The 72,089-nt window shown below is 35.9% G+C and overlaps 2 protein-coding genes, 1 long non-coding RNA gene and 1 pseudogene across 3 annotated transcripts; all 4 read left to right on the top strand.

The window, feature by feature from the left end:
• Positions 1 to 10,360: 10,360 nt before the first annotated feature.
• Positions 10,361 to 18,316, top strand: LOC115499114 (annotated as a pseudogene).
• A 1,704-nt stretch (positions 18,317 to 20,020) lies between these two features.
• Positions 20,021 to 41,321, top strand: LOC115500082. The gene is made up of 3 exons (XR_003964376.1): positions 20,021 to 20,031; positions 29,764 to 29,769; positions 41,210 to 41,321. It is a non-coding gene; the product is annotated as an uncharacterized LOC115500082 (long non-coding RNA).
• Positions 41,322 to 46,299: 4,978 nt separating this feature from the next.
• Positions 46,300 to 47,244, top strand: LOC115499115 (olfactory receptor 13D1-like). The gene has a single exon (XM_030292834.1). It carries the CDS (start codon positions 46,300 to 46,302, stop codon positions 47,242 to 47,244), a length of 945 nt encoding a protein of 314 aa, XP_030148694.1.
• A 12,362-nt stretch (positions 47,245 to 59,606) lies between these two features.
• LOC115499781 (olfactory receptor 13D1-like) lies at positions 59,607 to 60,549 on the top strand. The gene is given in 2 exon segments (XM_030293947.1): positions 59,607 to 59,866; positions 59,868 to 60,549. Coding segments are annotated over 2 exon segments (942 nt in total).
• The last annotated feature ends 11,540 nt before the right edge of the window (positions 60,550 to 72,089 follow it).

Below are 72,089 nucleotides of genomic sequence, written 5' to 3' on the forward strand. Positions count from 1 at the left end.
GTGAAGAAATGGGCAGAAAACATGAATAGACACTTCTCTAAAGAAGACATCCAGATGGCCAACAGGCACATGAAAAGATGTTCAGCGTCGCTCCTTATCAGGGAAATACAAATCAAAACCACACTCAGGTATCACCTCACGCCAGTCAGAGTGGCCAAAATGAACAAATCAGGAGACTATAGATGCTGGAGAGGATGTGGAGAAACGGGAACCCTCTTGCACTGTTGGTGGGAATGCAAATTGGTGCAGCCGCTCTGGAAAGCAGTGTGGAGGTTCCTCAGAAAATTAAAAATAGACCTACCCTATGACCCAGCAATAGCACTGCTAGGAATTTATCCAAGGGATACAGGAGTACTGATGCATAGGGGCACTTGTACCCCAATGTTCATAGCAGCACTCTCAACAATAGCCAAATTATGGAAAGAGCCTAAATGTCCATCAACTGATGAATGGATAAAGAAATTGTGGTTTATATACACAATGGAATACTACGTGGCAATGAGAAAAAATGAAATATGGCCTCTTGTAGCAACGTGGATGGAACTGGAGAGTGTAATGCTAAGTGAAATAAGCCATACAGAGAAAGACAGATACCATATGGTTTCACTCTTATGTGGATCCTGAGAAACTTAACAGGAACCCATGGGGGAGGGGAAGGAAAAAAAAAAAAAAAAAAAGAGGTTAGAGTGGGAGAGAGCCAAAGCATAAGAGACTGTTAAAAACTGAGAACAAACTGAGGGTTGATGGGGGGTGGGAGGGAGGGGAGGGTGGGTGATGGGTATTGAGGAGGGCACCTTTTGGGATGAGCACTGGGTGTTGTATGGAAACCAATTTGTCAATAAATTTCATAAAAAATAAAATAAAATAAAAAAATAAAACCCCTAGTACAGAAATGTCATAAAAAAATAAAAAAAATAAAAAAAATAAAAGTGAATCCATTAATATAATCTTCCCTAGAAAATACTCCAGCCAGAATGACTTCTCAATGAATTTTTAAACTCTTTTAAGGAAGAAATACATTAAATTCTACATAATCTATTCACAGATAGAAAACAGAAAACTCCCTTAATTCATTTTTATGAGGTCAGTAGAAACTGTATACCAATATGTAACATATGGGTTTTTTTCTCTTTTTCTTTAAAAAGAAAAATTACAAAAATTAACTATTGGGACCTCATCAAAATAAAAAGCTTCTGCACAGAAAAGGAAACAATCAGCAAAACTAAAAGGCAACCAACAGAATGGGAGAAGATATTTGCAAACAACATATCAGATAAAGGGTTAGTATCCAAGGTCTATAAAGAACTTATCAAACTCAACACCCAAAAAGCAAATAATCCAGTGAAGAAATGGGGAAAAGACATGAATAGACACTTCTCCAAAGAAGACAGCCAACCAACACAGAAAAAAAAATGCTCAACATCACTCATCATCAGGAAAATACAAATTAAAACCACAATGAGATACCACCTTACACCAGTCAGAATGGCTAAAATAAACAACTCAGGCAACAACAGATATTGGTGAGGATGTGGAGAAAAAGGATCTCTTTTGCACTGCTTGTGGGAATGCAAACTGGTGCAGTCACTCTAGAAAACAGAATTCTTCAAAAAATTAAAAATAGAACTACCATACGACCCAGCAATTGCACTACTAGGTATTTATACAAGAGATACAGGTGTGTTGTTTCAAAGGGGCACACGCACCCCCATGTTTATAGCAGCACTATTGACAATAGCCAAAGTATGGAAAAAGCCCAAATGTCATCAATGGATGAATAAATAAAGAAGATATTATGCTAAGCAAAATTAGCCAGTCAGAGAAAGACAAATATCATATGACTTCATTCATAGGAATTTAAGATACAAACCAGATTAACATAAGGGAAGGGAAGCAAAAATAATATAAAAACAAGGAGGGGGACAAAACATAAGAGACTCTTAAATATGGAAAACAAACTGAGGGTTTCTGGAGAGGTTGTGGGTGGGGGGATAGGCTAAATGGGTAAGGGGCATTAGAGAGGACACTTGTTGGGATGAGCACTGGGTACGGTACACAGGGGATGAATCACTGGAATCTACTCCTGAAATCATTATAGCACTATATGCTAACTAACTTGGATGTAAATTTTAAAAAAAGTAAATTTTTTAAAAAGAATACTCAAAACAAAAGAATTAAAGGACAAGTGGGTGGCTCAGTCAATTAAGACCAACTCTTGATTTTGGCTCAGGTCATGATGTCACAATTTGTGAGATGGAGCCCCACATTGGGCTCTGGGCTGACAGTGTGGAGCTGTCTCTGTCTCTCAGAGAGACAGAGAGAGACAGTTGTCTCTCTCTGCCTCTCAAAATAAATAAACATTAAAAAAAAGTTAAGAACCTAGCTCCTATGAACACAGTTGGAAAAAATCCTAAAAAAAAAATTAGAACATTGAATATAGTGTTATATTTTACAGAACAAGAGATTACAGTTAAGTGGCGTTAATTCTAGAAATGTAAGTGGTTTAAAATTCAAAAACCCATTTATAAGAAAATGGTATTATTAAAAAGAGGGGCACCTGGGTGGCTCAGTCGATTAAGCATCTGACTCTTGGTTTCAGCTTGGGTCATGATCTCACAGTTTCATGGGTTCAAGTCTCATGGTGGGCTCTGTACTGACAGTTCAGAGCCTGCTTGGGATTCTCTGTCTCCCTCTCTCTCTGTCCCTCTCGCACTTGCACTGTCTCTGTCTCTCTCAAAATAAATAAATAAACTTAAAAAAAAAAAAAGAGGGGCATGTGGGTGGCTCAGTCGGTCAAGCCTCCAGCTTCAGCTCAGGTCATGATCTCGCAGTTAGTGAGTTAGAGCCCCACGTCAGGCTCTGTGCTAACAGCTCAGAGCCTGGAGCCTGCTTTGGATTCTGTGTCTCCCTCTGTCTGTCTGTCCCTCCCCCACTTGCGCTCTGTCTCTGTCTCTCTCTCAAAAATAAACAAACGTTAAAAAATTTAAAAAAAAAGAAATATCACATAGTAGCATTTATAGAGGCATAAAATTACTGTAAAATTATTGCTCTGTGTTTTTAAACCTATGGAACCAGTTTCATTTGCCATATCTCCTGTTCATGTAATTAACTACTTGAAAGCACTCCCTTGCCTTTTTCATCTCTATATATCCATACAATGTTGACATTATGTAAAAGGTCTTTCGTATAATTGGATCTCAAATAGGAATAAAATTAAAGAAACAGAAAAAATGTCTACAATGTTATTAAAGTACTGTTGCTACTACTTTTTTTTATTGAAGTATGGTTTTGATATACAATGTTACTTCAGATGTACAACATAATGATTCAATAAGTCTGTAAGTTGTGTTAGCTCACCACAAGTGTAGCTACCATCAGTCACCATATAACACTATTACATCAGGCCCTGTGCTGGCAGCTCAGAGCCTGAAGCCTGTTTCAGATAACATGTGTGTGTCTCTCTCTGCCCCTCCCCAACTCACGCTCTGATTCTCTCTCTCAAAAATAAATAAATCTTAATTTTTAAAAAAAAAATGGCAGCTCATATAACATTATTACAGTGCCACTGATTATATTCTCTATGTTGTACCGTTGCTCCCCGTGACTTATTCATTCATAACTAGAAGCTTGTATCTCCCACTCCCCTTCACCAATTTTGTCCATCCCCACCCCCCACCCCCAAAAATAAATACAGATTTAAAAATTTTTTTAATAAAAAAAACATGTCTGTTAAAATCACAACCTTCCTACTAATAAATACACTCTAAAGGTGTAGGGTAATATAAATATACATGAAGTTAAAAATAATAAGATCTCGGGCAGGGCCAGAGAGCCAGTTGTGAGGAGAAATGGAGTTAGAGGAGGCAGCTGGGGAACAATGGAAGTAGTGTATTGGCCACTCAGATAAGGCTGGGCACCCATAGCTTTGGTTATTGCATCCTTGTGTTTTCCCATCCCACCAAGGAAAAATATACTACACTGCAATGACTCTTCTGTTCTATAAAAAGGGCATCTTAAAAAGGTCTATAATGAGGGGGTGCCTGGGTGGCTCAGTTGGTTAAGCATCCAACTTTTGATCTCAGTTCAGGTCTTGACCTCAGGGTCATGAGTTCAAGTCCCACACTGAAAAAAAAAAAAGTAAAGAAGGTCTATTAGGGAATTAGGCTTTGCTCATTAAAAAGAGGGAGTGAAGAAGAGAATCTCTGATCCCAGTCTTTTTCCATTGTCATTACTCTCAAAAGTCAAAGGTAAGTGGAGAATAACTGTTTAATTCTCTATTTACTTTTCGTTTCCTATTTCCCATTTGCAAATATTTTGACATCAGTTACAATTGCCTTAAAAAATGACACAGGATAATTCAAAATATACAATTATTTTAGAAAGTAGGTTAGAAAGTCAGAACTGCACTATGCTTTCAAGTTTATAATATATGTAGTACATACATATGAATATATTAAAATATTAATAATTACAACTGAAATTATGGATTAATTTCTTCATTTGGGTTTTTCCATGTTTCCCACTTTTCTGCAATAAGTATGTATTGTTTTATTTAACCAGAAAATTTTTAATTTATTTTTTATTACTTTATTATTTAAATTCAAGTTAGTTAACATACAGTGTAGTATTGGTTTCAGGAGTAGAACCCAGTGGTTCATCACTTACATATAATACCCAGTGCTCATCACAATGAGTACCCTCCTTAATTCCCATCACCCACGTAGCCTGTCCCCCAACCCCCCTTATATTCAATGTCCTGAATGGGAAAAATATGCAGCCAAGAACTCTTTATCCAGCAAGCCTGTCATTCAGAATAGAAGGAGATATAAAAACTTTCCCAGACAAACAAAAACTAAAGGAGTTCATGGCCATTAAACCAGTCCTACAAGAAATTTTAAGAAGGACTCTCTGAGTGGAGAAAAAAAAGACCAAAGCAACAAAGACTGCCAAGGACTAGAGAATATCACCAGAAATACCAACTCTACAGGTAACACAATAGCACTAAATTCAATCTTTCAATAACCACTCTGAATATAAATGGACTAAATCCTCTAATCAAAAGACATAGGGTATCAGAATGGACTTAAAAAATCCATCTATATGCTGCATTTATAAGAGACTCATTTTAGACCTAAAGACACTTGCAGATTAAAGGTGAGGGAATGGAGAACCATCTGTCATGCTAATGGATGTCAAAAGAAAGCTAGAGTAGCCACACTTATATCAGACAAACTAGATTTTAAAACAAAGACTATGGGTGGCTCAGTTGGTTGAATGACCAACTTCGGCTCATTTCATGATCTCACAGTTTGTGGGTCAAGCCCTGCATCCAGCTCTATACTGACAGCTCAGAGCCTGGAGCCTGCTTCAGATTCTGTATCTCCCTCTCTCTCTGCCCCTCCCCTGCTTGTTCTCTCTCTTTCTCTCTCTCTCTCTCCCTCTCAAATAAATTTTTTTTTAAAGACTGTAACAAGAGATGAAGAAGGGCATTATATCATAATTAAGGAGTCTATCAAGAAGAGCTAACAATTGTAAATATTTATGCCCCCAAATATATAAATCAATTAATCACAAACATAAAGAAACCCATTGATAATAATACCATAATAGTAGGAGACTTTGATACCCTACTTACAACATGGACTGATCATCTAAGCAGAAAATCAATAAGGAAACAATGGCTTTGAATGACACACTGGACCAGATGGACTTAACAGATATATTCAGAACATTTCATCCTAAAGCAGCAGATTATGCATTCTTCTCCAGTGCACATGGAACATATTCCAGAATAGATCACACATTGGGACACAAATCAGCCCTCAACAAGTACAAAAAGATCAAGATCATACCATGCATATCTTCAGATCACAATGCTATGAAACTTGAAATCAACCACAAGAAAAAAATTTTGGAAAGCCCCCAAATACATGGAGGTCAAAGAACATCCTACTAAAAAATGAATGGTTTAACCAGAAAAGTTAAAAAGAAGTACAGGAAAATTTTAATTTATTAAAAATAAATTCTTGTTTAATATGTTAAACTATAATTAGGTCTTTGAGACAATATCTCTAAATCTTGAGAGCTACTGCCACCTTCCATACAATTTAAAAATACTCTTTAAATCATTTCTGGGATTACAAATTCCCTTAGAAGGAAACAAAGAAGGATTTAAATTGGCTATCAGAGCCATGTGTAGATCCTCTGGACATTCTCAGGGCCCAGAAATTAGAGGACACACATTTATTTGCTATTGATACAAATTCAAGACAGAACATTTGAGTAGGAATGACAGTCTTACCTTTGGTCTGTTCCGCTTCACACTACCCACCGAGTAATCTGAAATGGTGGGGTTCTTAACAGTGGATCCCATAGCTCAAAAAGAAGAGAGTAAAGATATCAACTAGCTAGAGAAACTGCAGCCACAATGAATTTATTATCTAGACACAAAGAGGTTGGTAAAATACTAGAAAAAGGAATGATACATAGTGATTAGTGCGCTTGTGTCTAAACTACATCCTTTTTAAAAACTGAAGTCTCAACAGGCCACACTACCTATTGTGTGTGGAGAAGGTAAGAATCCTACACAAAGAACTGAATAGGAAGCATTGCAGACTTGTAAAGATCTGTTTCAGAAAGAGAAGGAGAAATGGAAATGATAAATCATAAATTTTATATTTTTAAAACTTTTCACTTTGAACTGATTTTAAACTTTCAGAAAAGTTACAAAATTATTTCAAAGAGTTCTCTTATGTATCTTCCCTAACCTCTAATGTTAACATCAGAACCATAGTATAATTATCAAGTATAAGAAATTAACATTGGTATATTATATTAACTATAGACTTGATTCAAATTTCACAAATTTTCTACTAATGTCTTTTTCTGTTCCAGGGTCCTCTTCAGGATCCCACATTGTATATACATGTTATTTATCCCTTGTCTCTTCCATTCCAGTCTATAACTATTCCTCAATCTTTTTTCTTTTATTAATTTGAAAAGTTCTAAATTAAAAAACAAGAAAAAAAAATATGGACAAAAAGAATTATTAAATCAAAGAAGTATCTTGAATATCTATGAACATCATTTTACAATATTCATTTCTCCTTAGGATGAAAAAGGCGGGTGGGGCGGGGGGAGTGTCAGCCTGAGAGACTAGATTAAATTAACCAGTGTTGTCCACTTGTTGTATGCCAATGACTATCACATATCACATAGAGTTTTTCAAACCAGTTCTATAAAATAGGTGTTATTATGCTAATATTACAGATGACACATCATGCTCAGGCAAGTTAAGTGTCTCGCCCGAGATCTGTATAGTTATGAAACCACAGACCCAAGACTGAACTGGACTCTAAGTTGTCTGACTCCAAGCCAAGTGTTCTTTCCATTAAGGTGTGGTATTGTTTCATAAATAAATCTTATCAGCAGTCCAGACAAAAGGATAAAAGGATTAGAGCACAGTAGGCTTCCACAGCACAGCCTTAGAGATGGTCAGAGCATGCAGGATGACCTAAGTGAATCAATTCCAGGATTGAACTTAATGCTCAGATAGAAGTTCCCACTAGATAAGAGCTACATACTTTTGCTATGTTTCCAGGAACAAAAAAAGAAAATTGCACTTGTTTTCCACAGTGGAAAAAACAACAACAACAACAACAGCAGCAGCAACAACAACAACGGGATAATTCTCAATACCATGTAGAAAAACGATAAAGGGTCTTTGCCTTTTTTTTGGCCTTTGCCTTTGTTCATTCCATCCTATTTATTATTTCCTTTTGGGGCACATAGGACTTATTTGCTGATACAAGCACTGGGGATCTCCTGTGAGGGATGTTTCATATTGTGAAGAATGAAGTTGCTTTATAAACAACAGGAGACAGTCAGTCTGGAACTAGAATTCAATACCTAGTGCTAGGAATTTTCTCCTGAGGATGCCTTCCAGGATAGATGTCATGTAGCCTGATATAAGAGGCTCATGGGGCAAAATATGAAGTGCTGGCTGAATTTATATGATTTATAGACAAACTTCTGTTGACAAGTACAGGGGAAGACAGGTACACATGATCCATGAGTCTCAGAATGTTCTTTCTTTACATAAGTGGTGCCCAGTGGTGAAAAGTAATCTAAGGACAGGTCCTTTGGGGAAAAAAAAAAAAAAAAAAAAAAAAAACAACTCAGGGAGCCAAGAAATTGAAACTTTATCTTTTTGCGAACAAAGAGAAGTAAGCAAAAGTAACAGAAATCCCTGCTCTTTTTCCCATGGTCTTGCAATTCTAGCACTATGTCTTTCTTTTTACTATGTGCTACTGTTGTTGCAGCCTGACTGTATTGCTAACCTTGGTTACATTCTAAATAGTGGGCTCTAGTATCGCTTTGCAAAAACTGGGCTGTGTCAGTATGTCTTTTCAGAGTGGATATATTTGTGGATTGACTGGTTGAAATCAGAATGTTAAATGGCATCAATTAGTGTATGTAATAAAACAAGAGAAAAACTCAAGCAAATTTCCAATCCATTGACTGTTCTTTACCTTTCTTGGGCTTTAGAGAAAGCTGGGACCAACAAAGGCCTAGACCTTTCAGCTTCTTTGGTAGTCTCCTAATCACTGGAAAGAATACAAAAATATCAACCTTCACACCAGGGCAGTTAAGAATTTATTCTATATTTCTTAATCAAATTATTTCTATAATCAAAAATTCTATATTTCTTAATCAAATTATTTCTATAATCAAAAATATAGTTTTATTAAAGAAAATATAGAAAACATGTACAGGATTAAGAAAATTTTAAATACTTCAAAAACAAATCTGACAAAGAAAACTACAGTTAACATTCTGATGTGGTTTCAGCTACACGTATACAAAATTTATTTATATGATCATTTGTATTGCCGTGAGATTTGCTTTTATCTGATAGTATATCATTAGCAATTCTCCTTGTCCTTAACTGTTCTCCAAAATGCAGTTTTCAATGGAATAACAAATGACACATCCCATCATCACACACCAGATTTTCAGCATCCTTAAAAAATTATGACTATTAGTTGGATATTTCAGAAAAATAATTATTAAATAATAGTGATGATGATGATGATAAAAGTAATCTTCAGGAGACTTTTCTGGAAATACTTGTAGAGTTTCACTTAAAATCAAGTTGGCCCATGTCTAAAATACTGTTTTTATTAAGAAAGAAAATTGAATTCCATCAAATCATCATTTATATCCATCTAGATGATCAAATAGGGTTTTGTATTTACCTGTTTATTTGCTATATTAATAGATTTTTCAAGTTCATTTATTTACTTTGAGAGTGTGTGTGTGTGTGTGGGGGGGGGGGTGGACAGGGCCAGAGAGAGAGGGAGAGAGAAAGAATCCCAAGCATGCTCCATGCTTTTAGCACAGAGCCTGATGCAGGCCTCGAACCTATGAACTGTGAGATCATGACCTGAGCCAACCAAGAATCAGATGTTTAAATGGCTGAGTCACCCAGGCACCCCTATATTAAGAGATTTCTGGATATTAACCTTGAATTTATTATATTATTATACACTTGGATTTGGTATATACTTATTTATGATTTTTACATATATATTGAAATGAGATCAAACCATAGTTTTATTCTATTTTTGACAACTGGGATATGAAAGTTATTTTAGTTTGAGGCATCTGGGTGGCTCAGTTGGGTGTTCAGCTCTTCATTTCAGCTCAGGTAATCATCTCATGGTTCATGAGATCAAGTCCCACATTGGGCTCCGCACTGAGAGTGTGGAGCCTGCTTGGGATTCATATTCTCTCTCTCTCTCTCTCTCTCTCTCTCTCTCTCTCTCTCTCTCTCTCTCCCCCCCCCCCGGTCCATCCCCCACTCATGCTTGCCCTCTCTCCCTCTCTCCCAATATAAATAAACAAACATTTTTTAAAGTTATTTTAGTTTGATAAAATGATTTGCAAACTGTTCCATTATTTTTCAGACGTTAAAGTCTTTATGTAGCACAGAAATTACATTTTTCTTGAAAGTATAACCTCTTTCCTAAGTAATCTGTGTCCAATGTTCATTTTGAGGATCAAAATGGTACTAGACACAAATTGGGACCTTTGTCCCAATTGAACTTCTGATAATACTGGAGTATCTACTGTGCTAAATGTTGAATAAATAAATGGAAGTTTCCATGAAAGAGGTTAGCCCAGTTCTGTGAAAGCACTCAAAATGGGCATCCTACCCAAACTAATTCAGGAAGGGTTTCTAGAAAAAGATAATAACAGGGAGGGGCCTTTCCAGTTTAAGAAAGTATGAAAACGTAACGAAGAACAAGAATGATGTTTGGGGTAAACTGTGAGAAGTTCAGTATGGCTATTGCGGAGCATGAAGAAGAAGGGTCAGAAACAGATCCAGAACTTCTATGTTAGTGACATTTAGAGATGACAATCTGGTTTCAGGAGTCTTCTTGAAAGTAATATATCAGACAAATACAAAACAATTAGAGCACAGCTAAGACTTCATATGGTATTAACACTATATATCATAGGAACTTATAAAGTGGAAAGACCAAGGTGAACCAGAAAAAGCAAGTAAGGCAAGAATGTTATTTTCAACACACCTGAGGACTGAATAGTAATTTTCAGAGGTTAAAAAAAAAAAAAGAGAGAGGATCTGTGATAGGTACTAAAATGTTGTGATCAGAAGGCTGATTCTGGATCTAGACTGCCAGGTATTAAATCTTGGTTCTAGCTATATGACCTTGGGGAAGCTATTTAACTTCCATTTATCTGTTTGCTCCTCTGTAAAATGAGGATAATAATAGCATCTTACACTGCCATTATATAAATTACTTACCTCACGGACTGCAATGGATATTAAATGAGCCAATAGGGTAAAGTGTTTATAACAGTGCCTAGCACAGTTATTTCTCAATAAATACTAGCTAGCTACTATTGATTCAGTCATACTAATACAAACCAACATACATAAAATCTTTATGAAAGGCACTGTTATAAGCACATTTTATATATTCATTATCAGAAGGTTTCTTTCTATAAAATAAAAATAATATAGAAGACACAGAGATATATTCCAACATACCATATATGAAAATTAAGAGAAAAAATGACTTATCATTAAATACTAGTATTATAGAGTATTATAGTATACTAAATTTACTTGCCTGAAAAAAATATTAAAAATGCATAGTTTTTTGATGATAAAAAATGAAAAGAATTACAGAATTGAGAGGAATACAAGTGTTAGGAAGTATTAGGAATACAAGTGACCTGTACCGTCAGAGGAGAAATTCCAGGCTCTGAAAAAATTGCACTAAATGTGGACACAGACTGGTTAACCTCTGAAAGCTCCTTGCAACCAATCTCAAATGTTTCCAGGTTAACTCTAGACTGATCTTTGAAAGAAGAATAGATACACTACCCATGTGAGAAGAGAAAATATTCAAGGCATGCCCATTATAGGCTCAAACTTTAGTGCTATCAACTTTTTTTTCAATATATGAAGAGTATTGTCAAATTGGTTTCCATACAACACCCAGTGCTCATCCCAAAAGGTGCCTTCCTCAATACCCATCACCCACTCTCCCCTCCCTCCCACCCCCCATCAACCATCAGTTTGTTCTCAGTTTTGAAGAGTCTCTTATGCTTTGGCTCTCTCCCACTCTAACCTCCTTATTTTTTTCCTTCCCCTCCCCCATGGGTTTCTGTTAAGTTTCTCAGGATCCACCTAAGAGTGAAAACATATGGTATCTGTCTTTCTCTGTAAGGCTTATTTCACTTAGCATAACACTCTCCAGTTCCATTCATGTTACTACAAAGGGCCATATTTCATTCTTTCTCATTGTCACATAGTACTCAATTGTGTATATAAACCACAATTTCCTTATCCATTCATCAGTTGATGGACATTTAGACTCTTTCCATAATTTGGCTATTGTTGAGATGCTGATATAAACATTGGGGCACAAGTGCCCCTATGCATCAGTACTCCTGTATCCCTTGGGTAAATTCCTAGCAGTGCTATTGCTGGGTCATAGGGTAGGTCTATTTTTAATTTTTTGAGGAACCTGCACACTGTTATCCAGAGTGGCTGCACCAATTTGCATTCCCATCAACAGTGCAAGAGGGTTCCCGTTTCTCCACATCCTCTCCAGCATCTATAGTCTCCTGCTTTGCTCATTTTGGCCACTCTGACTGGCATGAGGTGATATCTGAGTGTGGTTTTGATTTGTATTTCCTTGATGAGGAGCGACGTTGAGCATCTTTCCATGTGCCTGCTGGCCATCCGGATGTCTTCTTTAGAGAAGTGTCTATTCATGTTTTCTGCCCATTTCCTCACTGGGTTATTTGTTTTTCGGGTGTGGAGTTTGGTGAGTTCTTTACAGATTTTGGATACTAGCCCTTTGTCCAATACGTCATTTGCAAATATCTTTTCCCATTCCGTTGGTTGTCTTTTAGTTTTGTTGGTTGTTTCCTTTGCTGTGAAGAAGCTTTTTATCTTCATAAGGTCCCAGTAGTTCATTTTTGCTTTTAATTTCCTTGCCTTTGGGGATGTGTGAAGTAAGAGATTGCTACGGCTGAGGTCAGAGAGGTCTTTTCCTGCTTTCTCCACTAGGGTTTTAATGGTTTCCTGTCTCATATTCAGGTCCTTTATCCATTTGGAGTTTATTTTTGTGAATGATGTAAGAAAGTGGTCTAGTTTCAATCTTCTGCATGTTGCTGTCCAGTTCTCCCAGCACCTTTTGTTAAAGAGACTGTCTTTTTTCCATTGGATGTTCTTTCCTGCTTTGTCAAAGATTAGTTGGCCATACAGTTGTGGGTTTAGTTCTGGGGTTTCTATTCTATTCCATTGCTCTATGTGTCTGTTCTTGTGCCAATACCATGCTGTCTTGATGATGACAGCTTTGTAGTAGAGGCTAAAGTCTGGGATTGTGATGCCTCCTGCTTTAGTCTTCTTCTTCAAAATTACTTGGGCTATTTGGGGCCTTTTGTGGTTCCATATGAATTTTAGGATTGCTTGTTCTAGTTTCGAGAAGAATGCTGGTGCAATTTTGATTGGGATTGCATTGAATGTGTAGATAGCTTTGGGGAGTATTGACATTCTGACAATATTTATTCTTCCAATCCATGAGCATGGAATGTTTTTCCATTTCTTTGTATCTTCTTCAATTTCCTTCATAAGCTTTCTATACTTTTCAGCATACAGATCTTTTACATCTTTGGTTAGGTTTATTCCTAGGTATTTTATGCTTCTTGGTGCAATTGTGAATGGTATCAGTTTATTTGTCTTTCTGTTGCTTCATTATTAGTGTATAAGAACGCAACTGATTTCTGTACATTGATTTTGTATCCTGCAACTTTGCTAAATTCATGTATCAGTTCTAGCAGACTTCTGGTGGAGTCTATGGGATTTTCCATGTATACTATGATGTCATCTGCAAAAAGTGAAAGCTTAACTTCATCTTGGCCCATTTTGATGCCTTTGATTTCCTTTTGTTGTCTGATTGCTGATGCTAGAACTTCCAACACCATGTTAAACAACAGCGGTGAGAGTGGGCATCCCTGTCGTGTTCCTGATCTCAGGGAAAAAGCTCTCAGTTTTTCCCCATTGAGGATGATGTTAGCTGTGGGCTTTTAATAAATGACTTTTATGATCTTTAAGTATGTTCCTTCTATCCCAACTTTCTCGAGGGCTTTTATTGAGAAAGGTTGCTGAATTTTGTCAAATGCCTTTTCTGCATCGATTGACAGGATCATATGGTTCTTATCTTTTCTTGTATTAATGTGATGTATCACGTTGATTGATTTGCAAATGTTGAACCAGCCCTGCATCCCAGGAATGAATCCCACTTGATCATGGTGAATAATTCTTTTTATACGCTGTTGAATTCGATTTGCTAGTATCTTATTGAGAATTTTTGCATCCATATTCATCAGGGATATTGGCCTGTAGTTCTCTTTTTTAATGGGTCTCTGTCTGGTTTAGGAATCAAAGTAATACTGACTTCATAGAAAGAGTCTGGAAGTTTTCCTTCCCTTTCTCTTTCTTGGAATAGCTTGAGAAGGATAGGTATTATCTCTGCTTTAAACGTCTGGTAGAACTCCCCTGCGAAGCCATCTGGTCTTGGACTCTTATTTGTTGGGAGATTTTTGATGACTGATTCAATTTCTTCACTGGTTTTGGGTCTGTTCAAGCTTTCTATTTCCTCCTGATTGAGTTCTGGAAGCGTGTGGGTGCTTAGGAATTTGTCCATTTCTTCCAGGTTGTCCAGTTTGTTGGCGTATAATTTTTCATAGTATTCCCTGATAATTGCTTGTATCTCTGAGGGATTGGTCATAATAATTCCATTTTCATTCATGATTTTATCTATTTGGGTCATCTCCCTTTTCTTTTTGAGAAGCCTGGCTAGAGGTTTATCAACTTTGTTTATTTTTTCAAAAAACCACCTCTTGTTTTCGTTGATCTGCTCTACAGTTTTTTTAGATTCTATATTGTTTATTTCTGCTCTGATCTTTATTATTTCTCTTCTTCTGCTGGATTTAGGCTGAAGATTTTCTGTTCTGCTTCTATTTCCTTTAGGTGTGCTGTTAGATTTTGTATTTGGGATTTTTCTTGTTTCTTAAGATAGGCCTGGATTGCAATGTATTTTCCTCTCAGGACTGCCTTTGCTGCATCCCAAAGCATTTGGATTGTTGTATTTTCATTTTCATTTGTTTCCATATACTTTTTAATTTCTTCTCTAATTGCCTGGTTGACCCACTCATTCTTTAGTAGGGTGTTCTTTAACCTCCATGCTTTTGGAGGTTTTCCAGACTTTTTCTTGTGGTTGATTTCAAGCTTCATAGCATTGTGGTCTGAAAGTATGCATGGTATGATTTCAATTCTTGTATACTTATGAAGGGCTGTTTTGTGACCCAGTATGTGATCTATCTTAGAGAATTTTCCATGTGCACTCGAGAAGAAAGTATATTCTGTTGCTTTGGGATGCAGAGTTCTAAATATATCTGTCAAGTCCATCTGATCCAATGTATCATTCAGGGCCCTTGTGTCTTTATTGACCGTGTGTCTACATAATCTATCCATTTCTGTAAGTGGGGTATTAAAGTCCCCTGCAATTACCACATTCTTATCAATAAGGTGCTTATGTTTATGAGTAACTGTTTTATATATTTGGGGGCTCCCGTATTCGGTGCATAGACATTTATAATTGTTAGCTCTTCCTGATGGATAGACCCTGTGATTATTATATAATGCCCTTCTTCATCTCTTGTTACAGCCTTTAATTTAAAGTCTAGTTTGTCTGATATAAGTATGGCTACTCCAGCTTTCTTTTGACTTCCAGTGGCAATGATAAATAGTTCTCCATCCCCTCACTCTCAATCTGAAGGTGTCCTCAGGTCTAAAATGAGTCTCTTGTAGACAGCAAATAGATGGGTCTTGTTTTTTTATCCATTCTGATACCCTATGTCTTTTGGTTGGCGCATTTAGTCCGTTTACATTCAGTGTTATTATAGAAAGATATGGGTTTAGAGTCATTGTGATGTCTGTATGTTTTATGCTTGTAGAGATGTCTCTGGTACTTTGTCTCACAGGATCCCCCTTAGGATCTCTTGTAGGGCTGGTTTAGTGGTGACGAATTCCTTCAGTTTTTGTTTGTTTGGGAAGACCTTTATCTCTCCTTCTATTCTAAATGACAGACTTGCTGGATAAAGGATTCTCGGCTGCATATTTTTTCTGTTCATCACATTGAAGATCTCCTGCCATTCCTTTCTGGCCTGCCAAGTTTCAGTAGAGAGATCGGTCACAAGCCTTATAGGTCTCCCTTTATATGTTAGAGCACGTTTATCTCTAGCTGCTTTCAGAATTTTCTCTTTATCCTGTATTTTGCCAGTTTCACTATGATATGTCGTGCAGAAGATCGATTCAAGTGACGTCTGAAGGGAGTTCTCTGTGCCTCTTGGATTTCAATGCCTTTTTCCTTCCCCAGTTCAGGGAAGTTCTCAGCTATTATTTCTTCAAGTACCCCTTCAGCACCTTTCCCTCTCTCTTCCTCCTCTGGGATACCAATTATGTGTAGATTATTTCTCTTTAGTGCATCACTTAGTTCTCTAATTTTCCCCTCATACTCCTGGATTTTTTATCTCTCTTTTTCTCAGCTTCTTCTTTTTCCATAATTTTATCTTCTAGTTCACCTATTCTCCTCTCTGCCTCTTCAATCCGAGCCGTGGTTGTCTCCATTTTATTTTGCAGCTCATTGATAGCATTTTTTAGCTCCTCTTGGCTGTTCCTTAGTCCCTTGATCTCTGTAGCAATAGATTCTCTGCTGTCCTTTATATTGTTTTCAAGCCCAGTGATTAATTTTATGACTATTATTCTAAATTCACTTTCTGTTATATTGTTTCAATCCTTTTTGACCAGTTTGTTAGCTGTTGTTATTTCCTGGAGATTCTTTTGAGGGGAATTCTTCTGTTTCGTCATTTTGGATAATCCCTGGAGTGATGCAGAACTGCGGGGGCAGTGCTATCACCTTAAACACACTACATAATTCTTTCTTTCTGAGCTAGTCAAGAGATTTAATAGTTATGATCAACAATATAATTATAAAAGTATTACAAAGTTTTAACCATGTATATTATAATAGGCACCTCAGATATCTTATGTAATTTAATACTCACAACAAATTGTCAGAGTTATTTCTTTCCCACATCTTACCATGAACCAACCTTGGCTCTGAAAGTCACATGCAAAGCTAAATGGCATGGTGCTGACTGTATATGGTGCGTTATTTTAAAATAAGACCAGCTTCATTTTTAAATGATTTTATTTCAGAATATTCATTAATAATGAGATTTATATCTAAATTTAAAATTATGGGGGCTACTGGGTGGCTCAGTCGGTTAAGCATCTGACTTTGGCTCAGGTCATGATCTCGCAGTTCATGGGTTCGAGCCTTGCATCAGGCTCTGTGCTGACAGCTCAGAGCCTGGAGCCTTCTTTGGATTCTGTGTCTCCCTCTCTCTCTGCCCCCCACCCCTACTTGCTCGCTCGCTCGCTCTCTCTCTCTCTCTCAAAAATAAAAAAATAAACATTTAAAAAATTTAAAAATATAAATTTAAAAAATTAAAAATTAAATTTAGAATTATGTTGTCTCTATTATTTCATTAGAGACCTGACACTTCACAGCACAATTCTTAGGGTCATTGATAACTTTGCCCCTGCTACTGCATGGCCCTACAAAGTACTGACTCTCTCAGTGCTTCAGTTTCAGCATCAATAAAGGCAAAATTGTATCCATACCTTTCCTGATGTCCAGAGCTACATGAAAAATCAAAATTTTATAGGTTAAAGTGATGTTTAAACTAAATTATAAATTTAAATTTCCTGAAGTCATATACTTATATGAACTCTGCAAGTGACATGGACACTTAGAGATGGGAAATTACTCAGCTGTGACTGAATTCTTTCTGGCGGGACTTTCCCAATACCAAGAGGTCCAACTTTCTTTGTTCATGTTCTGTCTCATGATACCTGATAATCCCCCTGGAAAACAGTCTCCTGATTATCATCAACACCCTAGATTCTTGCCTCCACATCCCCATGTACTTTTTCCTTGGGAACCTCTCATTCTTGGACATTTGTCATACATCATCATCCATTCCTCTGATGCTCACATTAAGGTCTGAGAGAAACATCCATCTCCTTTATTGACTGTGCTCTGCAGATGGTTGTCTTCCTTGGGTTGGGCTGCACTGAGTGTATCCTCCTGGCTGTGATGGCCTATGATTGGTATGTGGCCATCGGCAACCCACTGAGGTACCCCACCATCATGAATAGAGGGCTTTATGTGCACCTGGCTGCTTGGTCTTGGATCACAGTGCAAACAGTCCTGACAATGGTGTTGCCTTTCTGTGGGAATAATGTCATCGACCATCTTACCTGTGAGTTACTGGCCCTTCTTAAACTCATATGTTCAGATGTCTCAATCAATGTGCTTATCATAACAGTGGCAAGTATTGTTTTCTTAGTGACTTCCCTAATGTTAATTTTTATTTCTTATGTTTTTATACTCTCTTTCATCCTGAGACTTAACTCTACTGAAGGGAGAAAGAAAGCCTTTTCAACCTGTTCAGCCCACCTTGCTGTAGTAGTTTTACTCTATGATTCAGTCCTCTTTATGTACATGAAGCCCAAGTCAAAGGACATGAAGTTTGATGAGATCACTGGGTGTTGAACTCCATCATCTACAGCCTGAGGAATAAGAAGGTAACAGAGGCTATGAAGAAAGTCTTGAGTAGACACTTACACTCATGGAAAATATGAAAGTGCTTAGGACATGTAGTATCTACATTTGGGGAAAAGATGTATTTTTGGTAGTCACAGATGAAGTTGCAGAACTCAGTATGATGAGAGCATTGTGTTTGCAAAGCCAAATGTGGAACTCTCATTTATACAATAGAAAATGTCCATGAAAACCTTTTCATATAATATCTTTGTAGCAGTCTTTCTAGTTATATGGAACTATGCCTCTTGGTCCCACAGAGGTCATGATGGATGCTGTTCGTGATGAATATCTCTCTGTCTCTATGTGTCTGTCTGTCTGTCTCTCTCTCTCTCTCTCTTGTCTTCCCTTTCCACCCCTCTTTTCTCCTTCTTCCTTCTTTTATCTTTCTCTTCTTTGCTCTCTTCTTTATCTTCTTTGTCTCCTCAAGGTACATATGTATATATTATTTTGGTCTGTCCAGCATCCTTTCATCTAATAAAAGAACACATCTTTTTATTTTAAGAAATCCACTCTCTCCCACTCTCAGTCCATAGTTGGCTGAGGCTGGCCACATTCTCTGAATCAAATGATAAGCATGAAACACAGATTGGGTCAATGAAAAATGAACATCTCCTACTCACAGTGATTCATTCAGGGTAGCTATATGACCTAAGCCATGCTAATCATACTTAATTGCCAAAATGGTGCCTGAGTGTCAGAGAAAAGTCACTCTTTTTTTCAAAGGATTTCTAACAGGTAGAACATGTATCTGGATCTTCTCCCGGCCATTTCTGTCAATATATGGGGAGAGCCCAACTGAAAATGAAAACACCAAAGAGGAAAGTAGAGCTGATGGAAGGAATTAGGGTGGTTTGATGTCATTATTAACTCCTGGTTCAAGGTGGGTCTAAAAACATTCATGCTTGGGCTTTTCAGTTATGTGAGACAATAAACTTCCTTTAAAATAAACTGAATTAATTTCCACTGCTTATAACCATATAAATCCTTATTAATGCATTCTCTTATGTACCTCATCTTCTCTCTCTCCCTCACTAGCTCCTACTTCTAACTTTTCCTCTGTATATCCCTTTTATCTAATTCTTTCTAATACTGTTTATATCTTTCCCTCCTCCTGTCATTTTGTGATTCTGTATTTCCATCTCTTTCTCACTCTTGTTCTTTCATCCTCCATCTCAAAAACTTGTCATTTTTAAGAATCACTGATGGTCCCAAAGTCTCCAGCATTCAGGATTCACCTCTTCCTTTAGTGCCATATCACAATAATATAACCTTTATTTTGCATGAATGCACACAATGTATCCCCCTTGCAAATATTGCTAAGGACTTCTTATATTTTCCTAGTTCTTAGTAATTTTTTCTCCAGGTTTCTCTATTGTGCTTCTCTATCACTTTTCTGATTATCTTATAATTATTTCTCATTGTATTTAAGCTCTCCACAGCCCATTTCACACCCCAAAGAGTATATACAAAACACACACACATTTAAGAGGTTGTCATGTTAGACAGACTGCTTAGCTTAAGAATAAGATAAAGTGATGCGGGGTGGGGGGAGGCGCGGGGAATATTCATTTTGAATTATTACTGCTCCTAGTATCTCTTAAATATACTTCCTCACAAGGCCTCTTAAAGCCATTTCCCTGTTTAGCTCCTAGCTAGTCATCTTCTGCTGAATCCTATTTATTTCCTTCCTCTACGAGCATTATGTTTAACCCTATAAAAATACATGAGTAGACAACTAAAAGCAGTCCTCATTGTTGTCCTTCTCAAAAGAGTGTCTACCCCTAAAATAGATGACAAATTCTACTCTTATAACTATATTAAAGAAGTTCAGGCCATTTTAAAAATTATGTGTCCTCACTATCACACCAATGATTTAGAAATACTGGAGCCCAGCACTTTGTCAAGTGTATGTCATTCACTTCAAGAATAGCAAACATGTAATAATAAAAAGATACTTAAATCATCTTTACCCATCTAATGAAATGAAGGATTTCATGGTGGAAAAAAAATTGCTTCAGAAGTTTGCCTCAAACACAGTGACATGATGCTAATGTGCCTCCACAGAATGTTCACTACCTAAAATTCCAGTATTATCTCGTACAGCAAACTCATCCATTCTCATTGTTTCAATGAATCACCATAAAATGATGAATCAAAATCTGTAAGATCTGGATCCTAAATTTCTCTCTGAATTGTTTTACAGTGTTATCATCTAAATGTAATAAGTAAAACATGTTTCTTTCACTCATCATGTTATCTTCTACCATATTGTCTTCCTGCCATTTTCCCAGTATAAAATGTTTCTTCTTCACAGGTTCCCTCCTGTTCTTTTGATAATTTCCAAAATTCTTAAAATAAAAGCATGACACCAGCAAGATGGCAAAATAGAAGGTCTCCAGTTCTAGTCCCTACACAGAAACACTGATTTGGTAACCATCCACAGAGCAAAGTGTTTTTGTACAAGTTTCAGGATCCAGTTACAAAGATGAAACATATCAGTAGAGCCTAAGATTGAGAAAAGTTGTTTGAGAAAGCAGGCCAACACGCTGGTAGAAAGACCATCAACTGTGGACCTGGCAGACTCAGAAGCTGCCTTATCCATGTGGAGACTCAGCTCCAGCAACTGCGTGTTCTTAGTCCAGCAACTGCTCTTCAGTAGACCTGGCAGGAACTACACCCAAATGGCTCCTACTAATAGCCTCCATCCCAACCACAGTTCTGACTGAGGACCTGGAAGCATCCCCTTGTTTGAGCACAAGTCCCATCCGCACAGGGACCCAGCATGAGCCACACATGTACAAACTCCTGGTAACAAGGCCACCAACCAAAAACCCAACTGCAGACATAGAAGCAGCCCTGTGACCCAGATCCGGCCCCATCTGACAGAGATCCTGGAAGTAGTCCTGTCTGAAGATCCAGCAGGAGAAAGTCATTACTTGCCAAAATCAGTCTATGAAGACTGGAAGAGGTTAATGCACTTTCAAATGCAAGGACATCAATACAAAGCTACAAGAATAATGGAAAAACTCACAAAAATGATACATCCAAAAAAGAAAACCAAAGAGGGAAGGAGAAAATTCTGGAGGTGACAGATAAGTCTAGGGTATTGATAGAGATGATGGTTTTACAGGTATGTAGTTATCTCCAAACATACCAAGTTGTGCAAATTAAACATCTAGAGTTTTTGGTTTATTAATCATACTTCGATAAAAGCAGTAAAAAAAAAAAAAAATCTTAAAATGACCTGAAAAGTTTTCTAAGATCTAGATCCTATATAACTCTTTAGCCCCAGCTTTCACCAATGTTTACCTCTTCCCACTGTTCTGCACCCTTTGTTCCAGCTGAACTTTTTAAAAATTTTTTTCAATGTTTATTTATTTTTGAGAGAGAGAGAGACAAAGCATGAGTGGGGGAAGAGCAGAGCTAGAGGGAGACACAGAATCCAAAGCAGGGTCCAGGCTCTGAGCCATCAGCACAGAGCCTGACATGGGGTATGAACCCACAAACCGTGAGATCATGACCTGAGCTGAAGTTGGACACTTAATCGACTGAACCACCCAGGCGCCCCCCAGCTGAACTTTTTTTTTAATATTTACTTTTGAGAGAGAGAGAGCATGAGTGAGGGAGGGGCAGAGAGAAAGGGGGGCAGAGGCTCTGAAGATGGCTCTGTGCTGATAGCAGCAAGCTGGATGTGGGGCTCAAAATCACGAACCGTGAGATCATGACCTGAGCTAAAGTCAGACACTTTACTGACTGAGCCACCTAGGAGCATCCCCAGCTGAATTTCTTTTAATTCTCAGACCTATCACCTCTCTCCCTCTCTCTTTCTCTCTTCCCCTCTATTGATGAATCTTTATTTTTTTAATTTTTTTTTTAACATTTATTTATTTTTGAGACAGAGACAGAGCATGAACGGGGGAGGGTCAGAGAGAGGGAGACACAGAATCGAAACAGGCTCCAGGCTCTGAGCTGTCAGCACAGAGCCCGACGTGGGGCTCGAACTCAAGGACCACGAGATCATGACCTGAGCCAAAGTCAGCTGCCCAACCAACTGAGCCACCCAGGCTCCCCGATGAATCACTTTTTATCCCAAAATCTAAGTGCTTGGATTCCGGTCAATGTACTCTGTCATGAGCCATGTTTGTTTGTTTGTTTTGTTTTTGCTGATAAAGAAAATAATGATTAATATAATTCCACTGCTGGAAAGAGTCACATCCTGATTGGAGTCCAAGCTGGAAATCAGTTGCCAATTTCATATTGATATATTACTTTCTGTGTCACCCTGTTTGACACCCTCACTAACAGAAAAAAATTTGGATCACATCTATTTACTAATGTAATAACTGATAAATATAAGATACACTATGCTTGCAAAACTTGAAGTTAAAATCATTTTACCACTCTGTCCAGTGGCAAGATAGTCCCAGAGGATTCAAAAAATTTAAACTGTGACATACTGGCAGGAATTTTTGACTTGTGATTACAAATATTTCTTACAAAAATGTTTTAAAGGTTATATTCCATTTAAAGAAACCAAAAAATGTCCTATGATTATAAAAATAAATAAGTAAATTGTGTAAATACTCAAGTTTTGAAATACTGTATCAATATGATGAGCTAATTGGGCAACTCTTCAAGACATTTAAATGAAAACTAGTAAGTGTATCATTCAGGAAGAAGCTAGTTTAATGTTTCCTTTTTGGGGGAAACAATTTATGTGACCAATTAGAAGGTTCAAATACCTAAATGTATAAAACACACAAAATAAAATAGATGGTTTTTTCAAATCACCAAGAGATTTTCTGTATGAAACTAGTCTTAACAAGATTTCCTGAGAGGTTTTTTTTTTTCAAATATTAAAAATACATATCTTTTAAATTCACAGATATCTTGTCAAGTTAAATGTGTGATGCAAGACAGACTCTAATGGAGGCAAGAGTGGCAAACGAATTTTTTTAAAGTGTCATTATAAATACCCTTAAGCTTCCTTTAGAAAAAAAAAGTTATCCTATTTAAAAAGAAAAACTTTTTAATAGATTGTTTATAACTCCAACATAGGGAGTAATGAAAAATAAATTTTAATGGTCCCTTTGAAACATAGTTTCCTCTACTGAACAGTTAACAGTGTTTCATTGTCATTCCTGGGGGACAAGAAGAAAGGGAGAGGGAAGAAAGTCAAAGTATCAGAAGATTAAACAAACTTAAACTCTAAGTAATGAGGAGAGAGTCATAAGTAAACTTTTGTCACATAATATGCTTTCTGCTAAAGTCTTCCATCTGTTTCTAGTTTTTTCTGCAGGAACTACTGGTTCCCGTGACATGCCACATTGTATAGACCATAGTAAAAGGACCTCCATTATTCCTACAATTTTTTATGCAGTCTCATTTTCAATACCCATAAGGCCATGAAGATACTTTTGATAAAGCCATTCCTCTACATTTACATGATAATCACCTATATTCCTTGTAACATTGTTGTTCTTAAAACAACTAAATTATATAATCACTAACATTTCTCAGGACCTATTATGATATGGAACTTAATAAGAACCAGGTATTTGAAGTTCAAGAAACTGAACTATAACCTTAATGGCAAGAACTCTTTCTTATGTTACTCATATTCTTACACAGATATGGGATTTTAAAATGATTACATTTTATGACACACTATTGATTAGAGACTATCTAAATTAACAGTAATTACATTGTCACAATGACTGAGTTGATTACAGGATATCAGTGTTAATATGTATGCAAGATGTATATTATTGATTTTTTAAAGAAAATATTAAGATTTTGGCCAATATAATTAACACTATTGCAATTAGTGAGAAAGAGCTATTAAACATAAATTTTATGCATCAAATCTAAAAGATTTAATTTTCAAAGGATTTTAAAGAGTACAATATAATCAATGGCTCAATGTTGGGGCGGTGATGAAAGAAATTATTGAAGTAGACTATAAATAACAAACAGAATATTCACCATATTAATATTTGTTAAAAATGAAATTCTGTCTTCACAGCAAATAGTTATCAAAACAAGGGCCAGCATACCAGTTGAGATTAAAATTCAGGAACATAAAGCAAAAGTAAATTACAGAAGAGAGACAAATGACAAAATAATCATGTATGACAGAAGACAAAAATTTAAGAAAGTTCTTATGTGTTTACTAGCATCAGGTTAAGATAGGGAATTTGACCACCTTGTCTAAAGAGCTATGTTAAGTATCATAATGAAATCATAATAAATTCCAAATATTATGATACAAGAGTACAGTGTATGCAAAGTTACATTATATTTCAATAAGTATATTATAACTTGTTAGTATCTTCCCTAATATCATCTCTTAGTTTTCTAAACATAAAATACAGAATTTTCTTTGACTTGCCTTTTACAAGATAAAGAGCATAATGACAAACTCCAGACTATGGTTCTTTGTATAGTTGGTACAGATGACCTCTTCCTGCTTTATCTTTTGTGTATATCATACATACATATTATATCTATACCTTATTTTAGGATTTGGCAGGAACACTAACATTCCACATTTCAAAACATGTATTGAAAGTTTTTCATCAATATTAAAGAAATGAGCACTAATATTTATAATAATATAAAATATGCTAGCAAAGCTAGTGCCTGTAATAAAACATGGAAGTGGGTCTAAAAAGAAGTCATAATGTTTTATACAAAAAGCATTTAATATGGTTTCTAAAAAAGGAAATACAGTCTGCTTTTAATACTAAGCAATCCTATTATATGCGTTTTTAAGTTTATTTACTTATTTTGAGAGAAAGAGAAAGGGAGGCGCAGAGAGAGAGAATCTTAAGAGGGCCCCTGACTGCTGGTGCAGAGCCTAATGTGTGACTCAAACCCACAAATCCGTGAGATCATGACTTGAGCCAAAACCAAGAGTGGGACACTTAACCAACTGAGCCATCCAGGTGCCCCAGCAATCCTATTACATTTTGAGAGTAGTTTGTTATATGCATCAAAGAATAAAATATAGGGGCGCCTGGGTGGTGCAGTCAGTTAAGCGTGGGACTTCAGCCAGGTCACGATCTCGCGGTCCGTGAGTTCGAGCCCCGCGTCGGGCTCTGGGCTGATGGCTCAGAGCCTGGAGCCTGTTTCCGATTCTGTGTCTCCCTCTCTCTCTGACCCTCCCCCGTTCATGCTCTGTCTCTCTCTGTCCCCCAAAAAATAAATAAACGTTGAAAAAAAATTTAAAAAAAAGAATAAAATATAAATGGCCTCAAGAAAATAGAATTCAGATGATAATGGAATCATATTTTCAAATTTCTGAAGAGAAATGACTGTAAACTCTAAAGTGGATAAATTAACTTTCAGGACTGAAGATAAATAACTTTCCAGACAAAGGCTAAGAGATATTTATCACTTAAATAACCCACTGAATAAACTATTAAAAAATGTGCCTACAGAAGAAGAAGAAAATTCAATCTAGATGGAAAGAGTGGAATGAAGAAAAGCATGAGTCAAAAAAGAATGAATAAATATATCAATAAATCTATAAAATTATTGCCTTATTTTAAAAAGGAAAACATTTTGCAAATTTAAAAACAAGGTCATGGAATAAAATTCTAGAACCCAAAATATAGAAGATGATAACAGAAGCTGGCAATTGGAAGTAAACATTCTAAGATCCTTGCATTTGTTCAGGAAGACTAAAGTATGTCAGTTAGGTTTAAACTCTGCTATGTTAAGCAAACATCTCTTAAAAATAAGTGTTAATACAAAAACAAAAGAAATAAGATATCAAATTTTCAAGGAAATAAAACTTCACAATCTAATATAAGTCAGGAAAGTTGGGAGAAAAAAAGCAGTAAATAAATGAGTATAGTAGATAGAAAACACCAAATAAGAAAAATAAGATTAAAGATATATATTCAAACACATTAGTATTCTTCACAATACATATAATTATGTTAAACATAACCAGGTGGAAGACAAAGATTCTCAGATTGGATTCTCATTAATCTAGCTGTATTTTATTTACAAGAAAAATATTTAAAACTTGACAAAAGGAAGTTTAAAGCAATGGAATAGAAAAAGTCATGCCAGACAAACACCAACCAAAGGAAAGTTACTGCTGAGAGTATACAAAATTGGCCTTGAAGTAAAAATCACATAAGCAGAAAGGCCAGAAAGAAAAAATGATCTTCGACCTAGTCATACAAACAGCTTCAAAATAAGACAAAAATCTCCATAATTATAACACACAAATTTTGTGAAGACACTAAATAAAAGTAGGTGATTTTAATACACACCTCTCTCAAACTGGTAGTATAGAAATGTGAAAATAGAAGATTTGAATTCTATAGTTATTAAGATTAGTTAAAACAAATAATTATATAAGAAGATATATATTCTAATATGGAAATCAGATAATATGTAAGATACGTACAATTTTATATTGAAACACTAGAGAACATGTATTTCTAATACAAAGCAAGTCTTAATGAATAATGAAAAATTAAAATCAGCCACAATTTCTAGTTATGATACAATAGAATTAGTTATAAGTAACAAAAATATAACCTTACAAATATTTTAGATTTGGAAATCTTGAAACATGCTTCTAAATGATTCATTGGCTAGAAAAGAAATCATGATGGAAATTACAAAATATTTAGAACTTGACATTAAGATTACCACCAAAACCAGTTACTATAATTCAACTCTAAAAGGAAATATATAGGCATAAATAAATAGATATTTCAATTTTCAACATGAATGTGAAAATAAAGATTGGAAATTAATGCACTAAGCATTTAATTCAAACAGTAAGAAAAAGAACAGAAAAAAATACTAAAGACAAGGAAGTACTGAAATAGTTGCTTAAAAAGTTGCCAGGACAAAATAGTTTCCCTAGAAAACTCTAATAAATTTTTGAAAACAGAGGAACTATCCTATCCATTTGTTTTGCAAAATAAAAAAAGAAGAGCTTCTCAAACTAATTATTTTGAACCTAGTATAAAGTGAAACAAAACTGCACAAGAACAAAAAAAGGAAAACATATGTCACTACTACAAACATAGATCTAAAAATCCTAAGTAAGATATTCATGATATAATCTAGCAATGTATAAAATAGTAGTACTTAATATCCAAGTAAGATTCACCCCAGGGATCCAAAGAAGTTTTAACATTAGAAAACATGGTAATGTAATTTCCAATAACAATTAAAGGAGGAAAAAAGTATGCCCATTTTAGTAAATGCAGGAAAGACATTTGATAAATTCAACAGCATTATTAATTTTTTAAAAAATCTTAGCAATTAGAACAGAAAGGAAGTTCTTCAACCTGATAAATGATACCTATGAAAATTTCACAGCAAATATCATAGGCAATGATGAAATATTAAACATATTACTTTTAATGTTCAAAATAAGACTTTAAAATGCCTGTTTTAGGGGCTCCTGGGTGGCTCAGTCAGTTAAGCATCCAACTCAGGTTCAGGGCATGATCTCAGAGCGAGCCGAAGCCCCTCATCAGGCTCCACTGTCAGTGCAGAGCCCTCTTCAGATCCTCTGTTTCCCTCTCTCTCTGCTCCTGCCCTACCTTTACTCTCTGTCTCAAAAATAAACATTTAAAAAAATTTTTTAATAAAACTAAAGTTTAAAAAAATGCCTGTTTTTGCCTCTTCTATCAACATTGGACTAGAGTTCAATTTTGAAAAGAATAAGAAATATAATATATAAATAAGAATACAAAGGAAGAAATGAGGGGCGCCTGGGTGACTCAGTTGGTTGAACGTCAGACTCCTGACTTCGGCTCAGGGCATGGTCTCATGGTGATGGGATAGAGTCCCGTGTGGAGCTCCAGGCTGAGTGGCACTTCTTTAGGATTCTCTCTTTTCCTCTATCTCTGCCTCTCCTCTCCTTGCTCTCTCATGCACACGCTCTCTCAAAATACATAAACATTTAAAAAAATATATTATCATTTTCCCAGACAATATAACTGTCTAATGGAAATGAAGAAAAGTTAAAATTTGTTTAATGTTTATTTATTTTTGAGAGACAGAGTGTGAGCAGGGGAGGGGCAGAGAGAGAAGGAGACACAGAATCCAAAGCATACTCCAAGCTCTGAGCTGTCAGCACAGAGCCCGATGCAGGGCTTGAACTCATGAACTGTGAGATCACGACCTGAGCTGAAGTCAGGATGCTCAACCGACTGAGCCACCCAGGTGTCCTGGAAATGAAGAAAAGTTATAAACAAATTATTTGAACTAATAATATTTGCTGAATCTAAAGATCAATATTAAAAAAAATTAATTGTGGTCTCTATACCAACCACGCTGGTTAAAAATATACATATTTTATAGAGAGAAGTTAAATCACTATGGTGTACACCTGAAAAAAAATGTATGTCAATTATATTTAAATCTTTTAAGTTATAATTTTAAATGTTTAAATATTTACATATTTTTAAAAGAATCTCCCTATAGCAACATATATATTAAGTACCTACGAATAAATCTAAAAAAAAGATCGTGGGGTGCCTGGGTGGCTCAGTCAGGTAAGTGTCGGACTTTGGCTCACCTCATGCTCTCACACTTTGTGAGTTCAAGCCCCTCATCAGGCTCTGTGCTGACAGCTCAGAGCCTGAAGCCTGCTTCAGATTCGGTGTCTCCATCTCTTTCTGCCCAACCCCCATTCATATTCTGTCTCTCTCTCAAAAATAAATAAACATTAAAACAATTTTTTAATATCAAATACTTTATAAGGAAACTTCTAAATCTTTATTAAAAAACAGAATAGGAGGGGCACATGGGTGGCTCAGTCAGGTAAGCAGCTGACTTTGATTCAGGTCATGATCATGCAGTTCATGGGTTCAAGTCCCACATCACACTCTGTGCTGACAACTCAGAGCCTGGAGCCTGCTTTGGATTCTGTGTGTCTCTTTCTGCCCCTCCCCTGCTCATGCTCTGTCTCTCTTTCTCTCAAAAATAAATTTAAAAAAAAAGAAATCTAAATAATCAGGGAGCTTTATTTTACATATAGTTATGAAGTTCAAAAATATTTATCCCCAACATTTGCTCTAAATCTAATGTAATTCTATCAAAAGTCTAATGGAGTGAGGTTTTCTTTCTCCTCTTTGGACTTCATTAAGTTGATCCTAAAATTTACATAAAAGAACAAAAGATCAAGATTCACTAAGAAAATATTGCAGAATAAGAATAAGGAGATGGTAACCACTTTATCAGATATCAAGAATGATTATAAAGTTGTCAATATTTAGATAACGTAGTATTGGTGAAGATAAAAAGACAAGAAAATCAACAAAATAGAAAAAAAAATTCAGAAACATCCCAAGGATCTACAAGAGTTTGGGACGACCTAGGAAGATGGTGGCATAGGAAGACGCTGGGCTCACCTCGTCCTGCTGATCGTGTAGATTCCACCCACATCCGTCTAAATAACCCAGAAAACCACCAGAAGACTAGCAGAATGGACTCTCCAGAGCCAAGTGTAGATAAGAGGCCCATGGAAGAAGGTAGGAAGGGAAGAGCGGCGGTGCATGCTACACGGACTGACAGGAGTGAGCCAGGGCAGTGGAGGGGCAGCCCTCACAGCAAGGCAGAGCCCCCAAAGTCTGACTTGGAAAAGCAGAGGAGCCAGACTCTGTGAGTTCTGACAGCCAGCGGAACTTAATATCTGGAATGTGAAAAGTCAACAGCTCTGCTCTCGGAGAGCTGGGAGGGTGGGAGGACGCCGGGTGGGAGGGTTGTTGAGCCCCAGAAGACAGAGCTCAACTCGCGGGGGGGGGGGGGAACAAAGATGCTGGCAAGCGCCATTTCCCTCTCCCATCCCTCAGCCGAAATTTCAAAGGGAACCAGTTCCCATCACTGAACTTGCTTGCAGTGCACAAACGCCCAATGCTCTGCTTCTGTAAATCCATCCCTCTGACAGGCCTGCCTCCCTCCCAGTGCTTCAGTGCCCCTCCCGCAGGAGACCACTGACCTCAAAGGGAGCTAAACCTGCCCCTCCTGCCCCTGTGTACCTTGCGGATCCACCCCGGTGAATACACCCTTGGCTAAATCCCATTGAAGCAGCACCGCAAGCCTGGCAGTCTGCAAGTAGCCCAGACAGGGGCCACACCACTCCACAGTGAGTCCTGCCCCTGGAGAGGGGAAGATAAGGTACACACCAGTCTGACTGTGGCCCCAGTGGTGGGCTGGGGGCAGACATAAGGTCTGACTGTGGCCCGGCCCATCAACACAAGTTACTCCAGACAGCACAGGGGAAGTGCCCTTCAGTTTGGAGCCACCACAGGGACTACCCAAAATGACTCAATGGAAGAATTCTCCTCAAAAGAAACTCCAGGAAGTAGCGACAGCTAATGAACTGATTAAAAACAATCTAAGCAATATAATGGAACAAAAATTCAGAATAATAGTCATAAAATTAATTTCTGGGGTTGAAAAAAGCATAGAGGACAGCAGAGAATCTATTGCTACAGAGATCAAGGGACTAAAAAATAGTCATGAGGAACTAAAAAATGCTATAAATGAGGTGCAAAATAAAATGCAGGTGGCCATAGCACGGATTGAAGAGGCAAAGGAGAGAATCAGTGAATTAGAAGATTAAATTATGGAAAAAGAGGAAGCTGAGAAAAAGAGAGATAAATCCAGGAGAGATAAAAAAATGAGGGGAGAATTAGAGAACTAAGGGATGCAATCAAACAGAACAATAACCGTATCATGGAAATTCCGGAAGAAGAAGAGAGAGAGAGAAAGGGGCTGGCTGAAGGTGTACTTGAACAAATCATAGCTGAGAACTTCCCTGATCTGGGGGAGGAAAAAGGCATTGAAATCCAAGAGGCACAGAGAACTCCCTTCAGACATAACTTGAATCGATCTTCTGCACAACATATCATACAGAAACTGGCAAAATACAAGTATAAAGAGAAAATTCTGAAAGCAGCTAGGGATAAAGAGGCTATAACTTAAAAGGTAGACACATAAGAACAGTAGCAGACCTATGTACTGAAACTTGGCAGGCCAGAAAGGAATGGCAGGAAATCTTCATTGTGATGAACAGAAAAGATATGCAGCTGAGAATCCTTTATCCAGCAAGTCTGTCATTAGAATAGAGGGAGATATAAAGGTATTCCCAAACAAACAAAAACTGAAGGAATTCATCACCACTAAACCAGCCCTACAAGACATCCTACAGGGGATTCTGTGAATAAAATGTTGCAAGGACCACAAAGTACCAGAGACATCACTACACGCAAGAAACCTACAGACATCACAATGACTCTAAACCCATATCTTTCAATAATAACACTGAACGAAAATGGACTAAATGCGCCAACCAAAAGAAATGGGGTGTCAGAATGGATAAAAAAAACAAAACCCATCTATTTGCTGTCTACAGGAGACTCATTTTAGACCTGAGGACACCTTCAGATTGAAAGTAAGGGGATGGAGAACTATCTATCATGCTACTGGAAGTCAAAAGAAAGCTGGAGCAGCCATACTTATATCAAACAAACTAGACTTTAAGTTAAAGGCTGTAACAAGAGATGAAGAAGGGCATTATATAATAATTACAGGGTCTATCCATCAGGAAGAGCTAACAATTATAAATGTCTATGCACCGAATACGGAAGCTCCCAAATACATAAAACAATTAATCACAAACATAAGCACCTTATTGATAAGAATGTGGTATTGCAGGAGACTTTAATACCCTACTTACAACAATGGATAGATCATCTAGACACAGGATCAATAAAGAAACAAGGGCCCTGAATGATACATTGGATCAGATGGACTTGACAGATATATTGAGACTCTGCATCCCAAAGCAACAGAATATACTTTCTTCTCGAGTGCACATGGAAAATTCTCTAAGATAGATCACATACTAGGTCACAAAACAGCTCTTAATAAGTATAAAAGAAATGAGATCATACCATGCACACTTTCAGACCACAATGCTATGAAGCTTGAAATCAACCACAGGAAAAAGTCTGGGAAACCTCCAAAAGCATGGAGGTTAAAGAACATCCTACTAAAGAATGAATGGGTCAACGAGGCAATTAAACAAGAAATTAAAAAATATATGGAAACAAATGAAAATGAAAATACAACAGTCCAAATGCTTTGGGATGCAGCAAAGGCAGTCCTGAGAGGAAAATACATTGCAATCCAGGCCTATCTTAAGAAACAAGAAAAATCCCATATACAAAATCTAACAGCATACCTAAAGGAAATAGAAGCAGAACAGCAAAGACACCCCAAAACCAGAGGAGTAAGAGAAATAATAAACACCAGAGTAGAAATAAACAATATAGAATCTAAAAACACCTGTAGATGAATGAAACCAAGAGGGGGTTTTTTGAAAAAATAAACAAAATTGATAAACCTCTAGCCAGGCTTCTCAAAAGGAAAAGGGAGATGACCCAAATAGATAAAATCATGAATGAAAATGGAATTATTATGACCAATCCCTCAGAGATACAAGCAATTATCAGGGAATACTATGAAAAATTATACGCCAACAAACTGGACAACCTGGAAGAAATGGACAAATTCCTAAGCACACACCCACTTCCAAAACTCAAACAGGAAGAAATAGAAAACTTGAAGAGACCCATAACCAGCGAAAAAATTGAATCAGTTATCAAAAAAATCCCAACAAATAAGAGTCCAGGACCAGATGGCTTCCCAGGGGAATTCTACCAGACATTTAAAGCAGATTTAATACCTATCCTTCCCAAGTTGTTCCAAAAAATAGAAAGGGAAGGAAAACTTCCAGACTCATTCTATGAAGCCAGCATTACTCTGATTCCCAAACCAGACAGAGACCCAGCAAAAAAAGAGAACTACAGGCCAGTGATGAATATGGATGCAAAAATTCTCAACAAGATACTAGCAAATCATATTCAACAGCATATAAAAAGAATTATTCACCATGATCAAGTGGGATTCATTCCTGGGATGCAGGGCTGGTTCAACATTCACAAATCAATCAATGTTGATACATCACATTAAGAAAAGAAAAGATCCATACTATACTGTCAATCGATGCAGAAAAAGCCTTTTACAAAATTCAGCACCCTTTCCTAATAAAAACCCTCGAGAAAGTCAGGATAGAAGGAACATACTTAAACACGATAAAAGTCATTTATGAAAAGCCCACAGCTAACATCATCCTCAATGGGGAAAAACTGAGAGCTTTCCCCCTGAGATCAGGAACACGACAGGCATGTCCACTCTCACTGCTGTTGTTTAACACAGTGTTGGAAGTGCTAGCATCCGCAATCAGACAACAAAGGAAATCAAAGGCATCAAAATTGGCAAAGATGATGTCAAGCTTTCACTTTTTGCAGATGACATGATATTATACATGGAAAATCCGACAGACTCCACCAGAAGTCTGCTAGAACTGATACATGAATTCAGCAAAGTCACAGGATACAAAATTAATGTACAGGAATCAGTTGCATTCTTATACACTAATAATGAAGCAACAGAAAGACAAATAAAGAAACTGATCCCATTCACAATTGCACCAAGAAGCATAAAATACCTAGGAATAAACCTAACCAAAGATGTAAAAAATCTGTATCCTGAAACCTACAGAAAGCTTATGAAGGAAGTTGAAGAAGATATAAAGAAATGGAAAAACATTCCGTGCTCATGGATTGGAAGAATAAATATTGTTACAATGTCAATACTCCCCAAAGCTATCTACCCATTGAGTGCAATCCCAATCAAAATTGCACCAGCATTCTTCTCGAAACTAGAACAAGCAATCCTAAAATCTGTATGAAACCACAAAAGACCCCAAAGAGCCAAAGTAATATTGAAGAAGAAGACCAAAGCAGGAGGCACCACAATCCCAGACTTCAGCCTCTACTACAAAGCTGTAATCATCAAACAGCATGGTATTGGCATAAAAACAGACACATACAACAATGGAATAGAATAGAGACTACAGAATTGGACCCACAAAAGTATGGCCAACTAATCTTTGACAAAGCAGGAAAGAATATCCAATGGAACAAAGACAGTCTCTTTAACAAATGGTGCTGGGAGAACTGGACAGCAACATGCAGAAGAATGAAACTAGACCACTTTCTCACACCATTCACAAAAATAAACTCAAAATGGATAAAGAATCTGAATGTGAGACAGGAAACCATCAAAACCCTAGAGGAGAAAGTAGGAAAAAACCTCTCTGACCTCAGCTGCAGCAACTTCTTACTTGACACATCTCCAAAGGCCAGGGAATTAAAAGCAAAAATGAACTATTGGGACCTCATCAAGATAAAAAGCTTATGAAAAGGAAACAATCAACAAAATGAAAAGGCAACCGATGGAATGGGAAAATATATTTGCAAATGACATATCAGACAAAGGGCTAGTATCCAAAATCTTAAAGAACTTACCAAATCCACATCCGAAAAACAAATAATCCAGTGAAGAAATGGGCAGAAAACATGAATAGACACTTCTCTAAAGACATCCAGATGGCCAGCAGGCACATGAAAAGATGCTCAACGTCGCTCCTCATCAGGGAAATACAAATCAAAACCACACTCAGATATCACCTCACGCCAGTCAGAGTGGCTAAAATGAACAAATCAGGAGACTACAGATGCTGGCGAGGATATAGAGAAATGGGAACCCTCCTGAACTGTTGATGGGAATGCAAATTGGTGCAGCCACTCTGGATAACAGTGTGCAGGTTCCTCAAAATATTAAAAATAGACCTACCCTATGACCCAGCAATAGCACTGCTAGGAATTTATCCAAGGGATACAGGAGTGCTGATGCATAGGGGCACTTGTACCCCAACGTTTATAGCAGCACTGTCAACAATAGCCAAACTATAGAAAGTGCCTAAATGTCCATCAACTGATGAATGGATAAAGGAATTGTAGTTTATATATACAATGGAATACTACGTGGCAAAGAGAAAGAATGAAATATGGCCTTTTGTAGCAATGTGGATGGAACTGGAGAGTGTGATGCTAAGTGAAATAAGTCACACAGAGAAAGACAGATACCAAATGTTTTCACTCTTATGTGGATCCTGAGAAACTTAACAGAAGACCATGGGGAAGGGGAAGAAAAAAAAAGTTAGAGAGGGAGGGAGCCAAAGTATAAGAGACTCTTAAAAACTGAGAATATACTGAGGGTTGATGGGGTGTGGAAGGAAGGGGGAAGTGTGTGAAGGGCATTGAGGAAAACACGGTGTTGTATGGAGAACACTTGGTGTTGGGATGAACCCTGGGTGTTGTATGGAAACGAATTTGACAATAAATTTCATATTTAAAACTTTTTTTAAATAATCTTTCTTTTTATTTCCTACTTATATGGGTATATATAATAAAATTAATCTTCAATTCAAAAAATAGAGTTTGATAACAGATATCATCAGAGGGTTTGATAAATGTTAAAGCATTATAAATCAGTTCATAGCAAATGGACTATTTGATAAATCATGCTTGGTTATTGATTATTCATACTGACTAGAAAGATAACAATAAATGTCTACCTTATGCTATATATAAATTTGATTAGTCAAAATTATAAAAAGCAAAATTTTAGAACTTCTATAGAAAATTATGGAAGAATATTTTTATGACATACAGGCAGTAAAAGTATTTGTTAAACAAGCTAAAAAGCAAAAAGGGAAAAGAACAAGAAATTCAACCTCCTTAAAATTAAGTGTTCTATATAACAAAAGACACCATTGAGAAAGTAAACATTAGACATAAATGGGAAAATTTATCTGTAGTACACAGAAACAAAAAAAGGATTAGTCGAGAATATGTTTCTAAAAAACATAAACAGAGCGTCTGAGTGGCTCAGGCGGTTAAGCATCCAACTTTGGCTCAGGTCATGATCTCACGGTTTATGAGTTCAAGCCCTGCATCAGGCCCAGTGCTAACAGCTCAGAGCCTGGGCCCTGCTTCAGATTCTGTCTCTCTCTCTCTCTCTCTCTCTCTCTCTGTCCCTCCTACATTCATGCTCTGTCTCTCTCTGTCTCAAAAATAAACATTAAAAAAATTTGAAATACATAAAAAATTTAAACATCCAATAAAAAATAGCAAGTTATACAACATAAAGTCCTACAACCAATATCAAAAATATGAAAGGATAATCAAATCATAAGTAATAAGAGAAATGAAATATTTTTCTAATGTTTATTTTTGAGAGACAGAACAAGTGGGAGAGGGCAGAGAGAAAAAGAGGGAGACAGAGGATCTGAAGCAGGCTCTGTGCTGACAGCAGACAGCCCCATGAAGGGCCCAAATTCATGAACTATGACATCACGACCTGAGCCAAAGTCAAGAGTTGAACCTGTAACCCACTGAGTCACCCAGGAGCCCCCAAAATATTTTTAAATGTGATACTGCCCACCCAAAAAGTAGTTAAATACTAAATTATGACAATAATATGGACAGACACAAAATCTAATTCATTGCAACTGGAGTATTAACGTTTTCAAGAGCAAATAAGCAAGACCAATGGAGTTGATCCCATAATTCCACTCACAGGTTTGTACTAAAAAAGAAAGAATGAAGAAAAAGCTAGTCTGTGCCATCATCTAGTGGTCTCACAATAGAATAGAAAATATGATTCCTTCAGCAATGTTTACAAAGGTCTCTTGAAAGAACCTGCACAGGGATGCACCAACACCTTATACACATGTAGACTTTATACATGCAGTAACTACCCTCACTACTTTACTGGGTTAACATTTGGCTGCATCTATCTTGCTTCCTTCTACAGATTTGCATGAACTTAACCTTGTGACAAAACCAAACAGAAACATCTTCAGGAAGAGTGTGTCACATGTATACCCCATATAACTTCAAACACCTTTCAAATAATACCTACTGTTATGAGAGGCTTAGAAAATGCTTCTCTGAACTAACCAGACTCGATTAATAATTTAAAAATAAGCCAGTATTAAGTATCAACAAGAATATCGTGCAAAAGGAGCTCTTAAACACTTCTACCTGGGTACAAATTTGGAAAATTAGCAAAGATTAATATATATCCCAAAATAAAAGAAACCATTAAACTTTTAAAAACTCTTAAAACAAAAATAAGCATTACAAAAAAAGATGAATATGCATATACACTATGACACAAAAATTCCTCTCCTATATATATTCTCTAGCAATGGTTCTTAACTCCATAGGACATCTATGAATACATGGGGACTGGTAACTTAGATGGAATAAAAATTCATCTTTATTTTTACCAACTTCTAATTGAAATTTAGTAGTTCTTGGGTAAAGTTTTACATATGAATTTATCAAACTTTAAAGTCAGAGATAGTCTTCATGTTATTCAAGTTGTTTAGCAAAAACCAGAGTGAAACCTGCCCCATCCTTTTATTTTTATCTCATAATCAGATAAAGATAGTACAAGAAAATATAACCTTTTATTTTACTTATAACATAAATGTGGGAAATAAAAAAATGTACATATTCATAATATGTACATATTCTATGAAATAAAATGTTCTAATAATGACAACACTTGAATCAACTCTCCTGTAAATAACAAACATAAACTCGAGACCAAAAAAAAGGCTTTTACAACTTCCTGAAACTAGGATCTCAAAGAGATATTTGAACTCCCATGTTCATTGCAGCATTATTCACAATAGCCAAGATGAGGGAACAACCTAAATGTTGATGGACAGATGAATGGCTAAAGAAAATGTGGTATATACATATAATAGAATATTAATCAGTCTTAAAAATGAAAGAAATCTTACCACATGTGACAACATGGATAAACTTTGAGGACCTTACATTAAGGGAAATAAACCAGTCATAAAGGACAGGTACTCCCAGACTCCATGATGCATCTAAAATAGTCAAACTCAGGGGTGCCTGGGGGGCTCAGTCGGTTAAGCATTGGACTTCAGCTTAGGTCATGATCTCACAGTTTGTGAGTTTGAGCCCCACGTTGGGCTCTGTGCTGACAGCTTGGAGCCTGGATCCTGCTTCAGATTCTGTGTCCTCCCCTCTCTCTGCCCCTCCCATGCTCATGCTCTGTCTCTCTCTGTCTCTCAATAATAAATAAATGTTAAAAAAAATTTTTTTAAATAAAATAGTCAAACTCAGAAGCAGAGAGTAGAATGGTGGTTGCCAGGAAGTTGAGAACAGGAGTAAATGGAGGGTTTGTTATTCCACAGGTATGAAGTTTCAGATATTCAAAATGAGTAAGTTCTAGAGATCTGTGGTACAACATTGTTCCCATAGCTAACAATATAGTGTTGTACACTTAGAAATTTAAGAAGGGTTAGATCTCATGTTAAATGACTTTTCTATAATAAGGAAGATGTGGTTTATATATGCAATGGAATATTAGCCATCAAAAAGAATGAAATCTTGCTAGTTGCAATGACGTGGATGGAGCTAGAGTATTATGCTAAGTGAAATAAGTCAGTCATAGAAAGACAAATACCATGTGATTTCATTAATGTGTGGAATTTAAGAAACAGAACAAATGATCATAGGGGGGGAAAGAGAGAGGAAAACCAAGAAATAGATTCTTAACTCTAGAGGACTGATGGTTACCAAAGGTGAGGTGGTGGTGGATGGGTTAAACCGGTGATGGGGATTGAGGATCACTTGCTGTGATGAGCACTGGGTGTTGTATGTAAGTAGTGAATCACCAAATTGTAACCTGAAACTAATATTACACTGCATGTTAACTAAGTGGAATTCAATTTTTAAAAAAAAAGTTAAAGATTAAAAGAATAAAAACAAACAAAAAAATGCCTTCTTGAAGTAGTCAACAGCATTCAGAAAATGAAAAGGGGTAGTCAACATTTGTAAAAAAGAATAGCACTAGGTAAGTTTCCCTCTTAGTGATTTCAAGACAAGGGAAGGACAAAGTCATAATCACTAGAGGTTAACTAAAATTCAGATGGAAAATTCAATCTCATTGACTTGAAGAAACAAAGGACAGATTTCAGGAAGACCATATCAGTTAAAAATGTTAAAAAAAAACACCACAAACAACAACAACAACAACAACAACAACAACAACAACACAGAAAGAGACAGCTAGAGAATAGGAGTCCAGGTTTCTGTATAAGCTCTACCTAAATACTGGATGATCCCTAACTACACATAAGCAGATCTAAGCCTAAAATACGTGAGCAGAGATTTTAGTGGCTATCCACCTCAGATGAGTTTGAAATTTGAGTCCTGCCAAAATACTTTCCGCTAAAACAAAGCACCAATTCTTGTGGCAAATTCAATGTCCAAGAACAGGCACAGATAGTTTTACTACAACAGGCTCTTCTGGAACTTTTCTAGTCTTCCCATCAAGAGGGAGAGTCTTGGGGTGCCTGGGTGGCTCAGTCAATTGAGCATCCAACTTTGACTCAGGTCATAAACTCATGGTTGTTGAGTTCAACCCCCACATCAGGCTAGATGCTATCAGCCCAGAGCCTGCTTTGGATCCTCTGTGCCCTTCTCTCTGCCCCTGCCCTGCCCATGCTCTCTCTCTCAAAAAAAAATAAACATTAAAAAAAAAGAGGTAGAGCCTTTTTCATTTTTATGTATCCCCACAATACTGAGTGAACATATTTGGCATCAAACTTTAGCAAAGATCCTGGCACATATTTGAATCTTAAAATATGAATAGAATTGTGCTCTTCTAATTAAGACCTACACAATCCTGGAGTGCTGGAAGAAGAGAAGTGTAGATGGAATTAAAACACTAAAACCTGGAAGTACACAGTGGGGTCAAGGGCCAGAAAGTTGTTAGAGTGTAAGTGACAGTTGGGAAGCAAAGGCAGGAGTGTGCTGGATACTCCTTGAGGCTGTGCATCCTTTTTCCTCATAGGGAATTAAATGAAAGAAATAAAATCCCAGTCCTCCAGCTTTGTCATTCCTTCAAAAAGCCAAAAAAGTGAAAAGTTGCTGAGATTCCAACAACAAAAAAAAAACCTGTTTTATTTCCACTTCTTGTATGTTTTTCCTATTTATCAAAGATATAATGAAATTCATTAAAATTGCCTAATATGGGGAAATGCATACACTATATATTAATTATAAAAAAAACCCAGTAAGTCAAGAAATGTAGTATGTTCTTACGCATGTAAATACATTATATGAATAGATGTCAAAATTTTAGTATTTATTCTTTAATTATGATTGACTTTCATTTTTCCCTTTGGAACCTCTCAAATTTCTATACTATGTATTATCTGTATAGTCAGGGAAGTAATAATTCAGAGAAGAAAAATTACTATTTAAAAAGTTAAGTATAATTAGTTCTTGAAACATCATCCCTAATGTAATTAAAAGTTACTACCTTCTATACTATTTAAATATTCAACTTTAAATCACTTCTGGCATTACAAAGTCTCTTAGAAGAAAACAAAGGAGGATTTAAATTGGTTACCAGAACCACTGGTGAGGGTCTGGAAATAAACATTTAAGGCTCAGAGGTAGAAAAGTATTTATGTGACATATTACTTTACTATTGCATAAAAATTTATAATATGATGTTCTGTTGAGCAGAAAGATTTGTTCTTCCCTCTCCCTCATCACTACTAATAGTTGTGTGTGATTGTGGAATACTCAACTGTAGGTTTTAGTTGACTTTTAGCTCTAAAAAGAAAACTAAGCAGTCAATTCACTGAGGAGAAGCAGCAAACTGTCACAAGAAGTTAATAAAACACTGATGAAAAAACAAAGGAGAATGTTTTCCTTGCTTTGAAAACTGAAATTCCAATTAGCCATGCTATCTACTGTAGATAGAGAAGATGAGAATCCTACATTGAAGATGATTTTTTTTATTACGTTTTTAATTCCACTGTAGTTAACATACAGTGTTCTATTAGCTTCAGGTGTACAATATAGTCAGTCGACAGGTCTATACACTATTCAGTGTTCATCATGATAAAGGTACTCTTTAATCCACATCACCTATTTCACGCATCCTCTACCTACCTCCCTTCTGATAACCATCAGTTTGTTCTCTATAGTTAAGGTCTGTTTCTTGGTTTTTCTATTTTCCTTTGCTCATTTATTTCTTATATTCCACATATGAGACCATATAGTGTTTGTCTTTCTCTGACTTTTTCACTTAGCATTATGCTCTCCAGCTCTATCCTTGCTACTGCAAATGGCAAGATTTCATTCTTTTTTATAGCTGAGTAATATTCCATTGTGTATCTATACATCTTCTTTATACATTCATCTATCAGTGGACACTTGGGCTGCTTCCATAATTTAGCTATTGTAAATCATGCTGCAATAAATATAGGAGTGCATATATCCCTTTGAATTTGTGTTTTGTATTTTGGAGGGTAAATACCCAGTAGCGTGATTTCTGGATTGTAGGGTAGTTCCATTTTTAATTTTTTGAGGAACCTCATACTGTTTTTCCAGAGTGGCTAGAACTGCCCATCTACAGTGCATGAGGGTTCATTTTTCTCCACATCCTTGCCGTCACTTATCATTTCTTGTGTTTTTGACTTTAGCCATTCTGAGCAGTGTGAGGTAGTATCTCATTGTAGTTTTGATTTGCATTTCCCTCATGATGAGTAATGTTGAGAATCTTTTCATGTGTCTGTTGGCCATCTAGATGTCTTCTTTGGAGAAATGTCTGTTCATGGCTTCTGCTCATTTTTTAATTGGATCATTTGTTTTTTTGGGTATTGAGTTGTATCAGTTATTTATATATTTTGGATACTAATCCTTCATCAGATATGCAATTGGCAAATATTTTCTCCCACACTGTAGGCTGCCTTTAATCTTGATTGTTTCCTTCGCTGGGCAGAAGCTTATTTTGCTGTAGTTTACTTTTGCTTTTATTTCCCTTGCCTCAAGAGACATATCTAGAAAAACGTTATTACAGTCGATGACAGAGAAATTACTGCCTGTGCTCTCTTCCAGAATTTTTATGGTTTCCTGTATCACATTTAAATCTTTAATCAATTTTGAGGTTATTTTCACGTATAGCATAAAAAAAGTCGTCCAATTTCATTCTTCTGCATGTAGCCGACCAGTTTTCCCAACACCATTTGTTGAAGAGACTGTCTTTTTCCCACTGCATATTCTTTCCCCCTTTTTCAAAGATCAATTCACCATATAAATGCAGATTTCTGGGTTTTCTATTCTGTTCCACTGATCTGTCTATTTTTGTGCCAATATCATACTGTTTTGATGACTAGAACTTTGTAGTATAACCTTAAGTCTGGAACTGTGATGCTTCCAGTTTTGTTTTTCAACATTGCTTTGATTATTCTGGGTCTTTTGTGATTCCATACAAATTTTAAGGTTGTTTATTCCAGTTCTGTGAATAATGCTGTCGGTATTTTTATAGGAATTGCCTTAAATCTGTCCATTGCTTTGGGAAGCATGCACATTTTAACAATATTTGTTCTTCCAACCCATGAGCATTGAATGTCTTTCCATTTCTTTGTGCCATCCTTAATTTCTTTCATCAGTGTTTTATAGTTTTCAGAGTAGAGGTCTCTCACCTCTTTGGTTAAGTTCTTCCTAAGTACTTTATTATTTTAGGTGCTATTGTAAATTGGATTGTTTTATTAATTTCTCTTTTTGGTGCTTCATTATTAGTGTATAGAAATGTAACAGGGGAGACTGGGTGGCTCAGTTAAGTGTCCAACTCTTGATTTTGGCTTAGGTTATGATCTCAGAGTCCATGAGATTGAGCCTCATGTCAGGATCTGCACTGGCAGCATGGAGCCTTCTTGGGATTCTCTCCCTCCTCCTCTCTCTCTGCCCCTACCCTGCTCATGCTCACTCTCTATCAAAATAAACAATTTTTTTAATGCAACATATTTCTGTACATTGATTTTGTATCCTCTGACTTTACTGAATTCACTTATCAGTTCTAGTAGTTGTTCATGTAGTCTTTTAGGGTTTTCTGTATATAGTATTATGTCATCTGCAAAGAGTGAAAGTTTTACTTCTTCTTTACCAATTTGGATGTCTTTTATTTTTGGTTGTCTAATTGCTGTGGTGAGGACTTCCAGTACTATGTCGAATAAATGTGGTGAGAGTGGACAACCTTCTTGTTCCTGACCTTAGGGGAAAAGCTCTCTTTTCCCCATTGAGAATTATGCTAGCTGTAGGTTTTTCATATAAGGCCTTTATTAAGTTAAGGGATTTTCCCTCTAAACCTACTTTGTTGAGGGTATTTATCATGAATGGTGGTACTGTGTCAAATGCTTTTTCTGTGTCTATTGAAATTATCATATGGTTTTTATCCTTTCTAATATTTATGGGATATAAAGCATTGATTGTTTTGTGAATATTGAAACACCCTTGCATCCTGGGAATAAATTCCACTTGATGGCGGTGAATGATTTTTTTAATGTATTGCTGGATTTCTTTTGCTAGTATATTGTTGAGGATTTTTAAATACTTCTGATTTTTACAGTCATAAAATATATATTCTTCATGTTTTGAAATTTGGAGAATGAGGAAAAACTTAGAAAAATTAAGAATATTAATAATGCTTCCAAATACTGCATTTCAGAGAAAACTAATATTTTGCTGTGGCTGCTTTTTCAGCCACACGTATACAAAATGTGATCACTTATATTGTTATGAAATTTCCTATTATAATGTAACATTACACCATGAGCATTTTTCTTTCCCTTTACTGTTCTCCAAGAGTTGGTTGTACAACACATGAAGGTATGTCATCTTACGAATACAGACTGATCCGCAATCAACAAAAACCAGACTTCCAGCGAACTAAAAGAAAAAGAAAAACTTGCTGCAACTGTTCAAATTCTAACCAAACTGGAATCATGAAAGGACATGAAATGTCATTTATTTCTCTTACTCTATTCTACTGGGTGGATCATTCAGAAGAAAAAAAAAAGTTAAATAATAATAATAGTGCCAGTACAAATCTTTGACTACTTTTACAAATATACTCCAGAGTTTTACCATTTTGAATTACGTGGCCCAATGATTTGATAGAGATTATCTTTATTATCTTAATTATGTATCTTCTCATATCTATATCTAAGGTATTTACTGAGAATGAGTATTGTACGTTATCAAATGCTTTTTTGGCATCTTGTTAGATGACAGTGTGTTTTGGTTTTTTGCCTGCTTCTTTAGTGTGTTTTATTGATAGATTTTCAATTATTAATTTGGAATTTCATTAATTCATGAAATAAATTATATCACATTAGTATACAGTTTGGATGTGCTTTATTTACTATTATTATTATATGTGCATAAGTAATATTGATCCAGAGTTTTGTTCTATCCTTGATAGAGGAACAGGCTATTTTAGTTTGATAAAATGTTTTTGTAAAATGTTCCATATATTTTTTCATATTGAAACATGTCATATAGCACAAAAATTGTTTCTTAAAAGCTTAAAATAACTGTCATAAGCATTCTGCATCCAGCTTCCATTTTGAAAAACAAGTTCTCACAATGGGATCTCTATTACCTACCACAGTACATAAGGCAGAGTTTGAGTTGTATAGATAAATAAATGAAGCATTCTATGAGAGATGTTAAGTACAGGATGCTGTGACAATACATAAAAGGAGTATCCTCCTCACAAAAAGAGATTGTTTTCCTAGAAAAGGTGATGTCTAAGTTAGGAGGTTCCCTTCTTTTTTTTTTTTTTTTTTTTTTTTTTTTGAAAATTTTTTTTTCAACGTTTATTTATTTTTGGGACAGAGAGAGACAGAGCATGAACGGGGGAGGGGCAGAGAGAGAGGGAGACACAGAATCGGAAACAGTCTCCAGGCTCCGAGCCATCAGCCCAGAGCCTGACGCGGGGCTCGAACTCACGGACCGCGAGATCGTGACCTGGTTGAAGTCGGACGCTTAACCGACTGCGCCACCCAGGCGCCCCGAGGTTCCCTTCTAGCTTAAGAAAACATGTACAAATGCATAAGGAAGAAAGAGTGTAGTATTATGGGGAGACTGAAAGAAATAGCATGGCCATTGCAGAGCATGTGGAGTGTCAGTAGTACCTCCATAATTTCTATATTAGAAGAATCAAGGGGTAACAATATGATTGGAGGAAGAGCTGAAGGACTTTTCTTAAAGTTGTGTTGCATAGCACACACATTGTTTTACAAAGATTATATTTTCCTAGTAAAATGTTTTTTTGTGGGGTTGCTGATGAAGATCATGAAGAAACAAACCCTCCCTTGATACCATATTTTGAAGAGGAAATGGAAAAAGTGAAAGCAAAGGTAAATGAAGAAGTTCAGATAGGCCTACCTGATGGGTTGATTTGATGTTCCTGGTAACGTTATTTTTTCTGTTCTCTCTTGTTTTGACCTAAATTCTAAGAAATGCTCCTCCCATCCGGATTCTGGGACTATTTTTGAACAGAGAGAAAGCTTCTTTCATCTTTTTATATATATGTAAATATACATCTAATATTATTATATTACATAGAATAAATATGATTATATCATATATATGCAATGTTGGAACTACCCGCTGTTCTAGGTACCTAACATATTTTATTCAAGTCAAATTGAAGAACCACTTAACAAATAATTATTGCTTTTTTTCCAGTTTACTATGAGCTATCTCATAGTAAAAATGAATAGTTTACTAAAATGAATAGTTTACTGAACTTATATTCAGATTAAATGATATGGTGCTAGATCTACATAATCTTTTAAATAGAGACCTGCTTCATCAGAAAACAGCTTTAATTTAAAATTTTCTATTAATAAAGACATCCCTATATATCTAAATTTAAAAGTAGTTTGTCATAAATTTTATTTGGCACTTCCCAGTAAAACTCTTGGAGTATTAATAGCCTTGACAATGCTGCTGTGTAGTCCTCAGATGTTCAGGATTTCTCAAAGCCTTACTACAATCCATCATCAATAAAATTTATACCATGTCCCTCATCTTTTGCTTCCTAGGAGTGTTTCAAGAAACAAATACAATACTGGAAGTGAAGGTGTACAACATTAAAAATTTAAATTTCCCTGAGTCTTGTCCTTTTCTAAATGTGACATGGACACATGAGGATGGGGAATTATTCAACCATGACCAAATTCTTTATGGTGGGACTTTCCAAATACCCAGAGCTCCAGCTTTTTCTGTTCGTGCTCTGCCTCATCATGCATGTGATAATTCTGCTGAGAAATAGCCTCCTCATTGTCATCAGCACATTTGATTCTCGCCTCCACACCCCCATGTACTTCTTCCTTGGGAACCTCTCATTCTTGGACATCTGCTACACATCATCATCCATTCCCCCCATGCTTGTCATATTTAAGTCTGAGAGAAAATCTATCTCCTTCATTGGCTGTGCTCTGCAGATGGTTGTCTCCCTTGGGTTGGGCTCCACTGAGTGTATCCTCCTGGTTGTGATGGCCTATGATAGGTATGTGGCCATCTGCAACCCACTGAGGTACCCCATCATCATGAACAGGGTGCTTTATGTGCACATGGCTGCTTGGTCCTGGATCATAGGCTGCCTAAACTCCTTAGTGCAAACAGTCCTGACAATGGTATTGCCCTTCTGTGGGAATAATGTCATTGATCATATTACCTGTGAGATCCTGGCTCTTCTTAAACTCATATGTTCAGATATCTCCATCAATGTGCTTATCATGACCGTGGCAAATATTGTTTTACTGGTGATTCCTCTGCTGTTAATTCTCATTTCCTATGTTTTTATCCTCTCTTCCATCCTGAGAATTAATTCTGCTGAAGAGAGAAAGAAAGCTTTTTCTACCTGTTCTGCCCACCTGACTGTGGTTATCTTCTTCCATGGTTCAGCCCTTTTTATGTACATGAAGCCCAAGTCAAAGGACACAAACACTTCTGATGAGATCATTGGACTGTCTTATGGAGTGGTAACCCCGATGTTGAATCCCATCATCTACAGCATGAAGGATAAAGAAGTGAAAGAAGCCATGAAGAAAGTCCTAAGCAGACACCTGAATTTACTGAAATCATGAAAGGCCTTAAGGCATGTGATATCCTAAGTGGAGAACTGGATCTTGTGTTTTATATTCCAAGATGAAACTGCAAAACCTATTATCATGACAGCTTGTATGTTTGCAAAGCCAAATTTGGGACTCATTCTTTTCAACATAAAATGCTTATGTAAGTCTTCTAAATAGTGCCTTATCTGCTGGGTTTCCAGCTATAAGCAGGTCTGCTAATTGCTCCCATGAAGTTCATGATGCTGTTCATCAAGATGAATCAATATCTCAACCTTAATCTCTCTCAATTTCTCTTTCCCTCTCTCCCTCTCCTCCTTTCTCTTTTCTCACTTCCCCTCACCTCTCTCCTCCATATATTTCCCTTCTTCTCCTTCTTTCTCTTCTTTCTCAGTGTCTTTGAAGTGGACATCTGTTGCTTTTGTTATGCAACATCCCTGCATACTACCTCTACACAATTTGCAGATCTGCACAATATGTAGAAAAATTATGAATATCTTTCTGTTGAGAAACCAACAGTCCCCCACTCTCAGTCCATGTTTTACAGGGTGGGCCTGTCCCAACCCTCTGAAAATTAGGGCAAGCATGGAAACAGGACTTGCCAAAAATTAACTTTTTAAAAAGTTTACTCCTTTAGTCATAGTGCTTGCTGTAGTTTAGCAAATGACCTGAATCAGACTACATCAGATACCATCCAAGAGTGCTGCCCCAGTGTCAGAAAAAAAAATTATTCTTTCTGTAATGATCTCTCAGTGGGTAGAATGTAAACCCAGAGCTCCTGCTGGTCATCCTTGTCAATATGTGGGAGAGACTGAGAAAGTAGAGCTGACAAAGAGAATGTGCCTGACGATGCCATTCTAACTCCTGAAATCAATGATGGCGAAAATTAGACTCATCTCTGTACAGTTTGTTTATACGAATCAGATTAGTATTTTATCCAAAACTAATTTTAGTTAGATTTTACCACATACAACCACATATATCCTAATTGTTATATCTTCTTGCCTCATATCTCCCTCCATCTGGTTATGGAGGACACAGTCAAACTCAGAAGCAGAGAATGGAATGGTGGTTACCAGGGGCTGGAAGGAGAGGAAAATAGGGAGTTATTAGTCAAAGGGTGCAAAGTTTCAGTCATACAAGTTGAATAAGTCCTAGAGACCCACTGTACAACATAGTACCAACAGTTAACAATACTTTAAGTTACTGTATACTTTAAATTTTTCTAAGAGCATACTTACATTACGTGTTCTTATTGCAAAATAATAATAATCATAAATAAGAGGGTGGGAAGAAACTCTTGGAGGTGGTGGATAGGTTTGTGGCACAGACTGTGATAGTTTTATGAGTATATACTCATCTTCAAACTCATCAAGTTTTATATGTTAATTATGTACAGCTGTTTCAATGTGCAAACTAATTGAAACCCAGAGGGGAAAAGGATTTTACTTCAAATAATAAAGAGTACATATTAAAGTTTTAATAAAGGTAAAACTAATCAGTGGTATTAAAATATTAGAAAGGTAGCTATTTGGGGAAAATTGAGACAGCGAAAGACTGGAAGAGGCATTAGAGAAGTCTTCTAAGGTTATTCTAATGTTCTATATATTTTTTTAATTTATTTAAATTAGTTTACACACAGTGTAGTATTAGTTTGAGGAGTAGAACCCAGTGATTCATCACTTACATATAACACCCAGTGCTCATCCCAACAAGTACCCTCCTTAATGCCCATCACGTATTTTAGCTTATCCCCCACGCACCTCCTCTCCAGCAACCCTTTATTTGTTCTCTGTATTTAAGAGTCTTTTATGGCTTGCTTCCCTCTCTTATTTTATCTTATTTTTCCTTCCTTTCCCCTAAGTTCATCTGTTTTGTTTCTTAAATTCCACATATGAGTAAAATCATATGATATTTGTCTTTCTCTGAATGACTTATTTCACTTAGCATAATACACTCTAGTTCCATCCACATTGTTACAAATGGCAACATTTCATACACATCTTGATAGGAGTTTATTTTTTTTTTTTCAACGTTTATTTATTTTTGGGACAGAGAGAGACAGAGCATGAATGGGGGAGGGGCAGAGAGAGAGGGAGATACAGAATCGGAAACAGGCTCCAGGCTCCGAGCCATCAGCCCAGAGCCCGACGCGGGGCTCGAACTCACGGACCGCGAGATTGTGACCTGGCTGAAGTCGGACGCTTAACCGACTGCGCCACCCAGGCGCCCCTTGATAGGAGTTTAGATTACACAGGTGTATACATTTGTCAAAACTGAGTACATTTTACTTGTGCATTTATATAAATTTTAAATTTAAAAACTTCACTTAAATATTTAATTCTAGTTAACAATAAACTCTCATTAATGATATGCATACTAAGGGAGAAGTATATTGAAGTCTACAAAGTTCTTTGAAATGCATTAAAAAATAAGACAGATTAGAGACTATAGAGAAGGATGGATCATAGATACGATAAGCAAGTATAATAAAATCTTAATGGTAGTATTTAGTGGATAAATAAGCATTCATTTTAAAATTCTTTCAATCCTCCTTTATGCTTAAAAATTTTCATAATAAAAAGTTGGAAAATTTTTACATGAAACTTATCAGGGGTATAGCTCTTGAACAAACGAAACAATGCAGACTTTTATTAAGCCAAGGGTAGAGAATAAATGAAATGTGATGTCCTTATAAATTACCTTAAATTTCATTTAAGAAAAATACTATTTCAAAAGGCAAAACTTGTCAGCAGGTTATTTACAACTCCTACAAGAAAGAAATTTAAAATAAATTTTAATGGTCCCATTAAACTTAATTTTCTATATGATCTGTAGTCAGAGTTTTAATTGTTATTCCTGGGAAATGGGTACAAGGAAAGGACAGGGAAGAAATATATCAGAAATTTATAAAAATCAGAATCAAAGATAATGAGAAAAAAAAAATAGCAAACATCTTTGGCAGGATGTTTTGTCTGCATGATTCTTTCTCCTGTTTTTAGCTATTTCTGAGGGACTACTGGCTCACCAGGGCATGTCAGATTGTAAAGACCTTTAAAAAAGGAACTGGGTTCTACCCAATTATTAGTTATTTATTCTTTTATTCAATAATTCAATTAATTATTCTTTAATTCACCTTCCTCCATACCCTTAAGTTCATGAAAAGGTTTTTGAAATGGCATTCCTCTATTTCAAAGTTTATCAGTCTTGACATTATTAACATTTTGAGCTGTATAATTCCCCATTGTGGGAAGCTGTCCTGTACAATATAGGATGTTTAGTAGTATCCCTTGTCTCTACACTAGATGCTAGTAGTACTGCCCTCTCTCCTCCCAACCTTCTCAAATGTGACAACCAATGTCTCCAGATTCTACCACAAGTCCCAAAGGAGCAAAATCACCACAGTTGCTTTTGCTATACATCTCTGCTATACATCCACATGAAAAATTGCCTCAAATTTGTAACACTACTAAACAAGTAAATTCTTAAAAAAAAACCAAGTTGTATAAACATTCATATTTCCCAGAGCCATCTCTTATCTGAAATTTTAATAAATATTAAGATGTTCAACTTCAACTCAATCTAAGCTATAAGCTGGCTGAAAAATGAAGTTTTCTTTTCCTATGCTACTGATATTTTCACACCAGATGTGGGAGGAATAGTGACTATAAAAGTCAGAAGTTAAAAGTTACAGACATCATAATAGTAGTTGCATTTTAATAAAGATACAATTGAGTATACACGCTAAAATCAAAAGACTGCTTTTAAAACGGAAAGAGACTTTGGTCAATATAATGAAGGCTATTGGTATTAGTGATGAAAGGATTATTAAATATGAATTTTATGCCTCTGATCCAAAGTTTTAAATTTCAAAGCATTATTTTTTCTTTGGAGTATTCCATACAGTATACAGTATATCTCAAATTCTAACACATATAACAAGTATATTTAATCTATATTTAACAAATCTATAATAATTTTTTAAATAAGGCAAATAACTTTCTAAAATCAATACTTGATGAATGTATATACAGTTCTATTTAAGGAAATCCTAAGGGTAAATTAGTGCCCAATGAGGAACCATGGATGTTAGTCAAGAATGGCATGATGCCATTTCTATGAGAATATTTACTGTTATTTAAAAGTAATGAAAAACAGATTTCTCTTAATGGAATGTGTATTTCATCAATGAGAATAAAGACCCAAAGAAATGGAATGATATCTTCAAACTGTTCATGGAAAATAACTAAAAACCTATTATTCTACACCAAACTAAACTATCTTTCAAGAGAGAAGGCAAAATAAAGACACTTTTAGAAAAAGGCTAACATTTTATCACACATAGCACCCCATAAAGAAAAAACTGTATTCAATTGAAAGGTATGAAATGAAAAAACAAAACAAAAACAAAGTAAACAAAGAAATTGGTAAACATGCAGGTAAATCCAAATTGTCACTAGATTTTTTTTAAAAAAGCAACAATTCGGGGAACTTAAATACAAAGTAAAAATGACATTTTAAATATCAACAACATGGAAGATAAAGTCAAGAGTTAAAAATCAAAGATAAACATTTTACAGTCCTTGTACTATTCAGAGGGACTGCAGAGATATCAAGTAGAGACTATGTTAAACAAGCATCATTAAAAAAATAAGGGAACTCATAAAAACAATAGAAATAAGATACAGAATTTTCAAATCTGTTAAGAGAATAAAAGAGCAAAGAAAGTTTCATCAATTCAATAGAAGTCATGAAAGTTGTTCAAAAAAACATATTTAAAGCATAGATTTAAAAAATACCAAATGAGGATAAAAGAATCAAAAGCATAAATATTCACATTAAATGTTATAAAGGCACCAGTTGGAACATATCAATTGATATTGTGCAGAATTACATTAACCCATTTTCTAATGCTAAAATTCACCTTTTGTCCCAGCAGTAAATTCAGCCAACCCAGTTATATTCTATTTACAAGATAAATTCCTAAAATGTAACACAGAAAGTTGGAAAGTATTGTGATGGAAAAATAGGTACCACATAAACACTAACCCAAAGAAAGCCGCTGTTTGGATTAAACTAGGCTAGAAGGACTTGAAGCAAAAAACATTACTAGGGAATTTATCAGAAAGAAAAAATAGTCCTGAACTTTATCCATCTTACCACACAGCTTCAATATAAACACTATGAATAATATCAGAATTACAAGAAAAAGACAAATCTACAATAAAAAGGGGAGAATTCAATATCTGTCTTAAACTTTTAAGTGAAGCAATAAGATATACACACACACACTTATATGAAACTTTGCATTAACACATGAGAGGATATTTTCAAATCCAAATGAAATATATAAAAACTAATACAACATTAGGAAAGGAAGCAAGTCTCAGTAAATACCAAAGAATAATATTCTAATCTCAACTCTGGCCACAATAAAAAAACATTAGAGATAAATATTAAAAACATAACCACTCCCAAAATGTTTTTTTAATCTGAAAATTAGAAAACGTACTATTAAATGATTAATGGGCTAAAAATAGATTGATAAAAACTCCAAAATATTTTTAATTCCTAAATATTTAAAACTAAATGATAATAAAGTTATAGTAAAATATCAAATTATTGAAGGACATAAAAGGAAACCCAAGTAAATTGTGAAGCTCTATTTTGTTCATGTTAGGAAATTTAAAAATAAATATACTCATTTGCTCCAATTTTTAAAAATTCAGTATTATTCCAAACAAAATAAAATAGGATTTTTTTACATTTGTCACATTGATCCTAAAATTCATGGAAGAGTAAAGAGCCAAGAATAGCCAAAACTGTGCTGTAGAATAAGAAATGCACATTCACTATATCAGATACCAAGGCTGATCATAAAGCTATAGTACATCAGATAGTGTGGTATTGATTCAGGTAAAGACAAGTATATCAAAGGAACAGAGGTGAGAATCAAGAAGTACCATAGGTATATATAGAAGTTTATTATATGCAAAATGAACTGACATTTGATATAAAGTAGCATTATTTATCAGGGAGAAAATGGATGAACTATCAAATAAATGGTACCTGGGTACTGAATTAATTGTACTGAAAAAAAGATTAAAACTCTACCTCCACACTGTGTCCAAAATAAATTTGAGACATATTAAATATCTAAATGCAAAAAAAAAATCTACAACTATAAAACATCCAGAAAAAAATGAAACATGTGCTATAAAATTGAAGTACAATTGATTGTTCCTCTTTTAAAATTATGTGTTCCATTCCCTTATGTGTACTGAGACCTTCTAAGTATGTTATGTTAATTCTCACAAAAACTCTACAAAGTAATGTTACCTCATTTTATATCATGTGTATGTTAAGTTTCTTGCTCAAGGTGTAATTATTACAGATGAGCTAGTCTCCTTGCTAAGTTGAGTGTTCTCCTAACTAAAGCCTATACAACTGTGGTGATGCTTGGAAGAAAATAAATGTAGACAGAATTAAAACACTAAACCTGGCTTTCACAAAGAATAAACAATCCTCCAAGACTGTCATTACCTTCAAAGAGCTGTGCAAAAAAAAAAAAAAAAAAGGAAAATTGCCAAGAATCTAACAAAAAACAATTTCATTTTCACTTGTTTCATGTGCCCCCCCCAACCATTTACCAGGTAAAAAAATATTATGATGTCCATTAAAAATGTCCAATAAAATGAGAAAATACATACATTAATTTTAAACAGCAAGTTATAAAACAGGAAACGAAATGTGTTCTCACATTTTCACTGTATGTCATATATGCATAAAAGTAATCAAAATACCAATAGTTTTCTCCAAAATTGTGCACTTATCTTATCCATTAGGCTTTTCTTAATTTCCCAAACTTCCCACAATGAATAGGTATCATTTCTATAATCAGGGGGAAAAAATTAACTAAGAGAAGAAAATTTCTTTGTAAGGTACAATTTAGGTCTTTGGCACATTATTTCTAATGTATCTAAAAGTTATTATCTTCAGCAAGATTTAAAAGTTCAACTTTAAATCACTTCTGGGATTACAGAGTCTCTTAGAAGAAAACAGAGGAGAATTTAAATTGGCTACCACAGCCACCGGTGTGCCCTCTGGAAATGTTTAGGGCCTAGAGGTTAGAGTACCTCTGTGGCAGACTGACTTACTACTGACACAAATTAATAACATGAATTTCCATTGGAGACAAAAGCTTTATTTTTGATCTGCCCCCTTACCACTACTAGCAATCATCTGGAACTGTGGGATACTTCTCTGTGGGTTCTAAGGGCAGGACTATAGCCCTAATAAGAGAAGACAGCTAAGATTCTATTTAATCTAAATAGGAATAGCAGCAGCAACTTCTGTGTGTAGACAGAAAATAGTGAAACACTGGAGAAAGGGAATGCTGACTAGAGAGATCCATGCTTGTATCTAAAAATGGCTTCCTCGTTTTGAAGACTGTAGTCCCAATAAACCACACTATCTACTGTGAATGGAGAATCTGAGGATCCTACACTGATGATTAAATGAGGTAGACGTAAGCAGAGTTGGGAAGAGTTTTTTCAGAAAAGAGAGAAAACATGGGAGTTGGGAATTCTGAACCATTTATTTTATTTGAAAAGTTTTTAATAAAACAGTGAAAATCTTGGGAAATGAGATACTGTTGGGGGAAGGAAATATCTTGGATACTTATAACATCACTTTAGCTGTTTTACTCACCATGGAAAAATTTTTTTAAACGGCAGCCTAAGAGTTCAGATTAAACTAACATGTATTGTGCACTCCCTCTGTACTGAGACCTTCTAAGTATGTTATGTTAATTCTCACAAAAACTCTACAAAGTAATGTTACCTCATTTTATATCATGTGTATGTTAAGTTTCTTGCTCAAGGTCTGTGCAACTATTAAGCCACAGAGTCAAGACTGAACTCTAGGCCTCCTGACTCTAAGACAACTGTTCTTACAATTAAAGTATTATTCTGGGGGGGCGCCTGGGTGGCTCAGTAGGTTGAGTGACCGACTTCAGTTCAGGTCATGATTTTGCGGTCTGTGACTTCGAGCCCCGCTGTCAGCTGTGCTGACAGCTCAGAGACTGGAGCCTGCTTCAGATTCTGTGTCTCCCTCTCTCTCTGCCCCTCCCCCGCTCATGCTCTTCTCTCTCTGTCAAAAATAAACATTAAAAAAATAGTAAATAAAATAAAATATAGTACTTTCCATAAAGATAACTTACTAGCAATAAGAACAAAAGAGTAAAAAAGAACAAAAGGCTCCCATGGCACAAGCCTAGAAATTATTAGATAGCATGTTCTAATCAATCCCAGAAGTGAGTCTATGGGTCAGACAAGGGCTCCTACAAAATAAGAGCTTAAAGCTTCAGCTGTGCTACCAGTGACAGAGAATTGTATTTGGTACCCACACAGTAATGTTAGTAGAAAAAAAAAAAACAAAAAAACCTCAGGATAATTCTCAAGACCATACTGAAAGTGGAGAAGAGGACCTATTTCTAACTCACCCAGTATTGCTTATTATCAACACCTTTCAGAGCTCCTAGGTCATTTATTTGAGCAAGCATTTGGGATCTCCTGTCAGAGATGTTGTACTATACAGAACAAAGGTGCTTCATAAACAGTAGGAAAAACTGGATACAGGATACAGATGTAATATTTAGTGCTGAAATTTTCTTCTGAAGGAAATCTTCCATGTGAGTGTGCCATACTATGCTTCAAAAAGTTCCTTGAGTTAAAATCAGGGAGCATAGGTAAGTACTTGAGCTTTACAAACTACTCTTCTATTGGTAAACATGGGGAGAAAAAGGGTAATGCTTCACAATCCATAATCCTCAAGCAGAGTTTCCTTTCTTTCCATAGGTGATGCCCAATGGGGACATATCTAATGAGCAGGCCTTTGGAATAAGATGAACAAAACCTGGAGAACAAGAAACTGAAATTCTACCACTTCAGGGCAGAAAGAAAAAAGCATAGGTAACAGAAGTTCCTGATGTTTTCTTATGCTCCTTCCTACCCACCCGGTATCTCCTCCTTTTCTTGTGATTCTGTTGGATTCTTTATACTGCATCCTTTCTGCACTGCTAAGCTTGGTCACATTTAAATGGTTAGTTCTAGAATCCTTTTGCAAACTTAAGTCAATATGTCTGTTGATGGTGGATGTATGAGATTGAACTTGGAACACTAAAGGGCATTAAATTAGTCTCTGTAACATAAAGCCCCTGTCCAATTTCCTGTCCATTGACTATTTTATTTCCTACTTGAGTTTCAAAGAAAACTGGGGCAAAATCTCTGGATGTATGAGGAACTATTCCCTTCTAAGAAAAATTTGAAGTATTATTTCTGATATTTATACCCATAAAACATAGGTTAAGAATTCTTTGGAAAAGATAGAAAAAATTATTAATGCCCCAATTCCCATATTCCAGAAGAAACCAGTTAAAATTGTGTGTGTGTGTATGTATATATATACATATAGCCATTTGTATTATTAAAGAAATTCTTTTTCTTCATGTAATATTATATCATGAGCATTGTCCCTTATCCTTAACTCTTCTTCAAGACTATAATTTGCACTGGTGATATTACATGTGCCATTATGTACTCTCATGTGTATACAATAACCACAACATACTAGAATGGCAGCACCCTAGACAAAAAAAATTGTAACACCTACTAAAGCATGATTGAATTGATATATTACATGCAATGCCATTTATTTTTTTCTATTCTATTGTTGGATGGGGGGGATGTTAAGTAATAATAATAATAATGCATCTTTGAATGACTTTTAGGAAAATATCTCCAGAGTCTCACCATTTGAAATTATGTTGACCGATGGTTTAAGAAAGATAATCTTTATCATCTTAGTGATTTATCCCCCTAGGTCTAGACTACTAAGAGGTTTTATCAAGAATCAATGTTATGTTCTATCATTGCTTTAGGCATCTATTTAGATGACAATATTCTTTTTCAATTTCCAAGCATTAATTTACAATTTCATGCTTTAATAAAAATAAATGTCATCATTTTAGTATGTAGCTTGGATACACTTTTTATGATGTTTAAATATGTTCCTTCTATCCCCACTTTCTTGAGGGTTTTTATTAAGAAAGGATGCTGAATTTTGTCAAATGCTTTTTCTGCATCTATTGACAGGTTCTTATCCTTTCTTTTATTAATGTGATGTATCACATTGATTGATTTGCAAATGTTGAACCAGCCCTGCAGTCCAGGAATGAATCCCACTTGATCATGGTAAATAATTCTTTTTATATGCTACTGAATTCAATTTGCTAATATCTTGAGAATTTTTGCATCCATGTTTATCAGGAACAATGGCCTGTAATTCTCCTTTTTTGCTGGGTCTCTGGTTTGGGAATCAAAGTAATACTGGCTTTGCAGAATGAGTCTGGATGTTTTCCTTCCATTTCTGTTTTTTGGAACAGCTTGAGAAGGATAGGTATTAACTGATTTAAATGTCTGGTAGAATTCTCCAGGGAAGCCATCTAGTCCAGGACTCTTATTTGTTGGGAGATTTTTGATAACTGATTCAATTTCTTCACTAGTTATGGGTCCGTTCAAATTTTCTATTTCTTCCCGTTTGAGTTTTGGTAGTGTGTGGGTGTTTAGGAATTTGTCCATTTCTTCCAGGTTGTCCAGTTTGTTGGCATGTAATTTTTCATAGTATTCCCTGATAATTGCTCATATTTCTGAGGGATTGGTGCTAATAAATCCATTTTCATTTGTGATTTTATACATTTGGGCCCTTTCTCTTTTCTTTTTGAGAAGCCTGGATTTACCAATTTTGTTTATTTTTTCAAAAAACCAACTCTTAGTTTCATTAATCTGTTCTGTTATTTGGGGGGGTGGGGAGGATTCTATATTGTTTATTTCTGCTCAGATCTTTACTATTTCTCTCCCTCTGCTGGGTTTGGGGTTTCTTTGCTGTTCTGCTTCTAGTTCCTTTAGGTGTGCTGTTAGATTTTGTACTTGGGATTTTTCTTGTTTCTTTAGACAGGCCTGGAATGCAATGTATTTTCCTCTTAGGACTGCCTTTGCTGCATCCCAAAAGGTTTGGACTGTTGTGTTTTCATTTTCATTTGTTTCCATATATTTTTTTAATTTCTTCTTTAATTGCCTGGTTGACCCATTCATTCTTTAGTAGAATGTTCTTTAACCTCCATGTATTTGGAGGTTTTCCAAACTTTTTCCTGTGGTTTATTTCAAGCTTCATAGCACTGTGATCTGAAAGTATGCATGGTATGATCTCAATTCGTTTATATTTATTGAGGGCTGTTTTGTGAGTTTGGATACACTTTTTATTCTTTACATATGCATTCATAATTGAGATTGACCATAGTTTTACTCTGACAGTTTTGGGTAAAAAGGCAATTTTAGTTTGATAAAATAATTTGCAAAGTGTTCCATAACCTTTTCACATTGGAACATATTATAGAGCACATTATTTGTTTCTTAAAAGCATAAAATAACTATCATAAGTATTCTGTATCCAGTGTCAATTTTGAAAGTCTAGTACTCACAATGAGATCCCTATTACACATCACAGTAAATGTGGCATAGAATGTGTTGAATAAATGAGTGAGTGAAGAATACTAGCAGAATGGAAAGCACCGGGTTCAGTGACAACACATAATCAGGACCCTACTTAGACTAGGAGGTTAGAAACTTTTTCAGGACCCTACTTAGACTAGGAGGTTAGAAACTTTTGCTAGAAAGATAATATCTAAGTTGGGAGAAGCCCTTTCAGCTTAACAAAACAGCATATACAAATGCATGAAGAAGAAAGAGAATATGTAGTATTTCATGAAAGTAAAAGAAATTTAATATGGCCATTTCATAGCATTGAGGGTATCAGTAGTGGCTTCAGAATTTCTACATTAGAGGGACTTAGGGGTGACAGTTTGGTTGATGAAGGTACTAGAGAACTTTCCATGAAGTTGTGTTGCATACCAAACACATTGCTTTTCCTTAGACTGTATTTCTCTGTTGGATGTCGTTTGTGGCGAGGCTAATGAAGATTACTGTGAAGCAAATCTACCCAATAATCCTTCCTTGACACCATCAGTGGGGAGAAATAGCAGAAGTGGATTAAGATAGGCTTTGTGTGACGGATTGTTTTTGGTGAAGTTATTGGCTTTGCTTTCTCTTATTCACCCTGGATTAGAAAATATCTTCCCTCATGTGGGACCTTTTCTGAACAGAAAGACAGCTATTCCTCTTTCATAACTTTTTCCTCAACACCCCCACCCAAGGATAAAACAAAATAATGGAAGTTAAAGTGATTTGATAAATCTATATCATAAATTTAAATTTCCCTGAGTCTTGTCCTTTTCTAAACCCTGAACGTGACATGGATACATGAAGAAGGGGAATGATTCAACCGTGACCAAATTCTTTCTGGTGGGACTTTCCAAATACCCAGAGCTCCAGCTTTTTCTGTTCGTGCTCTGCCTCATCATGCATGTGATAATTCTGCTGGGAAATAGCCTCCTCATTGTCATCAGCACATTTGATTCTCGCCTCCACACCCCCATGTACTTCTTCCTTGGGAACCTCTCATTCTTGGACATCTGCTACACATCATCATCCATTCCCCCAATGCTTGTCATATTTAAGTCTGAGAAAATCTATCTCCTTCATTGGCTGTGTTCTGCAGATGGTTGTCTCCCTTGGGTTGGGCTCCACTGAGTGTATCCTCCTGGCTGTGATGGCCTATGATAGGTATGTGGCCATCTGCAACCCACTGAGGTACCCCATCATGATGAACAGGGTGCTTTATGTGCACATGGCTGCTTGGTCCTGGATCATAGGCTGCCTAAACTCCTTAGTGCAAACAGTCCTGACAATGGTATTGCCCTTCTGTGGGAATAATGTCATTGATCATATTACCTGTGAGATCCTGGCTCTTCTTAAACTCATATGTTCAGATATCTCCATCAATGTGCTTATCATGACCGTGGCAAATATTGTTTTACTGGTGATTCCTCTGCTGTTAATTCTCATTTCCTATGTTTTTATCCTCTCTTCCATCCTGAGAATTAATTCTGCTGAAGGGAGAAAGAAAGCTTTTTCTACCTGTTCTGCCCACCTGACTGTGGTTATCCTGTTCTATGGTTCAGCCCTTTTTATGTACATGAAGCCCAAGTCAAAGGACACAAGAGCATCTGATGAGATCATTGGACTGTCTTATGGAGTGGTAACCCCGATGTTGAATCCCATCATCTACAGCTTGAGGAATAAAGAGGTGAAAGAGGCTGTGAAGAAAGTCTTGAGCAGACACCTGCATCTATGGAAAATATAAGAGGTCTTGAGGCATGTGATACCCTCCATGTTGAGACCGGATCAGATCTTTTGTGTTCACAGAGGAAGTCAGAGAACCCAGTATTAAGAGAACTTATCTCCTAGTAAGTCCAAATATAGGACTTATATTCTTTTCAACACAGAAGTCTCATGTAAGCCTTCTGAATAATGTCTAGTCTGCAGTTTCTAGTTGTATGTAGCTCTGCCATTTGGTTCCATACAGGGCACATGGCTTTTCCTCAAGATAAATCTCCCTCTTCTCTGCTTTCTTCTCTCTCTTCCATGTTTTTATCTCTCTTCTCTTCCCCATTTCCTCCTTCTTTTCCTTTCCCCTTCTCCATCTGTTTTGTTACTCTACTTTCATTCTGTTTTCCTGGTCTCCTTTCTCAGTTTAAACTGAACATCTATTGTTTTGTTGTCTACTATCCCCTCTTCTGGTAAAAGAATGTACCTTTTCTTTTGACATTCAACAGTGCCTCCCTCTGAGTCCATGTGTGCTGGAGGGGGCTAATCTCTGAAAACAGTGGTACCATTGGAAACAAAGGGCTAGGCAATTAAAGCAAATCCCTCTGGTTACAGTGATTCATTCATTCAGTATAGGAGATGAGTTCTGCCAGGCTAATCAAACTCAACCCAAGAATGCTGTCTCAGACTAAGAAAAGAGGCACTCTTACTGCTAAGGTTTTTAAACTGATAAAGTGCAAGCCTGGAGCCAATCTTTATCAATAAGTTCAGGGACCCTATCTGAGAGGCAAAGAGGTATTGACAGAAGGAGGAAGAGTGTGTGTGATCCTGCTATTTTAACTCCTTGATCCAGCTGTGTCTAAAGTCAGTTCACAAAAATTCTTTTTAGTTACATGAATCAATAAATTACCTTTTTATAAAAAACTTATGAGTTGGATTTCCATCACTTAACAATTATATAGTCCCAACTAAAATATTTCTTTGTACCCACTTCTCCACTTATATTTTTGAGGTAAAATACATGAGAATATATTACCTAAGTGGCCCCAAGTTCTCCAGCCTTCAGGGGCTCTCCTTCCTTTAACAACTAAGTAATCTAATTTCTATTTTGTGTGCCTACAGACATTCCAGTCACCTCCCCAATTATCTCTGAGGACTATTTCCATTTTCTTAGTTTCTGGTTTTGATTTTATGCCAGACTATTCTAAACTTTTCTAGGGGTACCTGGGTGTCTCAGTTTGTTGGGTGTCCAACCTTGGCTCAAGTCATGATCTCACAGTTCATGATTTCAAGTCCTGTATTGGGCTTGCTGCTGTCAACAAAGAGCCCGCTTTTGATCCTCTGTGCCCCTCTCTCTCTCTGCCCCTCCTCTACTTGCACTCTCTCAAAAACAAATAAACATTAAAAAAATCAACAAATAAAATAAATTTTTCTATCATTCTTCCCTGGTAATCTTATATGTCTCTGTGTCAAGCTCTCAACAGTATATTTTGCCCACAAAGAATAAACATAAGTCTCCTAAATATCCACATTCAAAAGACCACAATGTTTAACACCTTTATTTAGGCTTGAATATAACAAAAAAGGGACTAATATCACTAAGGAAAATAAATCAGTATTAAATACTACTGTTCTTGGTATCTACTAGCCATCCCCCTTTACATGGGCCCTCTAATGTCCATTTTCCTCTTTAGCTTCTGTCCTGATACAACATTGACAGTGTCTATTCATTTCCTTCTTCCATAAGAATCAGCACCTCTCTCAATAAAAATGAATGGATACCTAACTCAAAGCACTCCTCAGCATGGTCTTGCTCAAAATGGAGTGTGAGCTTCCAAAAGCAGACTGCAGCTTCCACTCTTAGAGCTATAGTAAAGAATTTCAGGAAGTTTTTAAAAACCAGTGCTTCCTTGGGGCGCCTGGGTGGCGCAGTCGGTTAAGCGTCCGACTTCAGCCAGGTCACGATCTCGCGGTCTGTGAGTTCGAGCCCCGCGTCGGGCTCTGGGCTGATGGCTCAGAGCCTGGAGCCTGTTTCCGATTCTGTGTCTCCCTCTCTCTCTGCCCCTCCCCTGTTCATGCTCTGTCTCTCTCTGTCCCAAAAATAAATAAAAAAAAAAACGTTGAAAAAAAAATTAAAAAAAAAAAAAAAAAAAAAAAACCAGTGCTTCCTCACCAGCAATAATTTAGAAACACTAAAGTCCAATAAACAAGCACCTTGAGTGATATGTTCTGTCTGTGAAAATATACCAATATACTCTTTTTTTTATTTTCTTTAATGTTTATTTATTTTTGAGAGACAGAGTATGAGTACGGGAGGGGCAGAGAGAGGAAGACACAGAATCTGAAGCAGGTTCCAGGCTCTGAGCTGTCAGCACAGAGCCTGACACGGGGCTTGAAATCATGAACAATGAGATCATGCCCTGTGCCGAAGTTGGATATCACCCAGGCACCCCAGACACTTTCAATAAAAAGCCAAAGAAGGAAAGAATTCAACCCATTACCTGCCTTATTAATAGTATTAGAAGCTTATTATAGCCCTTACGGAACTGGAATCCATATAGTACATTCTTTACAAAGAAACAGAATCCAACAATCAAAAGTACTCTTAACATCCCCTCTTTCAGTTTGTTTTTATGATTTTTTAAATTTTTTAACATGCTCATTTATTTTTGAGAGAGAGAGAGAAAAAAACAGAATGCAAGTGGGGGAAGGACAGAGAGAGAGGGAGACACAGAATTTGAAGCAGGATCCAGGCTCTGAGCTGTCAGCACAGAGCCCAACACTGGGCTCAAACTCACTGACTGTGAGATCATGAACTGAGCTGAAGTCTGATGCTTGATTGACTGAGCCCCCCGATGCACCCCACCCCCATTTGAGTTTCTTAAAAACCTGCAATACCACAGCAAAATCTCCATTTGCATTACAGCCCACAACTGCTCTGGAGTATCTCCTTCTCTCATTTTCCAATATCCAGTCTTCCTGCTGTTTTCTCCCTGTCTTTCCCCCCATCTCACCCTTCCTTGATCACAATAGCCTCTTTCAAGTAAGATGGAGTCTCTCTTCCAAGGGCAAGGGGTTTGGAGAAATGATGGGTTTTGTAAGAAGAAACCGGGGTCTAAGTTTTGTGGAAACCATTGTTAAAATTCTCAAGAATTTTTGTACTACTTATGTCACCTCTTATTTTCATCACATTTCACAAACATCACTTTTTCTCCACTTCATCAGCTTCTCCAGGAAGAAACTGTTTCTTCCCCTTCCTCTTCCATTTTTAAATGCACATCTATTAAACTTCTTGTTACAGTGTATTTTATTTATTTGATGTGACATAGTTAAAAAATAAAACAAAACAAAACAAATCCAGGGCTATTACAAACTCCCAATTCTCCAATTTACTAAGATTATAAATTGTATCAGAGTCTCCACTTGTCCTGACATAAAATGTAGACTTCAGTCCCTAAACAGTGGAAGGTTTTATGAGTATTGAATAAGAAAAAAAAAAAAAAAAGCCTTATTCAGTGCTTGGCTAATACCATGCAGTGAATAAGAGACACACTCCCCTTAGCCTTTCCCATACACGTCAGTCTCTTCTAATAGACTTTGGGTTCCCTGAGGGCAAGATACAAGCAATATTTATTTTAGGGCCTTGGTGACTAGAGGAAGAGGCATTTATTTGACATTTATAGATTCATGAACGAGTGAATGTGTGATCACCATCTTATGATGAAAGTGAACAAGCTGATTTGCCATTGCCTAGCTAATCCTCATGACTGCTGCCTCTGCACCTTTGCTGATGCCATTCTCTCCATCTAAAATTGCCCTCATCTTAACCTATCTATAAAAATTCAAAGACAAAAAAAGTCTCCTCAGACTGAAAGCCTTTTATTATCATGCTAACAAGACTCCACTTCTTCTTCCACCAAGTTAAATTCCTATAGCAATCTACTTAAACTTTGGGGTATTTATCATGCGGAGATGTATTCCCTTTGATTATGTACACAATATATTGGTTGTTTTATTGAAAGGTCATTAAAAGCAGAACCTGTCAATTATTTGTCTTAATAATCCTACAAATATTAACAGAGTGGTCTTTAATCAATAGATTAAGTACTTTGGAATTTGCTTTTTGCATAAAGTCTATTAGTTTTTAAAACAATTTTTTCATACAATACGGGCAGTATGACTGTTACATGTGATACATACAGCTAGCAATAATCCTGGTTAAAATAATATTCCCTCTGTCATGTATGGTTTTGTTCATTTTAGGCATCAGAAGTTTGACTGTAACACATCAAGCAAAGTCTATGTAACTGTTATACATACATATAATCTCTTACTTAGTTTATTGAGCTTATAGCTTGACAATGACAAAAATTAAAAGATACTGATTTACAGAACAGTGACTCCTATATATGTCCTGAGATCTAATACAATAGGAATTTCTTTCCAAAACAGAAACCTTGACTTTCCCGATCCCCAAACTATTTCTCTTCATCTTCTCCATCTCAGGCACCAGCAATGCCATACACCCACATACAATTCACCACCAAATCCTACCAACTCTATAAAATTTACTCTGAATCTGACCAAATCTATTGTTAGCACTCTAGTTCAAACTACCATCATCTCACCTAAGATACTATGGCTTTCCAAATCACATCCCTGTTCTACTTTTGTTCTCCTACAATCTATTCTCTGCACAGCAGCCTGAGTGTTATTTTTAGAAAAGTACATACTGAAGTTCTAAAACAGATAAAAATTAATCAGTGGTATTTTTAAAATCAGAACAGTGGCCGTCTGTGTGGTCAGGGGATTAAAGCAAGTATCTACTGGGTCAGGGCATGAGGGAACTTTTCTAAGGTTATGTTTATATTCTATGCCTTGATAGGAATTTGAGTGACATAGGTGTGCATTTGTTAAAACTATGAATATTATGTTATGATTTGTGATTTTAATGTATGTAAATTTTAAATTAAGAGAGAACTGTGAACAAATATAGTTGTAAACTCTAGCTAATGATACACGTGCTGAAGTATTTAGAGAAAAGGGTAGGTGTCTTCAGTTTATTTTGAAATACACCCAAAAATGAAATGGATTTAATGGAGGAATAGACAGATAAATAGACACATAGATATAAGCAAATCTAATGAAATGTTGGTGGTAAAATCTAGTTAGTAAATGTATGATGTTCAAAGTAAAATTATTTCAGTTTTGCTTTGTTTGAAATTTTTCATAATTCAATGTTCAAAAAAATTATACAAAGTCTGTCAGAATATAGCTGTTGAGTAAATGTATCAATGAATGAGGGAAGGGTAGAAACTGGATAAAAAAAATACTGTCATTATAAAGTCCCTTAAAATTAATTTAGGGAAAATTTCCACTACTTTAAAAAGGCAAAACTTTTTAACAGGTTACTTACAACTATTCCAAGAGAGAAATTAAAAATAAATTTTAATGGTCCCTGTGAAATTTAATTTCCTATACTGAAGTCTTGTCAGGATTTCAGTTGCTATTCCTGGGGGATGGATGCAAGGAGAAAGAAAAAGAAAGGAAAGAAAAAATATATACCAGAAGATTTACCAGAATCAACCTCTAAGGTAATTAGGAAAAAGCAAACAGCAAACATTTTGGGCATGATGTGGTATTGCCATATTCCTTCACGTGTTTTTGGCTATTTCTTAGGAGACTACTAATTCCCCAGGAATGTCAGATTACATAGACCTTAGCAAAAGAAATTTAGTTCTTTCTACACCATTTATTCTGCAATTCCACCTTTTCAATATGATTAAGACCATAAAGTTTTAAATGCCATTCCTATATATTCACATGATAATCACCTATATATAACATTGCTATTCTTAAAGTGATCAAGTTACATAATCACTCACATTTCCCAGGGCATTTTTTTTTTTAATTAAGAAGTTGAAGTTCATTCAAACAATGACTATTTCTTTTCTACACTGTTCATATTCATACCACATGTGAGACAAACAATGATTATAAATGTGAGGCACTATATGTTAAAGATAACATACATTAATAGTGGTTGTATTATAATAATGATTCTGGTAACTACTGAATATAAATGTTAATGTGTATGTTGTAATGCATAACATTATTTAATAATGGAAAATGCGACATTACTCGATGTAATAAATGCTATTGGTATTAGTGGTACAAGGACTACTGAAAATAAATGTTATGCTTCTCAACAAATGTTTAAATTTCATAGCATTTTGAAAGATAGTGTAAGTGCACAAGTCAGTGACCAAACAAATGAAAGAAACTATTGAAGCAAATCAGCCAGAACAATTATAAGCACTATGTATCATACTGATCTTGGTTCAGTATGAAAGTATGTCTTCATAAAGAAACAAATGCTTGTGAATTAGGTATCTTTGGGTTTAATGCCCTTAAGTTTTCATACAGCAGATTAAAATTCAGAGACATAAACCAAAAACATTGAAAACGTCCAGTGAAAAAGAGACAAATACCAAAATAATTATATAAAGGCACAAGGCAAAATAGATTTTAAGGGAGTACTTATTTCTTAGGTTTAAACTAGCTTAGGAAATTTTACATTTTAAAACTACTTGTCTTACTATAATGGTGAAATCATTAGAAGTCCTAAGAATAACTGTGATGTATAGAGTGTATAAAACCCATTATGTTTCAGTAGGTATGACATTATCATTTGCCGTAAGTTTCTTCTCTAAGATGTCAAATTAGGAAAACCAAAATGTGCTTCTTTCTTTTTCCAGTATAAAAAGGAAAATTATATTCCCAGAATAAGGTTCTCTGTATAGATGCTGCACAAGATATCTTCCTCTCTGTTCTTTTGTTCCTTTGTGTAATAGTTTAGATTTTTACAATATTACTCAGCAGGTGCACTTAAAATTCAAAATCTAATACTTATAAAAAGTGGTTTTGAACTTAGTATTTTAAAAATGTGTGACATTTACTAGAAAGGAAATCACTTTTAAAATTAATATATAATAAAGGTATAAGCATGTTTACAATTAAGCATAATATAATGGTAAAATGAGTGCCTGAAAGGAACTATAAAGTTGGTCTAAGAATGCCATGATGCTTTCCACAAAGAATACGTATTAAAGTTATTCTAAAATGAAACAGTCTGTTCTTAATAATGATCTTATTATATCTTAACATCACAAAACATTTACTCTTCTCAAATGCTTCAAAGTTAAGAATAGACTAAAAATGACATCAGTGAGAATAGAGGCCCAAAGTCAATGAAATAAATCTTCAAATTGTTCAAACAAAGTAACTGAAAATATAGAATTGTGTACCAAATTAAACTAACTTTCAAGAGGCAAAAATACAGTTTTAGAAAAAACTAAGAGATTTTTTCCCCTTTCCCTTTCAGATAAGAAAGAAATTTTTCCTAGATGAAAAGAATGGAATGAAAAAACAGCAAATAAATACATTAATAAATATGTGAGTGAATAAACTGTCACTATAAAAGATAGTAAGAGAGAAGGAAAGAGAGCAAGAGACAGCACTTGCAACTGGGGGTCTTAAAAACAAGGCGAAAGTGAAATCTTAGACATAAAAAATATGGAAGATAACAGAAGAATTAGAAATAAGAGGGGCAACTGGGTGGCTCCGTCGGCTGAGCATCCGACTTCAGCTCAGATCATGATCTCGCGGTTTGTGAGTTTGGGCCCAGCATTGGGCTCTGTGCTGACTGCTCAGAGCCTGGAGCCTGCTGCGGACTCTGTGTCCTCTCTCTCTGCCTGTCCCTCCCCTGCTCATGCTCGCTCTCTCTCTCTCTCTCTCAAAAATAAACATTAAAATTAAAAAAAAAAAGAAATAAGAGATCAATAGTTTAAGGTCCTTGGTATTATTCAGGAGGATTGTAAAGCTACTAAGTAGAGATTATGTTAAGTTAAACAAACACTTTAAAAAATTATGGCAATCAAACATGTATGTCTACCACTCTGCATTCAAACAGTAGAGAATATATAATAAAATATAATAAAATGCTTATAGAGCTCTTGATGATTAGAAAAAGATGCAAGTCGGGGTGCCTGGGTGGCTCAGTCGGTTAAGCCGCCGACTTCGGCTCAGGTCATGATCTCACGGTCCATGAGTTCGAGCCCTGCATCAGGCTCTGTGCTGACAGCTCAGAGCCTGGAGCCTATTTCCAATTCTGTGTCTCACTCTCTCTCTGACCCTCCCCTGTTCATGCTCTGTCTCTCTCTGCCTCAAAAATAAATAAACGTTAAAAAAAAAAAAGAATGAAAAAGATCCAAGTCTCAACAAAAATCAGACAATTAATATGCAGTGGGAAAAAGACAGTTTCTTCAAAAAATGGCATTGGGAAACTGGACAGCTACATGCAAAACACTTAAACTGGACCACTTTTTTTACACCATACACAAAAATAAACTCAAAATACATTAAAGATCTATATGTGAGATGGGAAACCAAAAAAATTCTAGAAGAGAGCTTAGGCAGTAATTTCTTTGACACTGGCTGTAACAATATCTTTCTAGATAGATATCCTGAGATAAGGGAAACAAAAGCAACAATAAATATTGGGACTACATCAAAATGAAAAGCTTCTGCACAGTGAAGAAAACCATCAACAAAATGAAAAGACAACCTACTGAATGGGAGAAGATACTTGCAAATGACATATCCAATAAAGGGTTAGTATCCAAAATATATAAAGAACCTATATAACTCAACATCCAAAAAACAAGTTATCCAATTTAAAAATGGGTAGAAGACATAAATAGATATTTCTCCAAAGAAGACATCCAGATGGCCAACAGACAAATGAAAAGACACTCAACATCACTCATCATCAGGGAAATGCAAATAAAAATCACAATGAGGTATCACCTCACACTGGTCAGAATGGCTAAAATCAAAAACACAAGAAACAACAAGTGTTGGCAAGGATGTAGAGAGAAAGGAACCATTGTGCACTGTTGCTGGGAATGCAAACTGGTGTAGTCACTCTGGAAAACAGTACAGAGGTTCCTCAAAGAATTAAAAATTGAACTACCCTATAATCCAGTAATCACACTACTGGGTATATAACCCTTCAAATACAAAAACACTAATTCAAAGGGATACATATACACTATGTTTATCATAGAATTATAGGTACATATTATATACATATATGATATATATACACATACTACATATATACATATACACATACTTACATATATATACACATACATAACGGAATATTATTGAGCCATAAAAAAGAATGAAATCTTGCCATTTACAATGATTGACATGGATAAAGCTAGACAGTATAATGCTAAGCAAAATAAGTCTGTCAGAGAAATACAAATACCATATGATCTCACTCATATGTGGAACTTAAAACAAATAAGCAAAATTTTTAAAAAGTGAGAGAGAGAGAGAGACAAACCAAGAAACAGACTCTTAACTATAAAGACAAACTGATGGTTGTCAGAGGGGAGGTGGGTGAGAGATGGATGAAATAGGTGATGGGGATTAAGGACTGCACTGGTCGTGATGTATGTATGGTATTGTATGGAATTGTTGACTCATTGTATTGTACACATGAAAGTAATATAACACTGTATGTTAACTAACTGGAAATAAGATGAAAGGAGAAATGATGATATGAAATAAATAAAATTAAATAAATCAATATCAAAAAGAGAAACCCCAAAAATGTCTTTTAAAAGTGGAAAATTTGAAACATACTTTTAAATAATTGATAGATCAAAAAAAGTCATGATTGAAATTTCAATATATTTATAACTTTATGATAATATGATTACCAAAATTGGTGAGATGAAGGGATTTACAGTCTTAAATAAATTGGAAAATAAGAAAGATTGAAAAATTAATACACTAGGAATCCATTTCAAAGAGTTATAAAAAGAGGAAATGGAAAAATCTAAAGATAGGTGAAGACTGAATCAGTAGTAACAGATTTTTCCAAGCCCAATTTTGCTGGATACTTCTAATACATTTTCTAAGAACAGGTAACCCCTACCATACACAAATTGTTTTGTAAAATATAAAAAAGGGGTTGCAAGGTCCTCCAGTTCTTTTTATAAGCTTGATAAAACACTGAAACCAAAGATGAACAAGGACCGTATAAGACAGAAAAAAATTATGAACCAATCTCACTTAATACATGTAAATAGAAAAATTATCAATAAAATACTAGCAAACAGAATATGATAAACTACAAAATAATAATACTAAACACCCAGGTAGGGATTACCTCAGAGATGCAAGGATGTTTTAACACTCAAAGATATTTTAATGTAATTCACCACAATATCAATTAAAGGATAAAAACAAATAATTATTTTATTAAATGCAAGAAAAGCTTGTGATCAAATTCAACAGGCATTTATAATTTTTCTTAACATTTATTCATTTTTGAGAGACAGAGAGCGAGTGGGGGAGTAGAGAGAGGGAGACACAGAATCTGAAGCAGGCTCCAGGCTCTAAGCTGTCAACAGAGTCTGATGCAGTGCTCAAACCCACAATCTGTGAGATCATGACCTGAGTTGAAGTCACATGCTTAACCAACTAAGCCACCCAGGCACCCCCATTCATATTTAACTTTATCAAACTAGAAACAGAAGAAAACTTCTTTAACTTGATAAACGGTATTTATCAAAGACTTGTAACTAACAGTTCCCTTTTTCCTTTAAAGTTCCAAACAAACTCGACACTGCACAAAAATCCTACACAGCAAATACAGAGAGAGAGAGAGAGAGAGAGAGAGAGAGAGAGAGAGAAGAGGAAGAAGAGAAGGGAGACGAAGGGGGTAGGGAGAAGTAGAAAGAGGAAAAAGAGAAGAGAGAGAAAAGAAAGAAGGAAAGGAAAGCGAAAAATAAAAAGAAGAAAGGAAAGAGAAAATAGGAAGAGAGGAAATTAGGGGGGAAAAGGAGAGAAGTGTGGGAGGAAAATTCTTCCTCAACCCTAATATTCTTCCAGCTGGTCTGAGAATTAAACTGACATGAGACAGATTAACATAAGAAAATCAAATTTAATTTCATACCTATAGGAGCTCCACATATGAGAGGTTCAAAGACAGAAAAATAAAATTAGGTATATACACCATCCTAGGGAATGGGATAGGGGCCTGGAGCTTCAAAGGGAAGAGGGAAATTTACAGAGCAGTAAGAAGGGCAGATGTTTGGATGCAAAAATCCTCAATAAGATATTAGCCAACCAGACCCAACAATACATTAAAAAAATTATTCACCACAACCAAGTGGGATTTAAACCTGGGATGCAGGACTGGTTCAATATCCTCAAAACAATCAATGTGATTCATCACATCAATAAGAGAAAGAACAAGAACCACATGATCCTCTCAATAGATGCAAAGAAAGCATTTGACAAAATACAGCATCCTTTCTTGATAAAAACTCTCTTGAACAAAACTCTCTTGTTCCCCCTAAGGTCGGGAACAAGACAGGGATGTCCACTCTCGCCACTGTTATTCAACATAGTATTGGAAGTCTTAGCTTCAGCAATCAGACAACACAAAGAAGTAGAAGGCATCCAAATTGGCCCACAGGAGGTCAAACTTTCACT

The sequence above is a fragment of the Lynx canadensis genome, chromosome D4, assembly GCF_007474595.2.
Source record: "Lynx canadensis isolate LIC74 chromosome D4, mLynCan4.pri.v2, whole genome shotgun sequence".
NCBI classification, from domain to species: Eukaryota; Metazoa; Chordata; class Mammalia; order Carnivora; family Felidae; genus Lynx; species Lynx canadensis.

Coding starts and splice junctions, on each gene's coding strand:
- LOC115499115 (XM_030292834.1), top strand. CDS start 46,300: ATGAGGATGGGGAATTATTCAACCATGACCAAATTCTTTATGGTGGGA.